The 60,948-nt window shown below is 32.5% G+C and overlaps 6 protein-coding genes and 1 long non-coding RNA gene across 11 annotated transcripts in view; 2 read left to right on the top strand and 5 right to left on the bottom strand.

Annotated features, from left to right (window-relative positions):
• Positions 1-1,116: 1,116 nt before the first annotated feature.
• Positions 1,117-1,901, bottom strand: LOC128291488 (uncharacterized). Its single transcript, XR_008281289.1, has 2 exons — positions 1,635-1,901; positions 1,117-1,430 (listed from the first exon to the last, which is right to left on the bottom strand). It is a non-coding gene; the product is annotated as an uncharacterized LOC128291488 (long non-coding RNA).
• Positions 1,902-6,985: 5,084 nt separating this feature from the next.
• On the top strand, positions 6,986-11,601 carry LOC108471752 (cellulose synthase-like protein D4). The gene is made up of 5 exons (XM_017773322.2): positions 6,986-7,150; positions 7,255-7,694; positions 8,097-8,480; positions 8,561-10,108; positions 10,202-11,601. The coding sequence occupies exons 2-5, from the start codon at positions 7,267-7,269 to the stop codon at positions 11,166-11,168; spliced, it is 3,327 nt and encodes a 1,108-aa protein (XP_017628811.2). The 5' UTR covers positions 6,986-7,150; positions 7,255-7,266; the 3' UTR covers positions 11,169-11,601.
• Positions 11,602-17,938: 6,337 nt separating this feature from the next.
• Positions 17,939-22,388, bottom strand: LOC108473799 (AT-rich interactive domain-containing protein 5-like). The gene is made up of 14 exons (XM_053026545.1): positions 22,355-22,388; positions 22,178-22,243; positions 21,156-21,835; positions 21,013-21,052; positions 20,728-20,780; positions 20,492-20,537; positions 20,240-20,332; positions 19,490-19,612; positions 19,319-19,370; positions 19,156-19,243; positions 18,982-19,063; positions 18,841-18,891; positions 18,392-18,484; positions 17,939-18,253 (listed from the first exon to the last, which is right to left on the bottom strand). The coding sequence occupies exons 3-14, from the start codon at positions 21,794-21,796 to the stop codon at positions 18,149-18,151; spliced, it is 1,467 nt and encodes a 488-aa protein (XP_052882505.1). The 5' UTR covers positions 21,797-21,835; positions 22,178-22,243; positions 22,355-22,388; the 3' UTR covers positions 17,939-18,148.
• A 16,472-nt stretch (positions 22,389-38,860) lies between these two features.
• Positions 38,861-42,611, bottom strand: LOC108470744 (protein FAR1-RELATED SEQUENCE 9). 2 transcript variants are annotated; one of them, XR_001869376.2, is made up of 4 exons: positions 42,305-42,611; positions 39,998-41,496; positions 39,581-39,745; positions 39,189-39,292 (listed from the first exon to the last, which is right to left on the bottom strand). XR_001869376.2 is itself a non-coding variant. In XM_017772188.2 (3 exons), exons 2-3 carry the CDS (start codon positions 41,477-41,479, stop codon positions 39,125-39,127), a joined length of 1,650 nt encoding a protein of 549 aa, XP_017627677.1. In that variant the 5' UTR covers positions 41,480-41,496; positions 42,305-42,611; the 3' UTR covers positions 38,861-39,124. The 2 variants fall into 2 exon arrangements, 1 of the variants encoding a protein (XP_017627677.1); XM_017772188.2 differs by lacking the exon at positions 39,581-39,745 and having other exon boundaries at positions 38,861-39,292.
• A 5,099-nt stretch (positions 42,612-47,710) lies between these two features.
• On the top strand, positions 47,711-52,200 carry LOC108471751 (AP-1 complex subunit sigma-1-like). Its single transcript, XM_017773321.2, has 7 exons — positions 47,711-47,821; positions 48,567-48,653; positions 50,085-50,176; positions 50,282-50,390; positions 50,792-50,827; positions 51,267-51,353; positions 52,126-52,200. Exons 1-7 carry the CDS (start codon positions 47,819-47,821, stop codon positions 52,198-52,200), a joined length of 489 nt encoding a protein of 162 aa, XP_017628810.2. The 5' UTR covers positions 47,711-47,818.
• A 374-nt stretch (positions 52,201-52,574) lies between these two features.
• LOC108472898 (UDP-rhamnose/UDP-galactose transporter 3-like) lies at positions 52,575-56,316 on the bottom strand. 4 transcript variants are annotated; one of them, XM_053026543.1, is made up of 7 exons: positions 56,023-56,316; positions 55,864-55,941; positions 55,599-55,760; positions 54,646-54,830; positions 54,304-54,504; positions 53,288-53,449; positions 52,575-53,174 (listed from the first exon to the last, which is right to left on the bottom strand). In XM_053026543.1, the coding sequence occupies exons 3-7, from the start codon at positions 55,729-55,731 to the stop codon at positions 52,818-52,820; spliced, it is 1,038 nt and encodes a 345-aa protein (XP_052882503.1). In that variant the 5' UTR covers positions 55,732-55,760; positions 55,864-55,941; positions 56,023-56,316; the 3' UTR covers positions 52,575-52,817. The 4 variants fall into 4 exon arrangements, with proteins under 4 accessions (XP_052882503.1, XP_052882504.1, XP_017629950.1 ...); XM_053026544.1 differs by having other exon boundaries at positions 56,123-56,316; XM_017774461.2 differs by lacking the exon at positions 55,864-55,941.
• Positions 56,317-57,542: 1,226 nt separating this feature from the next.
• The window catches only part of LOC108470459 (ankyrin repeat domain-containing protein 2A-like), a 4,008-nt gene continuing 602 nt past the window's right edge, over positions 57,543-60,948 (bottom strand). The window contains exons 3-9 of the mRNA XM_017771774.2: positions 60,652-60,815; positions 59,587-59,799; positions 59,349-59,497; positions 59,015-59,180; positions 58,839-58,931; positions 57,926-58,065; positions 57,543-57,828 (exon numbers count right to left, since the gene is read on the bottom strand). Of these exons, the coding sequence (XP_017627263.1) occupies positions 57,729-57,828; positions 57,926-58,065; positions 58,839-58,931; positions 59,015-59,180; positions 59,349-59,497; positions 59,587-59,799; positions 60,652-60,815 (1,025 nt within the window). The 3' untranslated portion in view covers positions 57,543-57,728. The remainder of the gene's footprint in view (positions 57,829-57,925; positions 58,066-58,838; positions 58,932-59,014; positions 59,181-59,348; positions 59,498-59,586; positions 59,800-60,651; positions 60,816-60,948) is intronic.

The following is a 60,948-nucleotide window of genomic DNA, read 5'->3' as shown; positions in this document are numbered from 1 at the left end:
AATTGTACAAAACATGGGTCACACGGCCGTGGAATGCATGATTGAGCCATTAAGTATCAAATTTCATGTCCAAACTCAACATTCCCTACTGGTGACCTTTAGCTATCCTCATACACCTATAAAAGAAAAAAACTAGCTAAATTCTTCAACAATTCATCTGTACATCCTATACAAAACCAATTTTATTACTATGCCTTAATTGGCAGTTTTGGCACCAAGATAGGCCATTTTATTTTGGTGAATTACAAGAAGAGAGCAGAGCCATAATAACAACGAGACTAGCGTGACTTAAACCCAGGCCACACCTGGGGCGATGAACACCCTAACCATCAAGCCAACACCCCGGGTTCAAACCTAATAACACAAGCATTAAACCGGAAATAATCTCAATTAATAGTTCTCAACTTTGACAGCATAAATGCAACCGAAACTAGCATAATTAGGATCCATCATCAACATAACTAATATTCATTAATAGCTAAGCTTAGGCATATGATCAGCATAAATATTCTATTTACAGCAGGGGCAAGACACATTATAATCAAAAGATAAATGCCGAAATTTCAGCATTCGGACAACCCCTATTTTATTTCGAGCAGCACTTAACATTTCGCAGTTAAGTCAATAAACAGCAGCAACATTTAGCATTTAAGTCAATAACAACAGCAACATTTAGCATTTAAGTCAATAACAACAGCAACATTCAGCATTTAAGTCAATAAGTTTTCCACCATTTGGATAGCAACTAAATCACACAATATGGCAGCATAACAGCATCACAATTGGTCAGTGAAAATCAACACATTTGAACATCTTAGTTAGTTAAATAAAACCACATAAATGACAACACATTTGGACAGTGAATTTAACACATTTGGACAATAAGCATTTAAAATAAGACAAAACATAGGTAACCTACCCTGTTTTGGACAGCATTTATACTCCAATTAAACAAGCATTTACACTCGGTAATCATAGGAAACATGTCCTGTTTTGGACAGCTTCAACTCTTCAATTTACCATGAATTCTAACAACTTTAATTCCAAAAATAAATAAAAAATCAGACAACATAAATTCACAGTCATTTTGACAGTAGTAACAACATTCGGACAGCATTGATTTCAACATTCATACGTCATTAATTCACAAGTATTTGGACAGCAGTAACAATACTCGGACAACATTAATTTGTACAAAAATAGACAGCATTTAAGCACTAATTTGGACAGCATTGATATGCTCAAAAATGGACAGCACCTAAGCATCAGTTTAGACAACTGAATCATCCATGTTGACCTAATAAAAAATTGAACATGAAATAAACAGAAACTATTTCAAAGAAAACACACAAAAATTTTCCCAAGCTGCTTCCTACCTCCTCAAGCCTGTTCCTTGTCTTTCCCACAATGCTCTTCACCTACCTCTTTATCTAAACATAACCAGCCCCAAGTTAAAAAAAAAAAAAAATGGAAACATTCACCAAAATAAATAAATTCTCCGGCCGAAATCAAAAGATTTTTTTCCCAGCTACTAAAACATGCATAAAACAATTGAGAAGATAATTTCCTCTTCTCATCAAAACTTTCGGTCCAGCTACTCAAAATTCTGTCAACAGTAGGCTTATGGGATTTACCTTGAATTCTTGAAAAATAAGCAACTCCTAAGCAGCCACAACCATGGCTTCACCTACATGCAATCGGCCAACATTTTTCTTTTCCACTTGAAGAAAACAAGAGAACTCACCAAGAAAGAGAAGTGAGATTCTCCCTAACTCACGGTAATGGAATGGAAATAAAATAAAAATTTTAATCCCCACTAACTCTCACTCTTGGCCGGCCACCAATCCCTCAACATGCATCCCTATCTAACTTTTCTTTCATTTGATTTATTTATACATTCAAACCTTAATTTAATTATCTTATAAGTCCTTAAGCAATTAAAGTCTCAAGGAATTAACTTTTTTACCTTTTTCGATTTAATCCTTATATTTTTGAGTAAAGTTACTTATCAAAAAGAAATTAGTTCACCAACATAACAACTCTGTAAATATTTAATAACAATATTTACGGGTTTGATTATGGAAACGAGGTCCCGATATCTCACTTTCTGACACAATTGATCTTAGGGTCAATACACTTATACCTTAATTAATTATCTCTTAAATAAAAATTTCTATTTAAAATTCATATAATTCAAAATAAACTCGTAAATATTAAATAATAATGTTTACATTCTTACTCATCGAAATAAAATTTTGAAATTACTATTTTTTACACCACTAAAAATCGAATTGTTACACATTTAATAGCATTTTATATAAATGCCACAAATTTATCGAATTTAGTGGCGTTTATAAATGCTACTAAATGAATAATATCATTAACATGATAAGTGAATAATGTATTTTAATAATCGAAATATTGTAAAATAAAATTTTGTAATTAAATGAAACTTCTTTTATATTTAGGGGCTTTTGTTTTTTCAACGCCGTTAAAAGTTGATATAGGGTTCCGCAACCTTTCTTCCCTAAATTAGAAAAACACAATTAATTAAAGAGACCACAACTTTTCTTCCCCAGTTACTCCTTCAACAGCTCGTCTTTGGTGCTGTCACTCATCGTTGATTCTCCGCCGTCTGTTACCATTGCCGACCAGCTTCCTCACGCCGGGCATTTAACAGGTACTTCAAGCAACCAAAACCTACCAAGTGCTAGTGTCACGAGCCGCAGATCAAAGCCCGTGATGAATGCACATAAAGCATTCCATGGAGGTTAATTGATCAAACGGGATTCATCTACTTGAAACATTGGTGGCCTAGTAAAACACTCCAGTAAAACTAGAGTTACCAGAATATAATTATTGTAAATTCTAAGGGATAAAGATGCATTGAGTTTAAATCCCTCAAGACTTTAATTTTGTAGATAGACACTAATCTCAGTCATTGATGTAATTCGATTTGTACCGTTAAATCTAAAAAAGCTTAACTATAAATAGAGCTTTCCGCTTCATTTGTAATCATTTCATTTATAGTTATTGAATAAATTTGAGCGGATTTACTCAAACACTTAGTGTGTTATTGCTTTTTTGTTCTTTCATTGTTATTGTTGTTGTTGTTTTTTAAGTTGCTTTTGCTTTATTTTCAATATTTTCAAAAATTTTCATGGAGAAATCTTACTTTTGAAAGTAAGGCTGACTTAGACGAATTTGAAACTAAGGAATCGCCTAAGGAAGCACGGTCTATGAAACTAAAATTCTAGCTCCAACGCTATAATCTGCTTACCTATTTTTTTTCCATTTTTGATTATGTCAGTTCTATGATGTCTTCCTAGACCCAAAACTCAAACCTTTTCGTTTTTTAGCTACAGAATCAACAAATCAATATCTATACAAGGTAAGTTGCTAGTGCCGAAGTCATATAATTATATACAAGTCTAGGATTTAAGTCTTTTAACTTGTGTTACTATTTTCTCCTCTTTTCTTTAAAATTCTCCTCATAAAAATTGAGTGTGTTCAATTTTTTCTTATTTTTATTGAAATTTTAAAACCTCGCATTATTATAGAGAGACAGATAAATAGCTCAAAAATATATATTAATTCAAAATATATAAGCAAAATAAAAATTAAAACAGAACTCAAAAATATATTAATTATTTTTAACCCTAAATTCTATGAGATTTGCAATTTATGATATTATTTCTAATATTCTAATTAATATTATATTTTAAGAGATTGAAAAGGAAAAGATTGATAGGTTTGATTTATTTAAATTGACATATATAAAAAAGATGGATCACATCTAAATGCGGAAACACAACAAATTATGATATGTCTCTAACTTTTAATAATTGGATATCAAGTAATTTCAATTAAATAATCCTTACTGAGTTAATAGTAAATATAAATCTTTGCTTGGATTAAGTGTGTTAATTTTAATTTGGGTATTCTTTTTAATTCTTTCAAAAGAAGTTAGGGTTTAGTTTTAATGAGTAGTGAGTAGTGTTGATTATGAAGATATAGATGCTAGATTCACATGATTGGAACTAAAGACTTGTTTTTTGGTGGTGGATTTTATTTGAATGTTGTTAATTATAGTGGCATTACTTAATTTGACAACCCATGTTTACTTGGTGATTGACATTTTTCATTTACTTAATGTTCTACTAATCTATTTGTTGGATGCTTAGGAGTTTCTTGTTTTTGGGTGTAAAGCTATTTGTCTCTTGATTGGGATTGTTGTTAAATATGAAGGTTTAATGTAATTTTGGTATTTAAATTTAACATTTTTTCTTAATTTGATATTTAAATTTTTTTTGACTCAATTTGGTATTTAAATTTGACACTTTAAATGTAGAGTTTCGAGTTATCCAACCATCGACAGAGTCAATTTCAAAACAAGCTTTTGAGGATGAATTCAGCCAAGGTACAACGCCATCAAGTTACCATTGTGGTAGTTCAAAGCAATACACTTTATCACGATCTAAATAAGTGGTTCATTTGAAAGAAGTCAACGATTTGAAATCTGAATTAGTCAAGATACAAGCTAAACAAGAAGCATTAAATAAAAAATAAAAAAAAAGCAAGCGCAAATACGAGGAACTTCAATAGCAACTTGAGACTTTATAGCACAAACGAACTAAGTAATGGACTAAGAATTAAGTTAGTATAACATAAATGGACTAAGAACTAATACAGCCTGGACTAAAGTCGATGAACTAAACTAACTAGCCCATATATGGTAACTACATATGAGAGACTTAGAAATTTACGCATATAATAATGCATAGTAGGTCTCGAATTTAGATATTCAAAACTCAAGACTTTCACCTTTACTAGCTATATCAAAACCTCATCTATATAGATAGTGAAAACTATAAAATACTAGAACTTCATTATGTTACCAAACAACTTTCAAAAATTAATTTTTTTTATCTTATCACCAAGGAAGTTACACTTAATATGATTTTTTACTTATAAACTTGGCATTTAGGTCCATTTTAGTATTTGTACTTTTTTGGTTCACTTTGATATAAGCTTGGCAATTAGACCTATTTTGGTCCTCAAATTTGGATTCTGTTAAGATTTATCGATGTGTTAAAACATTATTTGATTAGTCGGTTGAACCAATTAGATTGAGAATCGACCGGGATACTAGTCTAAACAAATGGGTTGAACTTGTTGAATCAAAAACAACTCGAAACAGGTAAAAAAAACTAGGACAAAAACCAATAGTTGAAATCATTTAATAATTTCTTTATTTTTAAAAAAAATTATTTTTTAATTTTTTATTTAAGTATTGTTGGTCTAGTAGTTGAACCGATCAAACCGATTGAATCCAGAACCAGTTGTCATAATTGGTTCAACCACTTATCCAATTAATAGAACACTTAATATGACACTCTAAAATTTTATCACATTATCACCTGAAGAATTAACCATATTATTACCTGAAAATTTTTATAACTTTTTAATTTTCAATTGACTAAGTGACACAATCTCATAGTGTCACAGTATCAAACTTTTTTCTTTTTCAAGTTCAAGAATCAAAATGAATCTAGTTGCCAAGTTCAGCTATCAAAATGGATAAAAAAAATACAAGTATTAAAGTGAACTTAGTTGCCAAGTTCAAGGCCAAAAATATATTATAGAAAATATTTTTTTTTAAACCTCAAAATTACTAAAAACACTATCCGTTTGTTTCAACTTAAAAGCTTTTACGAAAAATATTTTTATCTTTTTCCGATGTTTGTTTCATATAAAATAGGACGGTTAACGAAAAAGTTTTTCCAATCAATATAAAATTATCCCCTTATTCCCGTAAAACGTCTTATCAAAATATTTTTCATAAGACATTTTCCAAACTGATAAGGCTCTGTTCACTGTAATACCCCCATGCTCATGCCTGAACATCAGGTTAAAGCACCGAAATCTTACATTCTCTACTACATTCTTTACTTATCAAATATTTTCTCATAAACTTTTATAACTTTTCAATTTAGTCCATTTTTTCATAAAAGTTCAATATTCACGAATTAATCATATTAAATCAATTTTCTTTCTTGTTACACTTTAATCACCTAATTTATCTCAATATCTTGTTTCGCATATCAAATTTCTATGAATTTCACTTCTATTATTTCATCCACATATTTTCTCAAGTTTAACAATTTAGTCCTTATCATTATAAAAATTTCATATTTTCCATAATTTCACTTTTACAATACTTTATGTATATTTCATCATCTCACAACAAATTCATTAAACTTTTATCATAATTACATTATTCACATATTAAATTGTTTCACACTTAAATTTTTTACATTTTTCAATTTAGTCCCTATTGCCATGTAATTTATTTTTCACCATATAAACAATTTAATCAAATAATTCATTGTAATATATTATTTCACATAACAAGTTTTAATGCATATCACTTCTCTTGTTTCAATTATAAATTTCACAAAGTTTACAATTTAATCCTTAACATCATGAGAATTCATTATGTACTATAATTTCACCTTAACATCACTTTGTAATCAATTATTACTTATCATATGTTTGTTTCATTAAAACAACTTTTATAAAATATTTTCAAGAAATTTGTTAAACAACATAAAATATTTTAAATAGATTCATAAAAATACTAGAAAGAATTAATTTTTTGAAGTCATTTTTTTAAATTATTTTTCGAAAAGCATTTTAAGTGTAACAAACTTAGAGTAAAACAAAATAAACAACGAGGAATTGCAGAGGCAAAGTTTAATACAGACCATAAAAGGACCAAAATCTTCAAAGATAAATAACATCCATTAACGTGAAAATCTCCATAAAACCTGCTAAAAACAGACCATTAAAAATAAAAACTGGCAAACCCCTAACCTAGGACTTGGTCTCCGATAATCAATCCATCATACCCAAAATAGAATTCCAATTTGGCCCCCAACAATGGTGGACATACTAGTAGAAATGTAATAAGTTGATCAATGGCCACAATTCAGTCCCTTCTTCCTTACACAACAACCTCCCCCTTTTACCTTTCCCTGTCATAATCTCTAAACTCAGGCAAAAGTTTTTCCAGTTTCAATAAAATCCTGGAAAACATTAATGCTATGGTGAAGAGATCATTACTTTCAATAACATTGACAAGGGAAAGGTAACTTTTGCTCTATCTGTTTCTTTTTTCATTTTGGTCCTTCTGTTTTGTTTTGTTTTTTTAAGTTTTAATCGTGCATGGCGACTTCCCTAACGTCCCAACAGTCGAAGAAAGGAATGCGTAGTCCCGGCGGTGCCAACAATGCTCAAGGTGGCTCACGTAATTCGACTGGACAACAAGTGAAGTTCGCTCGGCGGACGTCCAGCGGACGGTACGTTAGTTTGTCGAGGGATGACATTGATATGTCCGGGGAGATGTCGGGGGATTACATGAACTACACCGTGCATATCCCACCTACACCCGATAACCAACCGATGGACAACTCGATCGCCGCCAGAGCCGAAGAACAGTACGTTTCGAATTCGTTGTTCACCGGCGGGTTCAACAGCGTGACTCGAGCTCATTTAATGGATAAAGTGATCGAGTCCGAGGTGACTCACCCTCAAATGGCGGGTGCAAAGGGTGCCTCTTGCGCTATGTCTGCATGTGATGGCAAAGTCATGAAAGATGAACGTGGAAATGACGTAATGCCTTGTGTATGCAGGTACATACATACACATATACATGTTGGATTATATTTTGTCTCATTTATTAAAAAAATTAGATAAATTAATCCCTATATATTGGATTAAAGATCAAACGAGTTCTACTAAAAATTTCATTCATTTTTTATATTGAAAACTACCTTTGTACATCAGAATGATATACATGTGGTATACCATGTGTAACTGAAGCCAATTTTAACAATAGAAATGGATTAATTTTTAACAAAATGACTAATTTTCTCTTGTTCTAACATATATAGATTAATTTATTCATTTTTGAATAAAAAGAACAAAATATAATTTAACTCTTACTGTATGAACTTCCATAGTATTGTTACCTATATAAATAAATGATACATATAAGGAATTGAGACTATTATTGTTGCATTGGTTTTTTCTAGGTTCAAAATATGCAGGGATTGTTACATGGATGCTCAAAAGGACAAGGGTCTCTGCCCGGGTTGCAAGGAACCATACAAGGTCGGGGATTACGATGATGAGATAGAATACTCGAACGGAACGTTGAAATTGCCGGCTCCGAATGGTAAAAGAGATCCTAATAACATGTCAATGATGAAAAGGAATCAAGGGGGAGACTTTGATCATAACCGATGGTTGTTTGAAACAAGTGGTACCTATGGATATGGTAATGCTTTTCGTGATGATATGTATGGTGGTGATGATGGTGATGAAAGACTCCAAGGTGACATTGAGAACAATGATAAGCCATGGAAGCCCATAAGTCGTAAGATCCCAATCGATTCTGCCATCCTTAGCCCTTACAGGTTCGGGTTTTTCTTATTTTCGACTCAAAATTTGCTTGTTCGAAATATGAAATAAATGGAACATGTTTTTTTTAACGTAGGTTATTGGTTTTCGTTCGATTGGTGGTGTTGGCCTTTTTCCTACATTGGAGAATTACGAATCCAAATGATGATGCTATATGGTTATGGACAATGTCAATTGTATGTGAAGTATGGTTTGCTTTCTCTTGGATCCTTGATCAAATTCCTAAAATATGTCCGGTAAATCGTACGACAGATCTCGAGGTTCTTCGAGAGAAGTTTGATTTACCGTCACCGTCAAATCCAACAGGACGATCGGATCTCCCGGGCATAGACTTGTTTGTATCGACTGCCGATCCAGAGAAGGAACCTCCACTTACCACTGCCAACACTATCCTTTCTATTTTAGCGGTTGATTACCCTGTCGAAAAAGTAGCGTGTTATACCTCCGACGATGGTGGCGCCCTCCTCACCTTCGAAGCGATGGCGGAAGCTGCAAGTTTCGCTGATTTATGGGTTCCATTCTGTCGGAAACACAATATCGAGCCGAGGAACCCTGATGCCTACTTCAACTTAAAAATCGATCCGACTAAGAATAAGAGTCGGTCCGACTTCGTAAAAGATCGAAGGAGGGTGAGAAGGGAATACGATGAGTTTAAAGTTAGGATCAATGGACTTCCCGACTCGATCCGAAGACGATCCGAAGCATTCAATGCAAGGGAAGAAATGAAAATGCTAAAACACCTTAGGGAAACAGGAGCTGACCCTATGGAGAAACCTAAGATCCAAAAGGCAACATGGATGGCTGATGGTACACATTGGCCAGGAACTTGGGCCGTTGGAACCAGTGAACACTCTAAGGGCGACCATGCAGGAATTTTACAAGTCATGTTGAAACCACCAAGCCATGATCCACTTACCGGCAATGGCGAAGATAAGCTCATTGATTTCACCGACGTCGATATACGACTTCCGATGCTCGTTTACGTCTCGAGAGAGAAAAGACCGGGATATGATCACAACAAGAAAGCCGGTGCCATGAACGCGTTGGTTCGAGCATCTGCGATCTTATCGAACGGTGCGTTCATCCTTAACCTCGATTGTGATCATTACATAAACAATTGTAAAGCTATTCGAGAAGGGATGTGTTTTATGATGGATCGAGGCGGTGAAGATATTTGTTACATTCAATTCCCTCAAAGATTTGAGGGGATCGATCCTTCTGATCGTTACGCTAATCACAACACGGTGTTTTTCGATGGTAATATGAGAGCACTTGATGGTGTACAAGGGCCGGTTTACGTGGGTACTGGTTGTATGTTTAGGCGATTTGCTTTGTATGCATTTCCCCCTCCAAATCCTGATAAATTGACGCAAGCTAAAGAGAATGAAACGCAGCCATTAACGACCGGTGATCTGGACCCTGACCTGGATGTAAATCTGTTACCGAAGCGATTCGGGAATTCAACGATGTTGGCGGAGTCTATCCCGGTTTGTGAGTTCCAAGGTCGACCTATTGCCGACCATCCGGCTATTAAATTCGGACGACCTCCCGGTGCTCTTAGGGTACCTCGTGAACCACTCGATGCTGTCACTGTTGCTGAAGCTGTTTCCGTAATTTCTTGCTGGTATGTCATTTCTTGATGGTTGTACGTTCATCAATTTTCTTTAAAAAAATCGTCTAATTTAAATAATTCGTTTTGTTTTTTGTTTCCGATAAGGTACGAGGACAAGACAGAATGGGGGGAACGAGTAGGGTGGATTTACGGCTCAGTGACGGAAGATGTGGTGACGGGGTTCCGTATGCACAACCGTGGGTGGCGATCAGTATATTGCATAACCAAACGTGACGCATTCCGTGGGTCAGCTCCGATCAACCTTACCGATCGTCTTCACCAAGTGCTCCGATGGGCAACAGGCTCCGTCGAGATATTCTTCTCAAGAAACAACGCCCTCCTCGCTACTCGCAAGCTCAAATTCCTCCAACGTTTAGCTTACCTAAACGTCGGCATTTACCCATTCACATCATTTTTCCTCATCGTTTATTGTTTCCTCCCCGCACTTTCACTAATCTCCGGCCAGTTCATCGTGAAACAATTGAACATCTTTTTTTTGGTTTACCTTATGATTATCACATTTTGCCTCATAGGTTTAGCACTCCTCGAGGTAAGATGGGCACAGATTTCACTTGAAGATTGGTGGAGAAATGAACAGTTTTGGCTCATATCAGGAACCAGTTCTCATTTCGCTGCATGTATTCAAGGTCTTTTGAAAGTAATTGCAGGTATTGAAATCTCATTTACATTAACAGCAAAATCAGCAGGTGAGGATGAAGATGATATATATGCAGATTTATACATAGTGAAATGGACTTCATTAATGATTCCACCTATTGTTATCGCCATGGTCAATATCATTGCTCTTATGATTGCTTTTGCGAGAACACTTTTCGGTACTGGACAATGGAATATGTTCATCGGAGGAGCTTTCTTTGCTTTTTGGGTTTTAGCTCATTTATATCCTTTCCTTAAAGGGTTAATGGGTCGACGAAGAAAAACACCCACCATTGTTTTCGTTTGGGCTGGTCTTATCGCCATTATTATTTCCTTGTTATGGCTCGCTATAAACCCAGGAGCACTCGGAAACCTCGGAGCCGCCGGTACCGGTGCTGGTTTTGTATTCCCTTAATTGCAAAACGCTTCACATTTCTCATGTTTTGCAGGTTTCTTTTTTCTTTTTTTTGTATACATTTATTTTTTTTCTAGAGACACCATTGTTTGGCCATATTGCCAAAAGTGTACAACATGCATACTGGTAAAAGAATGATAAATTGATTTTCTTTTTGTGCCAAAAAAATTCATATGATTCTTTTCTTTTCATTTTTTTCTTTTCAATAGATTTTCTGGGGATGATTTGAGGAATAAGCATTGGACCCTGGAAATTCATATGTATCTATATGTTCATATGTTTCAAATGGAAATTCTCGCTTCTATTGGATCATTTGTATCTATATGCATTAGGATCCCAATTTATGGATCTCTCAGTCTGAGAAATCAAAATAGGAGGATCGAACAATTTCTTCCGACTCTTTTTCAAATTCAATAAATGTTAGTTGATTGTATATTTCATTATAGTTCTATGATTTAGAGTATCATTTCCTATTTGATCCCTTTGAATTCCATATCCGAAGTTGCGATCGGATCAATTCATTCAAAAGAATCGATTCAATACATTTCTTATGTACCCGTAGGTGTTATATTGGATTTGAATAGGATTTCGGATCAATCTATCTTGATTGACAACCTCCATTCTGTTGTTGCTAGCAAATACCACTATTTTTTGTTTTGGATCTTCCAAATCATTTCCGTAGGAGAATAGGACCTATTTTTTTTTCATCCTTCCATAAAAAGATTCATTTTCTTCATAAAAAATAGGAGGTAGAGCCAATAAAGATTTCTTTTTCGATTTATCCCTGGAGTTGAATACCTCATTCAAGAATTGTTTTTTATCCAATCTATAGGAATCAATAGAAAAGGAAAATCCCTTATAATACACCAGATCCGGCTCGATTATTGATAGAGTGAATAGATCTGTCATTTCTTGAAATCTCTCTTCTAATTCAAAATTGTGGTGTAACTTGTATCCCCCTGTTCTGGTCATGGAATAGATAAAATAAATCAAAAAATGATTTTTTGTTCAAGAATGAAATATTATAAGAACTGCCTATTTTATCCTTCAGAACCATATCACATCTCAGATTTGATGAAATAGGATAAATTGAGACGGTACTTTATAAATACATAATTATCTTGAATATATTAACTATTTCTTTATTTTCCAATCGCTTGGAAGGGACAAAAGAAACATCTTGTTCTTTCTTCAACAATTTATGATCTTTAGTGGACCTCTAAGTAGGATTCGAACCTAGATGAAGTTCTAACCATCTATCAGAGAAAAAAGAATAAATGGATCTTGTAAGATTCCTAAGAAATTCGATTTCTTTTGGAAGCAAATGATTATTCATCTGCTTCTCACGTTCCATGAACAGCCGGGACATTGAGGAATATCCAGAAAGGCACTTAGGGAATCGATCTGATTCTATCTCGGTTCGTTCCGTTTGAAGAAAGGAAAGATCCCAAAGAATCGATCTTTCTTTTAGTTGTTGTGTAATGACCCAAAGTTTATGAGTATCGGAAAAGTTCTAACCATCTCAGTAGGATTCGAACCTAGATGAAGTTCTAACCATCTATCAGAGAAAAAAGAACAAATGGATCTTATAAGATTCCTAAGAAATTCGATTTCTTTTGGAAGCAAATGATTATTCATTCACTTCTCACGTTCCATGAACAGCCGGGACATTGAGCAATATCTAGAAAGGCACTTAGGGAATCGATCTGATTCTATCTCGGTTCGTTCCGTTTGAAGAAAGGAAAGATCCCAAAGAATCGATCTTTCTTTTAGTTGTTGTGTAATGACCCAAAGTTTATGAGTATCGGAAAAGTGTATTTCCGGGTTACCATTTCTATAAGATGAATTCATAAATATTTGTTAGAAATATTTACGAAGTTAGTAGTGTGATTAATTAGATTTTTGGCTAAGCAAATTAGCTTGAATTAAGGCTAAATTAGTGAAAGGACTAGATTAAATATAGGGTAAAAGTTTAATTATAGACTAAAGAAAAGTGAAGGGAATAAATTAGTAAATAAACCAAAAGGAGACAAATGTGTGGTATAAATTAATACATTTATAATAATTGTATTTATACAAATGTAAAATATATATGTATTTACTTATATTTTATGTATAAGATATTTAATATATATAATATGTTATTATAATAATAATATAATATAATAGTCAAAATAAATAAAAGAAACAAAATAGAAAAAGAAAGAACAGAGAATGAAAATGAAATAGAAAGGAAAGAAAAAGAAAGGAAAAAATAGGGTTTTGAGGTTTGAAGCTTAATTGGTAAGTCAATTTAATCCCTTTTCTTGTAATTTTGATGTTTTTGGAATCCTAAAATAAAGCCCTACTTGAATTATGTTGAAGTTTAGAAAGTTAGTGAATTTTTAGATGTTAATTAAGTTGAACAATTGAATGAATTATGAGATAAAGTGATAGAAATTCAAGTTAGAAGTGGGAAAATGATTGAATTGTAAAAAGAGATATAAGTTTTGTTATAGTAGGGACTAAATTGAAAATATTGCAGCCTTGATGTTTTATGGAGGAAGTTAAGTGTTAATACTTGTAAAAGATAGATTAGAATGAAAATATGAGATTGGTTTTAAAGAGAAAGAATGGTTATGGTGAAAGGACTAAATTGGAATTTATGTAAAAGTTACATGGAAAATAGAAGAGTGTGTTATTAAATGATATGTATTGATGATTTTAAATATTAATTTTTTCGTAGCTAACGTAGGACCGGGAACTTCATCAAATAAGGGAAAAGAGAAAGTGAGCGAAGATAACGAATAAACTCGAGAACTACGGTTTGTATTTCTATAAACCGAGCTTAATAATTGTTTATTGCATCTATTATTTAAGTTGTATGAAAAATGAAAATGGGGTAAGTATTGTTATCATATTGTACTGTTTTGAAATGTGAACGTTTAAATTTAAAAGAAACTGAAATCCCTATTAACAGTGTCGGGCTAGTCGGATATAATTGGCATGCCATTGGATTAGAAGTGTTCAAGGATATTCGGACTTTGTGTTGATGAGACACTATAAGTGTCTACTACTGTTACTGTTTCGGATTTATTCCGATGAGCTACCCTGTGTAATCAAAGCGCTCATCACATCATTACGTTATTGTTATCATTATCATTAATGTTATGGTATTCTGACTTCGGTCGATAAAACACTATATACTACCCCGGTGTGTAGGTTGGATCCGTGCATCCGTCCAGGTCCGAGTTATGTTAATAGGGTAAATTACTGCACTGAAAACTGAATGATACTGACTGAATTAAATATTTTACTGGTTTCAATTCTAATGTTAAATGTTATTATGAAATGAAGACAATTAATTAATTGAATGCTTATGATGTGTTTATTTATTGGATTCTATAGTTTAAGTATAAATTCATAAATTAAGTATTGGTTTATAGAAATACCACTGAGTGTATACTCTGCGTACGGTTTGTTTCTGTGCGCAGGTTAGGTACAAACGTAACTAACGTCTCAGCATCCAAGCCAACTATTGAACTCAAATACTTGGTGATGTTTCTTAACCTAAAGAATGGCATGTACCTAGGTTGTTTTGATGTTATTTTATGTATAAAAGATATTAGTAAAGAATGTTGATAGTTGGCTCATAATGTAAGTGTATGATATAATATAGTTCATTTTGATCTAACTTTAATGGTTCTTATAAATAAAATACATATGATAGATTGTTGTACTAGTGGTTTTAGTGTGTATTAGGTATGTTTAATCATGTTTTGGACTCGTTGAAAGATTTTATTTTAAATTGCTTGCTATTCAAGATGTACAGGGTTGGTAAATTTGAACTATGAGGTTCATTTTGAGTCCACACGGCATGTCATACGGGCGTGTGATCAGACCGTGTGAGACACACGGCTTGCACACGGGCATTTTGATAGACTGTGTGTCCCCTGCATCCTTAAATGTGAAGTCAGGATATTACACGGGCAAAAGACACGACCGTGTGTCTTGTTCGTGTGAAGAACACAGGTTTCAAGCATGGTCGTGTGTCAAAATCGTGTGAAAATGGCTTAAAAATTGTGAAAAATCAATTTAACACACGGCCTAGCTATATGGGCGTGTGCCCAGGCCGTGTGCCCCTTTGTTACTTAAGAAAATGCAAGTCAGAACTACCCACGGGCTGGCCACACGGCCAAAGAAGCCACACGGGCGTGTGCCCCTAACTTCAAGAAAATTTTTCAAAGTTTTCCAAAGTTACTGGTTTAGTTCCAAATCACTTCTAAAGCATGTAATGGGACCCGTAGGCCCATATTAGGGACTTTATGGTGAAATTTCAAAAGTTTTGATTTGGAATGCAAATTTATGACTCGATTTTGTATAAATGCTAGTGTATGAGTCTGGTAATGCCTCGTAACCCTATTCCGGTGATGGATACGGGTTAGGGGTGTTACATGTTGAACCTCTCTTTGATTGATCAATGTGTAATATTCTAAATCCTCATTACTAATGGAATTGACACGATCTCTGGATTAATCAGAAGATCCTTTTAATTGGTGAGAATCCGTTACTTGAACGAAACTAGATCTTGTGGAATCATATTGAATATTTGACGATACATTCCATACCTTGCTAAAAAAATCGATCCCTATTTACCAACCATACATTGTCTAACTAAATACAATTCTCTCTCGATATGTTCATCAAAAAATCCGATTCATGTGGGTTCTTCCCGCAACTAAAGAAGAGATCTTGGCGGAATTGCCATATATGAAATTGAGCACGATTTTGCAAAGAAATAGCCCTATTGCCTCTCGAGAAGAAATGGGAAACATGCTCAATATCATTTGATTGAATAGTTGACCCAGCTCCTTGTGGTTTGAAGAAACCCCCACTTCAATTGGTATTTTTTCACGAAAAGCATACATGAGATAACAAATCCAGTCTTTCACTAAGATTTCGAAAAGTTGTCCCGAATTCAAGTTGATTAGGTTTCGCTTTTTACTCGAAGAAAGACGATCAAACAATTCCCAATCATGATCCTTGCAGATCGAATCATCCATATAATATACAAAAAGAAACTCCAGATATTTGATATCTTTCTCTTTGAATGAGATCTCAATTCTAGCGATAGTTTCATTAGATATCTTACAAGTAGAATCCCTCTCGTGTCAAAAAAGATAGTTGTGATTAAAACTTATAATTAAATTATTTTTAAAAATATTATTTTTATACAAGTTATAAAAATTATATTATAAGCACGAGCACACATAAGTGTTTTGGATGGTTATGGCCAAAATATTATTATATTACAAATCTTAAAAGATTATATTATAAAAATAATGTGTATTTTATAAAGTTATAATAAAAATTATATTATTTAAACCCTAAATTTCTTTAAAATTTATGGCTAAAATTTTATTATAAAAATAATTTACATGTTATACAAGTGTTATAATATATTTATTATATAAACTTGTGGTTAATAAGTATGAACATAACTTATTTATGTGTTCATGCTATACATTATAAAAATAATATACTTATTCATAGAAATATATATAGTTTTTTTTCCATAACTTATTTATAAAAGATAATTTTCTAAAGTTATGATAAAATATTATGTTATTTATAAAAATATTGGGAAAGTTATTAGAGAATTTATAACACTTTTTTATGAAAGTTATATATTGTAAAATTTATATTAATTTTATTTAATATACATATTGTAGTAAAGGGATATAAGTTAACATAAGTTTGTTTGAAATTAAGTTTATATAAATTTTTATAATTAAAGTTAGATTATTTGGACTTTGAAACCCAATATTATAAAGCGGATGTTATGCTAATACAAAAAAATTTCTTACACCATATCATGAGGTATGATATCATTTGAAAGAATGATTCCAGACACAATCACCACAGATAACTCGTGAACTCTTTAATTTGAAACATTCAATACGTTGAAATGTAATTAAGAAGCCATTTATTTTTCTAAAAAATATTTTACATATTAACATAATCTTAATATAACAAAAAACCATTGCTTAATCATACTAACATGATGTATTTTTCATAACTTGAATCATACTTAGAAAAATAAATGACAAAAATGATATATTAATAATTTTAATAATGCATATTCAAACTCGGATGATAATTAGCTCGTTAAAGACCAACAAATAATTGTAAGAAACATGTTAAATATTAAAAAAAAAGAACGACTCATCAAATATGTACTAAAACAATTAGATAAAATTACATATGATACGTATTTTCTAATTTTCTTATTTTTATTAAAATTATTTTTATCATATTAATAACTTTTTATAGTAATTAATTTTTAAAAATATAAATTATATAACTACGTAATTATAATTTTACTACTAAAAAGACATAAAAAATTACAATACAATTACACTATTAATCAAACACATATGAAAGAACTACAATTTTTATAATTACAAAAGTATAATTAATACTCTAATAATTACATTTTCAATTACTTTGTGCTATCCAAACACACCCTAAGAAATTTTCTATTAATAAAATTAAATTAAATAATTTGAGATAAAAACATTTTTTAACTTAAAAATATATTTATAATAGATGAAATGTCAACTTATCATAATGCTATGATGCCACATGATATATATATATATTGACGAACAAGCCAACCCAAATGAACCCAACCAACAAACCCGAATGAACCAAACTCGAAACTAATCCAAACCCAAAATAATATGAAAACAAAATGATCTAAACCCAAAATCACCCAAAATTTGCCAACATTTTAAGGAAGGTGATGAGAGAGAGCCAACATTTGGCTTGCCATTGTTTACTATCAAACAGGTCAAGCAACGGAACACAATCCAAATCTTTGGAGTCATATTCACATAAAGCTAAACATGTGCATTCCTGAATTAGATGTCAGGTTGATTTCAAACTAAAGAAATCTCTAACTGTGAAGATGCTAAAAAACAGAAACCTACAAATCCATCTTATACATCGGCTGCCTCGAACGGGACTCGGACAAACAATTGACCATGCAGGGTAACCACAGCTGAAGTGTGGTGCGGATCGATTCTAGATGGCAAGCTGACAACCTGGACACAATCACACGTATCGTTAGTGCACATTAGAAATGGCTATCTGAAGAAAAAATGGGTGAATGAACCCCGCCTAATCATTGAAACAGATCATGCATCCTATTGTACGTTGTAATATGATCAACTCGGACAAACCTTTTTGAAGGGTGTAACACCCCAAGGATTTTTGAGTTCCTTTGGTTGACCGGATATAACCAAACGTCCTGCTGGATCAGACTGAACATGCACCTGGTTCATTTTAAAAAAATACGGTAGTTCACCAGCGATAATCAAACACATACGGGGGATCCTTGTTCGTACTAAATTAAGAATCTTGGCCAAGCGATAGATCTCAAGATTAACGTAATTAGCTAATTGCAACCCAGGAATTTACAGAAAGGATTGTGTTCAGGTAGCACGTATAATAGCAAGACTAATGCATATTTAGCACATTAAGACCTCTATTAACAACATAAGTGGTTAGACCTAACGATATATCGGCTTAATTGGACGGGCTCCAGTTTTTCCCAGTTACTCCAGTCCAGCAAATTTACTACTAGCAAACGTGAAACACAAAACAGAGAATCATCTAAAGATATACGAACCTCCTCACGAAGAAGCCCGGGAACCAAAGCATAGACCTCATAGCAGTCAACCTGTGAAGACCACAGAGAAAGAATCACAGATAAAGAGCAAATTAGCTATGTAATCACATTATCCTAAGAATAAACAAGAGAAAGACTTACGGTTTTTTGCACGTTAATCTTCACCCAATCAGCTGGGGCTCCGACATCAACAACCGCGGTATCCAACCTACCAAAAGAACGCCTAGTTTCGGCATCTTGAAAAGTCAAGATACTGTTTCATATACATTATTAAAAAAAAGTAGGGAATAGGAATAAGTAACGGGTATTCGTAACTGTGATTTAGTTGCTTTAAGTTGAGAAACTCGGACACCAGAGTCCAAAGTGGATGGCTTTTTACGCTTCAATAAACCTGAGGCCACGACTGAATCTTATAAATAAAGACAATTTTTAGCATTGTAGTAGAGGTTCATGTGCCAAGCCAGCATATAAGAAATACCAAAATTTTTAAGTTGTCTGTCACTTTTGAGCGTCGGACTAGAGGTCTTGTCCTAGATAATTCGAAAACATTGCATAAAAATGGTGAGGTCAGGGCAGACGAAAGAAAGGAAAAAGAGAAAAAGATTAACAAAACAGTAAATGCATATAAGCTTAGAAGGTCTCCACAAACCTTGATGATTGGATGACAGACCTCACCGTTATCAAGAACACGTTGAGAATGCCAGCTCCGCATGGCACGAGCAGCAGCATCTCTCTTTGCCCTACCTGACCCAGGAGCTTGATTACTACCAGCCTACAAAAAAATTAATTGTAATTATTGCATAACCATATATATATATCGTAACAAATTCATGTACCGGTCAACTAAAAACCTAACAAGAAAAGAGAGACTAGTATGTTATCTCTTTCCGTGTATATGATTTTGCAAGTCAGTTAATGCGTACAGTGTGTCAATTATAATTTCAATCATATTGTTAAGTATACACTTAATGTGAAGGACACCAAGCATTTAAGACCATAGTTTCAACCACCAAACATCTAATTTGTCATGTTTTGCAAAACAATAATTGTCTATCATATCATCGTACAAATCAACGTAGCTGTCTCAAAAACTAACATGCAAGTATAATTACATATAGTGTTACAGAGAAAATTAAAGCATACCTTTTAGGGAAGATCAACTTACTCGATTCCTTTCTCTTACCAACTTAGGCACTAACGGTTTTGATTACAAGATTTACAATGTCCTAGTAAGTTGTTATCGATTGAAAACAAGACAACACTTGCATATGTAATAGCCAAAATCTCACTAGTTCATTGCAGGAAGACATAAAAATTACATGAAAGAAAATGGGATAAACATAAGACATGGCTACAACAAACAACATTCATGTTGAAGTTGACCGGCAAGCATATTTACCTGAGCTTCAACTCCATTAGGCTCAACAAATGAAGTATCTGCATGAGGGAGTAATCCACCGTGTATTTTATGCTTTTCATACTCGAGCAGTGCCTAATCGATGGAACCAAATTACAACAGAACCACATTTTAAATTAACAAATAAAGGAAAAACAAAAACTAGAGCTGACAGAGGAAGGGCGCGGGGTTGTGGCCTTAAATCACATGGTATGTGTTTTCAAATTAAAAAGAAATCATCAGTCAGAGCAAAACCTTCTCATAAAAGATACGGAATGTCCACGATACAGTAGTACAGGTCCTATGCCAAAGGAACAAACGATAAAAGGAGCATCATTAACGTAATATATTCATAATAAAGGTACATCATTAACAAATTGGACGAGTTAGTTTCAAAAGGAGGAAGATGTAGGCTTTCTGCAGTTAAGTTACGGAAATTGCTCTGTAAGCTAGAAGTCAGATATCGACTAGACAGTAGACATCATCCTTACTTCGGAGGGTTAAATGATTCGCCCACTTGCCTCCACAATTTGCATGAGGTCACCTAAAAAGCCCACAGCACGGTTAAAAAGGCAAGTCGATAACTCTGTCTTATTCTTAACCGTAAATGTATTTAATTTCCTCGATTATCATAAATAAACAAAGCAACTAAACAAATCATATATTTCCAATTGCGTAAACCCGAATAACTACAATTAAATGTCATGCAAATACCACATGTTAACAAAAAGAACAGAAAATTAAAAGATTCATATCCTATCCTATTGAAGGCAAACCTGTTCATAGCCACCTAATTTAATGACAGCTCTCCATAACCTGTAAAAAAATTACAGAAAGGTTATATTATACCACAAAGGTTTCATTTTTGAATTAGAAAGAAACAAGTTTGCAATTAACATGAGAACTTTGAAAGGCTAACTTAAGTAAATTTAGATCCTCCTTGTAAAACTTAGGGTGCTTGAATTCCAGGTTCTTCTCCTTGTAAAAGGCTTCAACCTCCTTCACAAAAGCTGCTTGTTCTTCTTCAGTGTCTGACCCTGAGTTATCAAAGCATAGATTAGGGTTTTTATCACCAAGTTCAGTTGCTAATTGCATATTCATTTCCCTTTCAGTAGACAAGTCCTTTAACTGTTCCCCATTGTCAATGCCATGGTCATCATCTTGGGGTTTCATGTCAGAGTTGGGGCTTCCATAAAGACCATTATCATGTGAATGAATGGGGCCACCACCACCACCACCGTCACCACCCTCATCGTCATGGTCAATAACACCCATCTTGGTATCAATTTCAGCTAAAGATTTGTCTTCAACACCAACACTCTCTTCAGGCTTCATTTTTTCTTCATTTTGAGCACCAACAACAATGAGAGCTTTGCTAGTATCTTCAATGACTTGTTGTGCTACTGAATCTGGGTTGTCACCAACCAGCTGATCAGCCTCCAATCTCACATCTTCTTCAACTTGAACTTGGTCTTTAACTTCACCAGCTCCAGTCTCGGCCTCCATTGGGACTTGACCCTCAGTTTCTGTTTCTTCCAAAACTGGTTTTGAACCATCCATTTCAGCCTCACTAACACCACCAATCACCTTCTCAGGTTCCTAAAATCCAAAAATGGAGAAAAGATAAGAAAAATCCATAAACCCAAACACTTTTCTTCGAACAGAAAGACAATGAAAACAAGATTAAATAAAAAACCTAAACACCACCCTCAAAAAAAAATCACTCCTTTTTTTTCAACTCATTTATATTACAACCTAAAAAAAAAAACTTTGCTTATACTTACATCCATCCCTGCTTTCTAGGTAAAAAAAATAAAAAGAAGGTTTTTATTTTGAGCCCTGCAAAAAAAAATGAAATAAAAAAGTCTAAAAAACATGAACTCAAAGGGATTTATGGCATTAATGAACCCTAAACAGACCCAAAAAAAAAAACTGACTTACAGTCTTTATTCCAAGGAACAACCTTAAAGACCCAACTGCAGGTTGAACCCTTGGCTTGGCCTGGAGCTGAAAAAAAAAAACAAAAAGAAAGAGAAGATACAAGAGTGGGGATAATTGAACTGTTGACCTAATTAAAAAATAGAACTACTGTTGAAGGGATGGAGCGGTGTTGTTTACTTGTTTCTTCTTTTTTTTTCTTTTTTTTTTTTTGGTAAAATTTTATCTAAAACCAAACCATTTGAATGAAATTGACCCTTCAAAGTCTTAATGGGCTTGAGCCCATTTCCAACAACATATGAAGCCCATTTATGTGCAAAGTTTATTCTTAAAAAACATAAGTCTTGTCATTATTAAAAATATTAGCTTATTCTATAAAGAAGACTCGGTAAAATAATTCAATAATCGATTGATCTCTTGATAAAAAGCAGCACTCAATTGAGTTCTTAACCGAAAATAAGAAATTAATTAATCTCTCGAAAAGCCAATTTTCATGTATTAAAAAAAATTTACCAAATTTTGCCATGATGCGAAATTAACGAATGTCAGTGGCTTACATGAGAAATTGGTGTTTTTGAGGGTTTAGTTAATTGCTTATTCTCGATTGAAGGTTCAATTGAGTGTTGTTTTTATTTAGGGCTCAATTGATTATTAAATTATTTTACAAGATTTTCTATATAATAAGCTAAATATATTCTAAATTCAAATAATTAGGGTTTATTGTACCAAATATTATTAATTAAATTTTAAATTAATTCATAAAATTTTAAAAATTTTCAATTGAGTCGTTGGATCCATATTGACATTTAACATCAGTACTTATAACTAGACTATTTAAAAGATCAAATTAAAACAACACTTTTATTTTGAGGATTCAATTAAAACATTTGAATTTATGAACCAATTGAAAATTTATCTCATAATTTGACTACATCTAACTAAATTAAGCATAAAATTCATTATTTCGTATTTATCTACACTATTACTAAATTGGGAGTTCCATTTCATTACTTATTTATCTATTAATATCAAATACAATGATCATATGTGTCAGTTGAATCTTAGTTCAATTGACATCGGTATTGTTGTCAGTGCATGAGGACGTGGATTCGAATGTGCTGAAACGTATTATTTTCTTAGTTAAGGGTTAGGAAAGAGTTATAAATAGTTCTAGACATTGTTTAAAAAAACAGATACGGTAAGAATGTTAAAAAAATTTTACAAAATCTGTGTAGCTAATTATATTTGGTATGTTTTAATTTTCAAAATCAGATTATACTAAAATTATCAAATAAAATTAATGAATGTCAATTAATGGCACATTTGACAGGTGTTGAATTTTTTATTATTTTTCTGAATTTGGTACGTGTGTTGCCTGCTATTGTAACTTATCATAATTTACCAAAATGGGAAAATTATTCAGTAATTTAAAAAATAAATTTTAAAATTATACACGTTTTATATATAAATTTTGATTTTGTATAATTTTATATATGAAATTTTAATTTAATCAAATTCTTGTAAATTATTAATACAATTATTGATATAATATCGTTTTATATTTATATTTTATATATATAAATAATTATATTTATTAAATATAAAAATAAATTAATTTGTTTGTTTGTTTAAATGCCTATAATTAAATCAGAAGTAAGATATATAATTAGAATTAAAATTTTACGTATATAATTAGAATTTTACGTATATAATTATATTAATTTAGTTGAATAGTTTCAAACACTAGTTTAAACCAAATCGTCCCGAAAGATGATGTGGACTTTGATGACAGATCTGCAACAGATAAATGGCGTTATATTTTAAAAATTTCTATTATTTCATTTTATTTTATTTTCCCTTCATTTCTATTTCTATTTTTTCTTTTTATCTCCTTTTCCCTTTCATTTTCTTTGTTCTTCTAGACATAAACTCAGTGATTGGAAATTTCTAGTTTCCATCAGAAAATTCATAATTTTTCATAAGAAATCTCAAAGTCTGGCGGCCATTTCAAGATTCCGGTGAGGTTATTTTCCGACTACAAAGGAAATGCTTGCAAAAGATATGACCTTTTGTGTAATAGGGAAGAAGACCTAAGCAAATTCTCCATGCTCAAGCAATCAAAGCTTCATCCACTAAGTTATTCGGTAATCATCACCAAAATTCCTTAATTACAAACCAAATACTATAATCAAGCTATTATGAACAGACCCAATCTGACTTATTTTTAATTTTCCCTAAATAAAAGTACTATATTTCAGTTTTCACTAAAACACAACCAACGGACATGGTTAAAATCATTTTCTTTCATGAATCGATGAGAATTTTTTTTCTTCTTGTTGCTTGGTTCCAGCTTTTGCTTTCTTTCACTGAAAGTTGGAAGTGATGCCGCTGAAATTGCTCTTTTCTTTCCAAACCCTTATCCTGACACAAACGAGCTTAGCCACCAACCGCCGACAGAGATTCAATTTTTCTTCTAGTGTCAATGGATTAGATCTTTCGTCTTGCAAATCGCATAGGCTTAGACAATTTCTTCCCTTAAATGCGTCTAAATAAACTTAAATTATCGTGAAATGAGAATTCTAGACATCTTTCTTATTTTTCACCTCAGAAATTGCTTAAGACCACGCGATTTTTAGACTAAAGATTTTGCTAGTTGACACTAGAACAACATCAAGAATTCAAACATTGTCGACATGCCCAACAAGAAATCAAAGATGACATCCGTTGTTACTGCCACTTCGATTCTATCAGCAAGAAAAGATAACGAACGAACCTGTTGTTACAATAGGGTCGGAAGCGTGTAAATTATTGTACTAAAAAATCACACAAAGTTCAATTCTCAGGGAAGAGAAGTGGATCACATGAATCTCTTAAATACCAAGTTTTTCCTTAGTCAGAATATCCCTTCTATAGTAATTTAATAGCACAATTAAATACTACTATTATACCCTCAAATATTGAAAGAAAAATAGGACAAGAAAGAACACAAGAGTTTTAACGAGGTTCGGTAAATTATACCTACGTCCTCCGGCACTAACACCAAATGATAACTTTACTATCTTCAAAATATTACAAACAAATAGAATTCCTTAAGAATTCTCAAATGGGAGAAGAGAGAAACTAAGAGAGAAAGATTGGTTAGGATGGTTGAAATGAAAAATGATTAGGCCTATTTATAGTTGAGGTTCAGGGACCAACTTGTAAATGGCCTAAAAAATTAGGGACCAAAATTGCAATTATCCCATTCAACTTTAAACAACTTGCCTATCACTTTTTCTTTCGGTGCCAATTGCACCTCCCATTTTTGACTTTTCAACACCCCCTTAATTGACTTTTCAACAATCTCCACCTTGAAGATTTGATTCGGATAATCACATCTTCACACTTCCTTCAACTCCCCATATTCGATAAAGCTATCTTTTGTAGTGCCTCCAAATGCGCTCTCGAGCGCCATACACCTGAAGGTGCTCAAATTCTCAGGATGTTAATCAAGTTCAAACAATGATTAAACTTGATTGTTGTTACCACCTTAGTCATCATATCTGCGGGATTATCTGCTGCCGGAATCTTCAAGTAGAATTTTTCCTTTTCAAAGACTTCCAGACAAAGTGATATCTTGCGTCGATATGCTTGGTTCTTGAATGATAGACTTGATTTTTCGCTAAATGAATAGCGTTCTGACTGTCACAATATAAACTAATGTGACTTTGAATAACTCCCAAGTCTTTCAACAATCCATTAAGCTAAATAGCCTCCTTAATGACTTCAGAATCGCCATATATTACGCCTCAGAGTAGACACACTCAGAGATCAGAAGGTAGACTTCCAATTCACTGGAGCTTTAGCAAGAGTATACAGATACCCCGTAGTTGAACGACGTTTATCTAAATCACCAGCAAAGTCGGAATCAACATATCCAACTACAAACTGACCAAGTGCTTCATCCTTCTCAAAAACTAAACCAATGTCTACGGTTTTTTGAAGATACCGTAGAATCCATTTCACAGCTTGCCAATGTCCTTTTCCAGGATCATGCATATACCTTGTGACATCCCTAATTTGACCCTAGTCAGAAAGTGGTTTCGGGACCACAAAACCGAGTCATAAAAATAATTAACTATTAAATTCTATGTTTATTATATGTGTAAATACATGTGTGAAAGTTTCATGCTTTGATTTTGTCATTTGTATGTAAAATTTATAAGATAGGACTCATGTGATAAAACTTGAAAGTGTGATAGGTAAATTTGTAAAGTGTCAAATAATGCATGAAATGTTAACACGAGGGATTTGCATGTCAAATGGACCAATTTTGTTTAGTGGCCGGCCATAAATGATGGTTGATGTATAATATATGTTTTATTTAAGTATTATAATAGGTAATAGCTTTATTTTTGAAATAAATTAATTAGTAAAACAATAAAATATGATAAAAAAAGATAGATGATCATTTTCTTTCTTGATTGCCGAATTTGGGAAAGAAAAAAATGGTGAAGAATAAGCCAAGGCATTCGGCCATGGTTGTCTCCATTTAAAGGTATGTAATGCAATTTTTTTTATTTTTAATTGATTATGAAATTAGATGGATGAATACATAACATAGATAACCCATGATTTAAATTCATGAATTAATGAACAAGTGTCCATTCGGCAAGTGCTACATTGATATTACTTTTGATAAGTTTTTGGGAAGATGTTATTTAGATGTTAAATAGCTTGAATGATGGCTAAATAAGTAAAATTCATGGTTGAAAAGTATGAATTGAAATTTGCCGTATGTGTGTATGTGTATTTTGGAAAGAAAAAAAAATGTTGTTGTTTAGTTGAGTTTTATTTGGTGTGTACATTCGGTCAAAAAGGGGGAGGAATAAAAAATAAATTTAAAATGTTATGGTTTGTTTTAAAGTTGGTTAAATGGTTGTGGTCATTGCCGAATACATTTGTATTAGGGAAAAATATGATTAAACATCGGTTGATGAGTTAAATATATAAGTATATTCGGTTATATAAATTTGATTTGTACTTGAAAATATAATAAGCCTTAAGAGATTGTGTTTGTGTATGTGAACTAGATGTTTTATGGATATTCGGCTAAAAAGGGGTAAATGGCTAGGTCATTGGAATTGGAGTGATATACATTCGTCATTAAGGTTATATGTACTTGGTAATGTGAGTTATATATTAAGTAAGTTATTTCTTCGAAATGTATATTCAGTCATTGTTTAGCATAGATGGAACCAATGTGCAAATTGCTACATTTGATCATGAAATGAAATTTGTATATGAAAACTAAATTCGAGTGGTTAGGGTCGAATGTGGTATATGAGATATTAAGGCATGTTATGATTATATATATATGTGTGTACGTGGTTGTGCATAAAAATGAGTAATTGATTAAATTGTGTTAGTCACACATAGGTATATAAATATATGCCTTAGGTAAGTACCTTGTGACATAGAGACATTCAGTTATACATATATATATATATATTATATATAGATAAATTCGTGTAAATAATAGGCATGATATTGAGTCATAGTACATTTTATAAAACTTAACATGTATGGAGGTTATATGATTATCAAATGTGATTATTAAAGAATTAAAGTTGAGTAGGTAATTAAACAAATTCAATTGTTTAATTTTAAAGCTCAAGAGCAAAGAGGAACTAAATCAGATAAGGGGAAGGAGAAAGCAATCGAGTAGCCTACCCGTAACTGTTCGACAACATCCGAGGTAAGTTTCTAGCATATAAGTTTAGTTATAATGAAGAATGATATGGAATACGGGTAAAGATGGGACTATGAATTGGTGTAATTACCTATAGTAAAATGATAAGGAATAAGTTACTTCTATGAGCCTTAGCCGATTGGTTATTAGAAAAGTGATATTTAAATTATGATATGTATGTGATAATAAGAAGTACTTATATGTGATGATATGTTTTAAACTCAAATGGTAAGTTCTTAAGTGTTTGGACTTGGAAATTTAAGAGCAAATTGTAATAATCTGCTTAGGACAGCAGCAGTAGCATGATTTTTGAAAATCACCATAAATTGTTGGAGTGGAATTAGAGACTGAATAAAATATGTAATCAAATCTCAATGAGTCTAGTTTCTTATAAAATAAACAGTTCAAGCAAAGGAATTTCCTATAGAGAGATATTTAAAGTTGTGTGTGACAGTGTCAGAATGAATCTGAAATCCCCTGTTCTGTTTTTAGAAAATAATTATAAATCGTACAAAAATTTTTATAAGATAAAATTTATATTGTTAGACTCCTTAATGAGTCTAGTTTCAAATGAAATAAACAAAAACATATTTTGAAATCTGTACAATGAGAAATTTGATTCATAGTGAAGAGTGGTTAGTATAGCTAATCAGTGAAATAGGGGAAACTTTAAGAAAATTATGGTTTTGATTGGCCAAATCAAAAATCCTGAAAATTTTATGGATAGAAGATATATGAGTCTATTTTCGGGGAAAATTTACGGCACTTCATTTGGAGTTCCGAACCTCCAGTTACAAATAATTTAATGATTGTTGCTCAAGAAAACAGCTTGTAGTGAATCTGTGATTTTGTTGTAAACATTGATGAAACTAATTGAGTTGCTTATAAGCTATTGCTGAATTGATGTACAAGATAAATATATAGGTGGTGAGGCCAAAATGGCTAAAATTTAAATTTGTGTAAGTTATCCGAATGGCTATTTTATAAACGTAAGCAATGTATATGAAATATGTGTTGATAGTTTTATAAATTGAAGGTGTAGTGACTTATATGTTGTTTAGCCGAACGGTTGTCATGAGAAGAATGTAAGTCATGTGTGTATTTTCTTATTTAGTTGGAAGTTTATTGAAAGGGATATACATATATATATATATATATATATATATATATGTATTAAAGTCGAATGATATTATGACATGAAGTTAAGGTACATGCTATATGCTTATATTCGAATGAGGTTAATGAATTACAATGGTGATAGTTTGTGTGAAATGTGGTAACATGTGATTAAATATACATGGAATTTGGAAAGTATCCGGGTTAAGACTCGCTGACTACGTGATGTGGCCTAATGGCTCTGGTGAAATGAGACTAGCTATATTGAGATACGAATAAGTTCGAATGAAGTGATACCTTATTAATGTGTTTCCGTGTTGGAAAAATCGAAGGTATGTGAATTGATGTGTATACAACTTTGTGAATTAGCTATGATGATATATCCGGGCTTAAAGTTCCGCAAGCTTGGTACTGGTAACTGGATTCGGATTTTTTTTTAAAAACCTAGTAGGCTATGGCTAAGTGTCTTGAATTATTTCAAACTGAAGACCATTTGTATATCTTTAAGATAAGGATTTAATTAGTTTCATAAACATTTATTAATTTGAGTTGTATTCGGCAGGATGTGCAAATACAAGGTATGGATTGCGTTTGGTCATTTATGTATGTGATAAGGAATATGTTTAGTCCCTTATATACGTACACGAAACTTTAATACTTGTCATGATTTGATTATTTGAAATATTAATGTGAATATGAACTAAAGAACTAAGCTTCTAAATACATATATACATTTATGTATGTGCACGAAATGAGTGCATATGATTAAGTGGTTAGAGGTATTGAAAGATTGAATTGGTAATTGGTAACTATGGAAACGGTAAGTGTACAAAGGTTAAGTATATGGTAAGTGATACTTACTTGCTATGTGAACTCGATTTCGTTTGTATTACAAATGTACCTTGGGAATCACTTATGAGATGGTTATAAGTTATATTCAACGAGTATTGACTCTATCAAATTGTTTATGTAATATGAAAACATGAATATGTGTTTCCAAATATGGAAACCGAATGTGATTATAGTGTTATGTGTTAGTTCGACTGATTAAACTAAAAATAGCATTGATGTTTTTTTTTAAAATGCGAAGGGGTATATACTCTTAAATTTGGATGAAATAGATGAATTACATGTGCATACATAGGGTTTAATCTATTTGACCGAATGGTGATATATCTTGACATTTCAAAACGTGATTTGTGTAAGGTCTAATCTTAAGTGACTTAGTAATAAATCAACAATTACGGATGTTCAGCACATTAAGTTGGCCAGGTATGTATTATGTACTTGTGTAGGCTTATTAAGCCCATCGAGACTTCACTTGGATTTTTTGGAAGTTATAAATGTATTTAATCCAGCAAAGTTAATTGTTTTACTTAAGACTTACTAAGCCTTGAAAGCTTACTCTGTTGTTACGTTTCTCTGTTTTATAGATTATCAAATTTGGCCTTTGCTCGGGGATCGTCAATAACTCGTCACACCATCACTATCCACTGTATGGTACTACTATGTTTTGTATTATTTTATGGCATGTATAGAATAGACTAGTAGCGGAATAATACTCTGGTTAATGTATATAAGCCATGCGAAAATGGCATCCTTTGAATGTGTACTTATAGAAGTTTAATTTTATCCCTAGCTGTATTTAGCATTTATCTAAATGAATGATCTTTATTTCAAGAAAAAGTCTAAAATTTTACTGTTCTGACATGAGTTACAAGTCTGGTAATACCCCTTTCCTATTCCGACAACGGTTACGGGATAGAGGTGTTACATACCTGCTCACAGATCCAACAGCTTGTGAAATGTCAGGCCGCGTACACACCATCGCATACATCAAACTCCCAACTGCATTAGCATATGGGACTTTTGCCATATATTCTCTTTCTTCTTCAGTTTTCAGAGATAATTGAGCACTAAGTTTCAAATGAGAAGCAAGTGGGGTACTTACATGTTTTGTGTTTTCATTTATACCAAAACATTGTAATACCTTTTTCAGATATTGCTTCTGATTCAAACAAAGCTTGCCTCTCTGTCTATCTCTATTTATCTCCATGCCGAGAATCTTCTTGGCCTCACCTAGATCTTTCATCTCGAACTCTTGATTCAACTGAGCCTTCAGCTTGTCTATCTCCTTTTGGCTCTTGGAAGCGATTAACATGTCATCAACATATAAGAGTAGATAAATGAAAGATCTGTCATGCAGCTTCTGCAAATACACACAATTGTCATATTTGCTTCTTGTGTACTTCTGCCTTTTTATAAAGCTATCAAATCGCTTGTACCACTGACTCGGGGATTGCTTTAATCCATATAGCGATTTGTTCAGCTTACAAACCCAATTTCTACCACCAGCATCTGTGTATCCTTCGGGCTGAGTTATATAGATCTCCTCTTCTAACTCACCATGCAAGAAAGTCGTCTTAACATCAAGTTGAGCTAGCTCCAAATTCAACTGTGCTACCAAGGCCAACAAAATTCTGATGGAGGAATGCTTCACAACAGGGGAAAATACATCATTGTAGTCAATTCCCTCCTTCTGAGCATAGCCTTTAGCTACCAATCTTGCTTTGTAACGAACATCTTTCTTGCTAGGAGATCCATCTTTCTTTGCGAATACCCACTTGCATCCGATTGCCCTTTTACCTTTCGGTAATTGCGCCAACTCCCAAGTATTGTTCTTCTGGAGAGACTGCATTTCTTCATCCATGGCGCTTTTCCATTTGTCACTTTCTAAGCTTTGGATTGCTTCTTGATAAGTGACAGGAATATCATCATCAACAACGGGAAGGCGTGGCCACCATATCGATAAATCGGCGGTCTAAGAATTTCTCTTCGTGGCCTTGCAAGCTGAATCGGTTACGGTGTACTTAACGGTTCTTGGGTCAGAACCTCTTCAACCTCTAATTCCTTCATTGTGGCTGGAGAATTAGACTTATTAACTGGAAAAATCCCTATCTGCTCAAACTCCACCTGTTTTGGAGTACACTCCACCTGCTGTGGAGTATCGCTTGTCTGAATATCTTCATCTGCTACCTTTTTCAATGTGGTAGATTCATCAAAGGTAACATCTCTGCTACAGATCATTTTCTTTGTGTCTAAGCACCAAAGACGAAATCCCTTCACTCTAGAAGTGATTCCCATAAAGAGAGCTTTCTTTACCCTCGGATCTAACTTTGACTCCTTCACATGGTAATATGCAGTGGATCCAAACACATGTAAGGAATCATAATCTATAGCCGGTTTTCTAGACCATACCTCCATAGGAGTTTTTCTTTCTAAAGCAGATGATGGCAAACGATTAACAAGATGGCCATCATATGTCACAGCCTCAGCCTAAAATTGCTTGCCCAACCCAGCATTGGACAACATACATCGAACTTTCTCCAGCAATGTTCGATTCATACGCTCTGCCACTCCATTCTGCTGTGGTGTATCCCTAACTGTGAAGTGTCAAACAATACCATACTCTTGGCACACATCGAAGAACGGATCACTTCTATATTCCCCTCCATTGTCCGTCCTAAGCCGCTTGATTTTCTTGCCAGTCTGGTTTTTGATCATAGTTTTCCATTTAAGAAAAACTCTAAGCACTTCATCCTTAGTTCTCATGGTATACACCCAAACTCTTCTGGAAAAGTCATCAACAAAAGTAACAAAGTAGTGTTTTCCTCCCAACGAAGGTATTTTGGAAGGCCCCCATACATCTGAGTGAATATATTCCAAAATACCTTTTGTATTATAGATAGCAGTGCCGAATTTCACTCTCTTTTGCTTTCCCAGAGCACAATGCTCGCAAAATTTTAATTTGCAAGCCTTTGCACCTTTCAACAATCCTTGCTTTGCCAGAATTTGCAAGGATTTTTCACGGCATGTCCCAACTTCATATGCCACAACGCATTGAGTCCAATTCTTTGTTACCTAAGGGAAGTAGTGATCGCTCCAATAACAGTACTACCTTGGTAGTAATACAAGTTATTTTTCCTGATGCCCTTCAATATCACAAGTGTGCCAAATGTCACTTTTAAAACCCCATCTCTCATAGTAACAACTGAACCATTGGATTCCAAGGCTCCCAATGAGATGAGATTTTTCTTTAAACTGGGCACGTACCGAACATCAGTCAGAACTCTGGTTGATCCATCTTAATTCTTTAATTGGATTAAACCTACCCCAACAGTTTTACAGGCATTGTCATTGCCCATATAAACAACTCCTCCATTTAGTTCTACTAAATCAGAGAACCACTCCCGGTTAGGGGACATATGATATGTACAACCTGAATCCAATATCCACTCATCTAAATAGAACTACAATGATGATGCAACCAGTAATAGTTCAGAGTCACTGGTATCATGCTTTGCAACACAAGCATCTACAGCAGCTTTTCCCTTATTCTTCAGCTTTGGACAATTTTTCTTCCTCTGGCCTTTCTCATGACAAAAGGCACATTCATCTTTCCCAAGTTTGGACTTTAACTTTGATCTCCCCTTCTGAGTTTTCTTCCAAGTGTACGAATGACCTCGGACTACTAAAGTTTTTGTATCTCTAATTGAGTTTTTCTGTTTGTCCTTATTTCTCTGTTCATAACTGTATAAGGCCGCACAGACTTCGCTCAGAGATATATCACTCCTGCCATAAAGTAGAGTAGTTTCTAGGAACTCAAACTCCTCAGGAAGTGACCCCAACAGCATCAAAGCCAAATCTTCATCTTTGAATGTCTCATCCGTATTTAGCAAATCAGTGACTAACTGATTAAATTTGGTGATGTGATCATTCATTGTGGTACCTGAGACGTAAGTGAAGCGAAACAGTCTTTTCTTCAAGTGGAGCTTATTTTGACTATTTTTCTTCAAAAAATTTTCTTCAAGTGCCACCCACAACTTATTTGCAGAAGTCTCCTTTGAAAAAGCATACCTCTGCTCTCGAGAAAAGCATGATCGAATTGTGCCACATGCCAACCGATTGATCGCCTTCCAATCTTTCTCCTGTACATCATCTGGTTTCTCTTCATCAATGGCAATGTCTAGACCCTGCTGAAAAAGGGCATCTAGAACCTCACTTTGCCACATACCAAAATGGCCCGTGCCATCAAAGATCTCCACGGCCAATCTTGCATTTGCAATTGTCGGTCTTGTCCACATGGACGATGTTGAAGCTCCTACACCGACCGTTTTCTCCATAATCTTTCAATATACCAAAGGAAATCTTTTCTGATGTGGAAGATCAGTTTAAACTGCAACCACAGAGCATACTACGATTAACCTTCGGCTCTTGATACCACTTGTTGTTACAATAGGGTCGGAAGCGTGTAAATTATTGTACTAAAAAATCACACAAAGTTTAATTCTCAGGGAAGAGAAGTGGATCACATGGATCTCTTAAATACCAAGTCTTTCCTTAGTCAGAATATCCCTTCTATAGTAATTTAATAGCACAATTAAATACTACTATTATACCCTCAAATATTGAAAGAAAAATAGGACAAGAAAGAACACAAGAGTTTTAACGAGGTTCGGTAAATTATACCTACGTCCTCGGGCACTAACACCAAATGATAACTTTACTATCTTCAAAATATTACAAACAAATAGAATTCTTTAAGAATTCTCAAATGGGAGAAGAGAGAAACTAAGAGAGAAAGATTGGTTGGGATGGTTGAAATGAAAAATGATTAGGCCTATTTATAGTTGAGGTTCAGGGACCAACTTGCAAACGGCCTAAAAAATTAGGAACCAAAATTGCAATTATCCCATTCAACTTTAAACAACTTGCTTATCACTTTTTCTTTCGGTGCCAATTGCACCTCCCATTTTTGACTTTTCAACACCCTCTTAATTGACTTTTCAACAGAACCACCTAAAGCAACACCATGATCACCAAGGAAAGTTCTAGCCTTTGAAGCTTCAAGGGAAACAAAAGGAAAGAAGAAAGAAATAGGAAGTGAGACAATACTAATGAAGGAGGAGGGGACGGAGAGAAGATCGGGTGACAATGGAAAATACAAAGAAAAAATATTTTCTTTAAGTTATATCAAGAATAAAAAGGAAATTAGTCAAGAATAATTTGAATAGTCAAGAGTGCTCTCTCTTAGTGTTCCAGAGAAACAGTGATAGTTGTGATTGGATTGAAAGAGAGTGGTGACTTTTTTGAGAATGAGGAGGGACGAGATTTCTCTCTTAGAAGAAGAACTTGTCCAATTATCTGTGAAAAGTTCATTGGTCATCCTGAGTGATAAGCTGGCATTGCTATGCTCTATTTGGATGAAGAAATTATATAATCCTAATATTGAAGATAAAAAAGTATATGGAAGATAAAAAAGAAGTTTGATATTGAAATGGCAGGGCAAAATTTATTCTTAATCTCATTTGAGAATGAAGATGATATGGAAATTATCATGGAGGGACGACCTTGGTTTTTTAGAAGGCAACTAATAATCTTTGCTCGGTTGGTAGAACCTATCAAGAAGAGTAAGATCCGTCATGTTTTTCTCCATTTTGGCTTAAGATTAGTCCATGTGAGCCGGAATGTGATAAGAAAGATCTTATGCACGTTATTGGGTCAACTTTTGGAGGAATGATTAGATCCAAAGTTAAAGGAGAGTTTTGTTGATTATAAGTTCAACTAGGTGCGCAAAAATCATTAAGAAGAGGAATATTCATATCGACTGGATGTTAAGAAAATGTATGGCTTGCTTTAAAATATGAAAATTTGTCAAATTTCTGCTTTGAGTGTGGTCGAATGAGTCAATGGGGTTAAGGAATGTGATGCAATACCCACTAACAAGAGAGATAAGGCGGAGGATGATCATCCTTACTCATTGACGCTTAAAGTCGAACCCAAACTGTTAGGAAAATAAAGTCTGAAATTTGGCTTTTCTACCAAGAGGTCGATGACACAATGCTTCTATATTGGTGGTAATCTATGGGGTCAATGGTGAAGATGGGATGGCTAAACAATCTCTAGTGACCGATCAACTGTCAAAAGAGGATGTGGAGTCAAAGAAGATGCCACCAGATTTGGTAACTAATGCATTGGGCCATAATTTTACAGACTCTAACGTTTCTGAATGATCAGATTCGAAGATGTCCAATTTGGAGCAACACTCAGCTCCTTTTCAACAGGGATTGGGGGCTACCAAAAGGTATGTCGGTCGGGAACAATGAAACTATTAAGCTAGAATGTTCATGGTTTGGAGAATCCACAGCTATTCGAAGACTTCAACATGTGTTAAAGAGTGCTTGTCCCTAGATGGTCTTTCTTATTGAGACTAAGTTAAATTGTGATAGGATGGAAAGATGTTACCGTAGATGTGGTTTTCAAAATGGCCTTGTGTTTCTGACAGATGGTACACGAGGGGGCTTATGTCTGGCTTGGAAGCTAGGAATGTCTGTTCAATTAAGGAGCTATTCGAAAAATCACATAAATGTTAATATCAAGGAGGATGATAATGGCCAGGAGTGGAGGTTGACAGGATTCTATAGGGCTCCTGATCCTTAAGAGAAAGAGGAAACGTGGAATTTGTTGCATAGTTAGGAGAGGACCAAAGTTTACCTTGGATTGTTTGTGGGGTTTTTAATGAGATATTGTATGGGATAAAAAAAATAGAGGGTCTTGAGGGAGGAAAAACGAATGAATAATTTTCATAAAACGCTTGAAGATTGCTCACTTGTGGATATAGGAGGTTTGGTTCATGTGGGAAAGGGGAAATCTTCCTGAAACGAATTACCAAAATGATGTGTCAATAACATGAAAAAAAATGTTGAAATGACATTAAATAATTGGTAAGGGATATAAGATGATGTAACATTCCTGTTTCATACCATCATTTTCTTGGGGTAAATTAGTTGACAGATGATTCCACATGTACCAAATTGGGAATGAAAATACTCGAAGTACCACATTGAAGAATGAAATATAGTTCATGTACCAAACTACATTTTTTTTTTGAACTTTCATTCACATACCAATAGGGTAAAATCTAATCTAAGGCTCTGTTTGTTTCACTAAAAATGACTTCCGGAAAATAATTTCTGGAAAAGGACTTATTTTCTAGAAAAGTTAATATTTCCTAGTGTTTGGATCAATCTAAGCAAAATATTTTCTATTGTTTAGCAGATTTCTTGAAAAATATTTTATAAAATTTGTTTTCACTGAAATAAATATGCATTTGAGATTTATGATAAAGAGTTTAAATGAATTAGTGAATTGATTACGAAGTGATTTTAAGGTGAAATTATAGTAAATAATGAATTTTCATGATGTTAAAGATTAAATTGTAAACTTTGTGAAATTTATAATCGAAACAATGGAATTGATATGCATGACGATTTGTTATGTGAAATAAGATATTATAATGAATTATTTGATTAAAGTGCTTATATGGTGAAAAATAAATTACATGGTAATAGGGACTAAATTGAAAATTATACAAAAGTTTAAATGGGAAACAATTTAATATGTGAATAAGAAAATTATGATAAAAGTTTAATGAATGTATTCGAGATGTTGAAATGTGCACAAAGTAATGTAAAAGTGAAATTATGAAAAATATGGAATTTTATGATGATAAGGACTAAATTATTTAACTTGAGAAAATATGTGGATGAAATATTAGAAATGAAATACATAGAAATTTGATATGTGAAATAAGATATTGAGAAAAATTATGTGGTTAAAGTGTAACAAGAAAAAAAAACTTGATTTAATATGATTAATTAGTGAATATTAAACTTTTATTACAAAAAGAAACTAAACCGAAAAGTTATAAAAGTTTATAAGAAAATATTTGATACGTGAAGAATGTAGTAGAGAATGTAACATCCTAATGCTTTGACCCATTGTTCGGGTTGGGAATGGGAGTGTTACAGTGAACTAAGCTTTATCAGATTGACAAATATCTTACGGAAAATAATTGGTAAGACATTTTACGAGAATAAGGGGGTAATTTTACCTTGGCTGAAAAACCTTTTACATTATTAATACAAATATTGGTAGCCCCCCTTACTATACCCTAGATTGCATTCTAGCCCTTTTATTAAAAAATAGGTAGCCCCTATACATTACATGAATGAGCAAAACAACTCATCCGTTAAAATTGCACCGTTAAATGTTTGTTTTAGTGTTTACATATAAGGTATAATAACAAATTTAGCCCTCAACCTTTAACAGTTTTTTAATTTGAACCCTATTATTTTATTGGAAGTAAATTAGAAAAAATTTAAACTAATAAGGTTAAAGAGTCAAAATGACCTTAGTAACAAATTAAAAAAAAAATGATTAACCCTTTAAAAAAAGAATAGGAGTCAATTTTTTAAAAAATTAATAACTACTAGATTTTAATCGGTCAAGATTTTTATTTTTTATAAATTTTTTTATAATTTTATGATTTTTAATTTTAAAAGGCCTAATTGAAATTTTTAAAATTTTGTTACCATGCCTCATTAATTTAAATATTAACCTTATTAATTTTAAAATTTCTAATTTACTTCAAATAAAAAATAGAGATCAAATTGAATAAATGTGTAAAGATTAAGGGTTAAAATTGTTATTATATCTCATATATAAACACTAAGCTCTATAAGAGTCTATTTTACTTACTTATCTAATGTACATTATGAGCTAAAATACAATCTAAAATATAGTACAGAAAATTTTATGGTACTTTCACCCATACAAATCAAATCCGAGCTTTGAATCTTAGACATTTAATTTATTTTTATTTTGTATTAAAAGATTTTATATAAAATTAAGAAAGCATTATTATAATATTATTTAATACTCTCCCCAAAAGTTATTTGAGCAATTTTGAATTAATATTGTTGACTCGTAACACCGACTTAGTCAACCCCATATATTATATATAGTAAATGATAAAATAAAAAAATAATGTGATATTTAAATCTTCTAATTTAAAAAAAAACCTAGAAATCTGTTCTTACCCTAAAATATATAATACAATATATTTTCAATACAAGTTGAACTACATTGGCAAATTAATCCAACCAGCTATTCATTAATTCTTTGCCAAATCATCTAAGAATGCCAAAATCAAATGCTACCAAAGACTCATTTTCACAACATTTCTTTTTTACTCATTGCTTTCACTCTCTCAAATTAAGCCTTGCATTTTGAACTTTAACAGACAGCTTTAACTTCTGTTCTTCCATGTCCCTCAACACAGCCAGCAGATTCGCTCTGTACACTTCGCATCGGCGGTTTATGCTCTCCAACTCTGTTGTCAATTCCCGGATTTTCTTTTCCTTCTCGTCCTGGTTGACAAAATGATAGGAAAATAACATAGATTTCAATTACAAATACAACAAAAAACAAAGATGGTAATGCGTCCAAGATTGTTCTTTTCCCACGCACGCACATGTATCAGTGTGCTTAAGATAAATGAACACAAGGGTCAGATATATATCATAAAAATGATCATGTAATTGCTTCGTATGTCCTGTATCTATCTATATGAAGAAGAAATCATGTAATGAATGGGATTCTTATCTGTAGGAATGGTGGTTTGAGCTAGGAACGAGCATGAAGAAATAAAAAAATACCTATTTATCTTTTGAGTGGTTCGGCTGGATCAATCATTCAAGACCTTTGGTCTCTACCCAGACCAAATGAAAAATATGGATGCACTTTTTATGTGTTTGTCGAGAATGATTTTGATCTTAGTTTAGGGCCTAATAGAAGTAGAAGGCGCTCTGGTGGGATCCTCTCTAATAGAAAAAGATTGCAGTCAGTTAGATAATACACACATACATACTAACCCAAATCATTGAGGCAGTAGTGTAAAAAAGTTAGCATTGAGTTAGAGTTATGTTGGTACCGCTGTTAATCTCAGATGAGTATTGTTGATATGACTCGATGAACATACCAACACATCAACAGGACTGAATAACTAAACACCGATCAACCGTCCAAGCCCTAAATGCCAGCAAATATATATATATAAAGTAGGAGAAACTGACCGCAGATTGACATGCCACTGTCTCGATATCTCCAGCTGCATGCAACTCTTGATTACGTCCATTGCTCAGTGCTCCATCTTCAGCAGATATAGGGCTTTGGTTTTTTGCAGAGCTAACCTTTTTCAGTGCCTCTTGTAAAGCATCCATTGCCACATTGTAAACATGAATAGATTTCGCCCCTTCTTCAACGTACTTAATAGCTTCTTGGCGTAGAGTATTGTACCGATCTGTTAAGGATTCCCGGGAATTATTTGGCAATTCGGTAGCATGTTCATCCTGCATGTCTCCAATTTTGGCATTTCTCGTCCATCGCTTTAGTACATATTGTGAAGGTAGTGTGAGAACATTTTTCGCTCTGAAAACTGCTAATATGTGCCTGCATATGATCCCGGAATGTTCAAACATTTGGCAACTGCAATTAGCTTTCATCTCAAAAGAAGTGAAATTAACGGTGTGCGCTTTGTGCTCTTCCCCGAATTTGGCCACCCGATATGTTGCAACTGTTCCTGAGTCATCGATTTTAGTGGCAGGATTGGCAAGGGTCTCAACTAGCTCCTCCTGGAACTTCATGAATATTCTTCGCGTATAGAGATTAGCAGCTTGTTTTTCCATAGGAGATGGTGTCTTAAGAACCGGTGAAGTGTTGGTGCTGTCATAATCAGACTTTAACTCTTTCTCGTGCCAACTTGCTACGGCTTTCTCATACTGTTTAATCAACATCTGTATGGTGGTCGATGCATTCACAAACCCTTCAAAGAATGAGTTTAAACCTATGTTTCTCTCGGTTATAGAAAAGTCCCCAAAGAAGATATCTCGCATATAAGCAGGGACCCACTCTTGCCGAGCATTGTACATTGACTGAAGCCATTCATTGTCCATAACAAAGTAACGTTCCAGAAGCGAAACCCATGATGATTCAAACTCATTAATTGTCTCAGTCTCATTAACGCATTTCTTAAATTCTATTTCGAATGTAGGCTGTGATTGGTATATGTGAGCCAGCTTCTCTTGGGTTTCTTTGAAAATGCTCCACCTATTGAATCTAAGGCGTGTTTCTGGAAGAACCTGTGTGACAGCCATCTGTATGAGACGATCAGGGTCAGTTGTTATTGAGATGGGACGACGATCAGACATTGCATGAAGCCAAGTTTGGAATAGCCATGCAAATGAGGCCTCAGAGTCATTGAGAATTAAAGCACAACCAAACAGCACCGGCTGCCCATGGTGGTTGAGTCCACTAAACGAGGCAAATGGAACCCTATAACGATTGGTCCTATATGTTGTGTCAAATACGACAGTATCCCCAAAGTAAGCGTAATTCATCCTTGATGTTGCATCCACCCAAAATATGCTTCCACCGGTGTGGTCATTATCACCTTGAATTGCATAAAAGAACGAAGGATTCTCCGCTTGCATTCGTCTCAAATAGTCCAATACATGGTTAACCCCACCCCCTACGGCCCGGTGTCTTGTGGCACTCATTTCTCTCTAAAATCCCACTGTACCAAACAAAAAGAAACAAAATGTGTTTAAGCTCCTCATTCAAGTTCTTAGTTACTACACATTTGATCAATGCTTAAGCAGCGACTCACCGCCCTCACCTAATAATTTAAGCGTCGATTTATAAGGTCAACTGAATAAATTAGGATATGCTAGAGCTAATATTCTTTACACCATCTTTCATTGACCGAAAACAAACATAATAGGTTTCAGAAACAGAAAATTTCATATCCAATTTCTATATAGATTTTATTGACGACAATAAAAAGCTTTTGAGCCCGAAGATTAGCTCAATAGGTTCATGCACTCATCCTTAAGAGGCAGTACTAAGTAGGTATAGGATTCAAATTCCAGTTTTGAACCCTGAATATTAGTTCAGTTAGTTCATGCAACCATCCTTCGGAGGGTAACACTAAGCCAGCACCGGATTCAAATTCCGGCCTCTACGATCCCTTTCCGGATACCCAACCCTCAACATCCTTTATGCTATGTACACACACACACACACACACACATATATGCATATATTAAGCTTTTCTATAATGGTGGGATTGGATATAAATTCGTTTAATATGAACCCTCTGGTGAAAAAACATAAAGAAGTTTCTTAATCCAAAACATAAAATCATTCGAACCCAGAACCGAAAACCTACTCCAAGCAAGCTTCTAACTCTCAATATAAGCATTGAATTAATTGGAAAACAAAAATATCAATTCATAAACAGCAAAACACGAAAATTAGAAGAAACCAAATGAATATAAACATAAAAATGATGAATGATGATAATGAAAGAATAGGAAACTGACCCAAAGCCCTGATTTGAGATAAAAAGCTGATTTTTTTTCACCGCAGTTCAATGTAAGGCGAGGAATTGACTTGTTATTGATGAAGTTGAAATGGGAATTTGGGGATGGGTCAAAAGAAATTTAGTCTTATTGTTTGCTTGGTTACAGTTGGGCGATTTGCCCACACTTTTTACAACTGCTGTTTCCTTTCATCAACAACTCAGTTTGCAGAAAGATGGAAACTCATGGCTGTGTTGTTTTCTTTTTCTTTTTTTCAAGGCCTTGTGTCCGTGAACGAAGGGTATTGAGGTTTTTTTTTTTTTTGGTTAAATTCTACTATTATTAGTCGTTAAACAAAAATTATGTATTTAGTCCCTATGTTTTGATTTGATTAAATTTAGTCCTTATCTTTTTTGAATTGATCAATTTTAGTCTCTTTTCTTTAAAAATTTGAAATTTTAATTCTGACTCAAATAGTTACAGTTATATCTATTTGATTAAATTCAATTACTGGTCTCATATTGTGCATACACTAATAGATTTGTCCATATTTTCCAAAGGGATCGTTCTAAATCCCTGTACTTTTCAAATTTTAAAAATTTAATCTTGACACAGACGACAATCGCTAATCAATTAACTGAATTTTTAGTGAGTAATATGTGGAAATAACAAGTTGACATAACATTACACATATGATAATATGTTTGTCACGTCGGATTTTAGAAATAACACAACTTAATGAATTTAATAGATATCATTGTGTGAGAACTGAAATTTTAAAGTTTAAAAATATAAGTAAAAATAATAAAATTAAAGTATAAGGACTAAATCCATAACTTTCATAAAATATAAGCACGATAGTAGAATTGAACTTTTATACCAAAATATGGTCCTTGAAATTGGATAAGAAAATTATGTAAAAGGGCAAATATTTGCTTTTGTTGTTATAATTTATTTATTTTATGATTTTATGATTTTTCTATTTATTATTAATTATTTTGTTTTTTATTTTTCTTTAAATTTCGAATGGTTAAACCGATAATTGAATCATAGTTTGATTAGTTCAAGACCGAACTGATACTTACAACATTGGATATTGGTTTTTGATTAACTTTGAATCATCATTACCTCTTTAAACAAGAATTTGAATTCAAGTTTTGTAAATGGAGAAAATAGATATTAGGAGAGCTTCTCCCTTTCAAGGTCTGACGTAATTCAACTTTCGGTTTATTTGAGAGTTAATGTTACTATGAATACAAGGGGTTAAATACCAAACAAAATGTATAATTTTGTAGTGAAAACAATAATAAATACTAAATTATGGCATTGATGCAAAAAGTTTTTGTGTAAAAATATTAAAATTTATATAAAAATTAAAATGAAATTTTGGTTAAAGTGATAAAATTAAGGTTTTATAAGTGTTGGTGTCATGGTTTCAAATATCGCCATATGTGAATTTCTTATTAAAAATATAAAATGAAAAAAAGTACATTATAATAAGATAACTTATTTGTATATAAAATGGAATTTTAATAATTTCTCCATGGAGTTTGTGTATCTAATTAATTCATAATAGTAAGTTATTTGTTGATACATGGTTTGATGTTGGTGGTTATGGATGGTTCGAATAAGGGTGTCGAAAGCTGTCTAGTCTAGTTTTGATGAGTAGGGATGAATTCTGTTTGATTCAATCATGTTTTTAAAAATTTTCAAACCATTCAAAATAAATTATTTCAGATTTTTAATTTTTTTATATTAATTTGGGTTTCGGGTTATTTTGATAAAACAACATTTATTTTTGTGGCTTTTGAATATTATTTACTAAAGTTTGAAAGTTTTTTTAATAAAAAATTATATAACATTTAAATATATATTGTATATAGATTTTTAAGTTATTTTAACTATTTTAAATATAAAATATTTATTTTAGTTCATAAAAATTAAAATTAATGATAAATTAAATAAAAAAAAAGAATATGGTTTGGTTTGCTATTTCACTTTGGAGTGACTTAAGTGGGTTTGACTTAACAAGGGCTCATGTGCTGAACATGTGAGAGATAAGTGTTGGTGAAGAATATGACATCTTCATCATCATGAAAATGCAATACAAAATGTGGTGTTTTCTCTGGAGGTGTAGCTCTCTATCTTTCTCTATCTTTGATTCAGGCAAACTTCTTATTCTCTGATCGAATGTGACTGATTTTGGCAAGGTTGTCTAACAAAGTGATTACATATAACAATAGTCATATTTAATAATATGATATTTTTAATGTCTTAACTTAAATGGAGTTGTGGTTAAAAGTCTAACTAGTGGTTAAAAGTCTAACTAGACACCTATTTGGCACATGTTTGAGTTATGTTAACCCTATCCCCTACTCTTAAAATTGCATACTTCTTTAGGTGATAATGCTTTTCCTTCGAATTATGTTTGATTCTTTCAGTTGTGAAAATAGTATTTTAATTTTTGCACTTGTAACGGTGTTTCCTGATATGACTTTTCTTGCAACAATATGATAATAGTCAGATTCTTGTATCTTGATCTTAACTTGCTTCGGCTTTTATCTCTATCATTTTTGCCTTTATATTTGCTTCTCCCCTAAAAATAAATTAAAAAGCTAAAATTTCGTAACATATATGTTTTCAAGTTTATTCCACATTATGTTTGGATGTGTCTCTTGATCAGTGTAATTGTAAACATTTTCGTCACCAAATTATTGAATAAAACCATGCACCTGTTGATGTTCAAATGCCTACTTGTTATCATTTTAAGCTTGAGTTTTTGAGTGACAAAAATAGGAAGATGTAAAACATTCACAAACAAAAGGTCTTTCATTTTATTTCAGCAAAGTTGATAATTCGTACCATTCAACACAATCGTTCTACTTGTGTTAATTTTCATAACTACCAAACATGAAAATTAAACTTTGATACCAATTTGAAGGAACGAAATTGAAATTACCAAATAGCACAAAAACACAACCAATGTTCTTTCTTTCTCCCAATAAACACAAGTTGGCAACTATGGCGACCACAATAACACAATATCTCTTCAATGAACACCAAACAATCACAAGAAAATAAATGAGACATGATTTTTACGTGAAAAAAACCATTTTAAAATAGAGGGTAAAAATAACATTGACTTAACACTCAACTCAAAAGCTCAACTATATTTAAAGTTCTGGCTACAAAATTCACAATATAAAACTATTACATTGAACATATAACTCCAATAAGACTAATAACAAGTAACCGCAAACAAACAAAAGAAAAAAGTTAAAAATATCACCTAAAATATGGTTGATTTTGAAATTAAAATTACGAAACTACAATACCATGATAAAAGATAAGACTGTACACAACTAACATATTCAAATCTATTAGTCATTACCCTAAAATCAACTTTAACAAACCACTGATGAACTCCTATTGAAGAGTTGATAAAAAATGCTTAAGGAAAAAAAATTTATTTGAGTCAAAGGTTTTTCTCTCTTTTATCTTTTGAGTGAACTATCCCACCTCTCACTTTCTTTTAAAACATAAAAACTATCCCACCTTATTTTTAAAAGGCAAATGGCAAAGTGAATTTTCCCATATACAATAAGACCTATGTCCCAATAAATACTGAAACGTAAAGAGAGTTATTAAAATGGAAGAAATACTTCTCAACAAAACAAGAATAGCTTCTAGTCTATATGATGTCATGTAGAAGAACCCCCAAAGTATATTTGTAAAAAAAAAAAGGATGGAACCATTAAGGTTTATTTTTGTAGCTAGAATAGCTTGAATGGCTAGGTGGGCTAGGCATGTGGATCTTTATAAAGCCTTAACCCAACAAGCTTGGTGCATCTTCACTTAGCCAAGTGGTTTTTGCATAATCAATCATGGAAGGATATATCATTCAAGGTAGAAACAATCGATGATGCTAATGATTCATCACCGGTAATACTCAAATAAATTCTACCTAAATCCATGTAAGGCCTAAAGATTAATATGAATTCATCTTCCTTCAACAAATAAAAGATTCTAGGCAGAGAAATATGTTGCTAACATCCTTAAGAAATAAGAAGAATTATATTGGAAGTTCTAATCATGGCTTAAGAGAAGGGGTTTAAATAAATAGAGGTTGAGTGTAATAATGCACTACTGGTGAAGGAGAAAATAGCTGTTTGGTTGAGTTACATTTGTTGCATCAAGTCCTGAGAAGGAGATGGAGAGTAAGAATCCATCATATTTTAAAAATTCATAATGAAGTGATTGATCATATAGTTAAATGTTATATTCTTGGAGTTTCAAGTTTGCAACTATACGACAATCCCCCAGATTCAGTGAAAAGTTTGCTATTAACCAATTTAACTCGATCAATATCGAGTTAAAATGTAACTAGTTGATGTCTCACTTTATATTGTTATTTTCTACAAAAAAAAAATTATGTTAACCAATCATTGAATCATATTTAGATTTGAATAGCATTTTTGTAATTTCTGAATCTTATATAAATGCTAAACATTAACATCTTCTTATATATAACATCTCCCACATATGATCTTATTCTATCTTCATCTTTCAATATTCCTTCGTCTCTACCAAAATATTGACTTAAACATCGAAAAGTAGTTCAAAGCATAAACTTCGATATGTCTTAGCTCACTGTTGTTTTGCACCTTTACCACATAGCTTAACCAAGGCCAACAAAATTACATCAACAACCACCTTTTTAAAAATGCCATTTTGGTATAGCAATGTGGTTTGCTTTCAAATGTCATTATAGATCGATAGAATACAACCTTCTCATATTCAATAACATGGTTGTTTATGGAAAATTTTTTCATATTCAATAACATGGTTGTTTATGGAAAATTGGAAGCCAAACTTTTCTATACAAACCAGGGGTGAAGTCAGAAAATTATTTTAGAAGGGCGGAATTAAATTGTATATTTTTATGATAGTAAAAAAAAAAATTAATTTTACCATTTTAATAGCCTATATCTTTATAATTCTTAAAGGATTAAATCAAAATGTTATCATTTGGGAGGCCAAAGTGTAATTTTATTATTACTAATTTTAAATTTTATAAATTATAAAGAGATTTAAAGAAAAAAAATTCATTTTAGGGAGCTGGCTAAGATTCGCCACTGATACAAGCTTCATCGAACCCTAACAATTCAGCTACATGTATTGCAAAGGGATATGATTTTGATTTGTGCAAATCATTCATCAAGTAAATGTTTGAAGAAAATATGGCATTGGCATGTGAGGCAAAAATAACAAATTGTCTTTTTTAGGATATTTTTTGAAGGGCAAATGCGGATGGCATGCGATCCGAGTATTTCGAAAAAATTTTATCCTTTTCTCCAATCTCTCTCCAATATGAAAATTTTAAGCCATTTGCTTGAATCATTAGATTAAAATAATTCAGATAACTGCAAAAATCTTAGCAGCACAAATCCGAGAATTGGAGATACCACTTGCTTTCTCAGCCTTGAGATCAGCCCTGATTTTCATTTTGAGTTCCCGTCCCGGCCGACGTCAACGATGGTAATTAACTCATCATTTTCATATATGATTTAAAATGTTGCATTTATTGCGATTCCAAACATAATAAATGCATGCCACAAGGTAAAAAGTAAGGTTGCGATGGTTCGATTCTTCATCTAAACATGAATTTTATGATTTTTTTTTAATTTTGCTTTCCTAATTTGATTGAATCTAAGCCTTGCACATTCTCATCAACTATATGTTTTCCAATCAACATTCTAAAAACTTTACTCCCTTTACTAATCACATCGGATCATACTTAAAACATTTCAATTTAATGGTTATTTTGGACATTTCAAAGCTAGAATATATTATCTTTAGTGACACTTTTTTTAACAAATCTTTAGTAACACTTGAATTTGAATGCGAGTGTTATATATAAATATGTATTCAATATATATTTAAAAGATTTTATCTTCGTAATCTATGTTTATATATATTTTAGATAAAACACGAAAACACTATAAAATTACATTAGTTCCTCATAGAATTGAAATAATACATCCGAGTTAAATCTGGTACTAAGTAAGAACCATTGAATCCCTATAAAATTTGTAATCGTAAATTTAGTCATATGATCAACAATTGTATTCTGAAATCTAGGGATATGGCGTATATAGACCTTCAATCTATATTTATATTTAAATATATGTTAGATCAAGTGTTGAATATAAGTATATTTGATTAAGATAATTATATATCCATATTTGTCATAGTAGTAATATGTGGTATGAAATTGTTTCAGATTCACTTTGTACTTCTAATCAGTAGACAAGGGAAAGTTAGGTTGACAAAATGGTATTCTACTTATTCTAAGAAGGAAAGATCTAAGGTATATATGACTACCATTTTTATTTACTTCTTTATTTATTATTTATGTAAGATTTCTCGATTGTTTTTTGAAATATTTGTGTTTGAATATCCGTAATTGACAAGTTTATATATATATATATATTGAAATGATTCTCTAAGAACTCTCTGAATAAGTAAGTTTCTTTTTTTTGTCACATACTTTCTATGTCACGGGCAAAAAAAGACCTGTCTAATAACTTACCATGTCTTTTATCCTTTGAACTAATAAATAATTGTATTTTTAGTTTTTTTTTAAATATTTCAAATTTAAACCCTTTTTAACAAAAAGGTTTTAGCTTTCATCCTTAATTTTTTATTGTTTTTATTAAAAATTTTGGCTCTACCCTGTATTAGGTACATTTGTGTCCAATTTCAGGTTAAAATATGTATAAATTCTTGTATTTTTCAGAAATTTAGAATTTAGTGTATGTTCTTTTATTTTAGGAATTTAATTTCTATACTTTTCAGATTTTAAAATTCAGGTCCAATGTTAACATTATTAAAATATTTTGTTAAATTCAAGTTCATTACAACATCTTTTTTTAATTACATTACTACCGAGCGAGTATTTTTTTATTTGAAAAATCGCACACCAACAAGTTTAACCAAAAAAAAGTTAATTGTGTTGACACTTAAACCTAAATCTGAAAAGTAGAGTGACTAAATTCTTAAAAATAAAAGTACAAGAACTAAATTTCAAATTTTAATTTAATTATCATAAATTTTCATGTAATAAAAATGTCAAATCACTATATCCATATTGGAATACATGTTAAACAAAATATTAAAATAAAAATAAAAAATCAATGTAACATAACATATCCATACCCATCAGAATCATAAGAATGTGCAGCAATTGTCCTTTGTATTTGGTACTTTGCTTTTGGTTTAGAGATTGTGATCAGAGGTGTTTACATATTTTATACTTATTTAAGTTTGTCTTATCTCTAAATATGAGCTTAAAATTTTATCGAAACCCATTCATATTATTGTTTAAAATATTTATATTATATTATTTTAATATTTAATAATATTTTTATTTTTATTTTTATTTATTGAAATATATTATACAGTCATTTTAACATTATTTTAATTCTTACATTAGAGTAGTATTATATATTTAGTATAGGTTTAGTTTTTTAATATGTTCTAAATTACATTATATATAAAAATAACACAATATAAAGTATTATAAACTTTTAAAAGCGGGTCACGTCGAGCTAGGCCGGGTTTGGGCCTTAAATGTTCAAACTTGAACTCGATTCATATTTTAAACAGGCTTAATTTTTTGTCCAAACTTATTTTTTGGGCCTAATATTTTTATTTAAATCTTCATTAATTTCAAATGAACATTCAAATTTGAATAAATAACCCAATCTATGAACATATCTAATTGTGACAAATGGCATAGGTACTCCGAGAGCTGAGTGGGGTGATTCTCACAAGAGGCCCCAGACTCTGCAATTTTGTGGAATGGAGAGGACTTAAAGTCGTTTATAAAAGGTAATTAAAACAAAAACACATATATATATATATATATATATATATATATATCAAAAACTATGAATCTGGTTTCTGGGATTTTTATATAATATTAAATTAATGCAGATATGCTAGCCTTTATTTCTGCATGTGCATAGATCCTGATGGCAATGAATTAGAGATCCTGGAAATTATTCATCACTATGTTGAGGTTCTTGACAGATACTTTGGCAGTGTGAGTTTACCTTAACTAAACTTTTCACCTCTGTTAGGTGTATTATTGAATGCCACACATACACATACATGCATAAAGGTTTGTACATTAGATAAAAGAATAAATTGTTTTTTGTTAAAAGTTTTATTTATTTTTATTATTAAAATTGATGTGACTGATAAAATAATCGAGACAATTATATGTGCATGTATCTTATTCGACATATAGTGATAAAATTTTAAAAGTATAAATAAATAAAAAATTTAATAAAAGGATAAATTTATTATTTGATCTAATATTTAGAGATTATTTTTTAATAGAGATAATAAAATGCAAGTCGACTCCTAATATAAGGATTTTTATAATACTTTTTACCATAACTACACTGTTTTCCATCTCTAATTGTGGAATTATTTAGACAGGTTTGTGAATTGGACTTGATCTACAACTTTCATAAGGTATGTTTATTATCCTTTCCCTCTAATAGGGCTGAGCGAAATATCGAGAATCGGTTCGAACTGTAATGTTCAGTTTAATTTATTTAATTTGATTCGATTTCGATTCAATTATTATTTGAAAATATTCTGTTTGATTCATTATTCATAAACTTAAAAATTGATAAATCAAACAGATACGAACCAATTAAATTTGGTTTAGTTACTTTTGATATTCAATTCAATTTTGATTTAGTTTTTGAAAATCAAAATATTGCACAGTAAATTGTAAATTTTTTACAAAATCGATTTAGACCGAATCATTATCACCCAAGTAAAGAAAATCATTTTACAACAATTTACAATTATATATATAGAACCATTTTAAAAAGTTCAACCTACTCGCAGTAAACACATATCTCTAACTGACACTCAAACCCGAATATGATGTTTGAAATTGAAGGCGTACTATATATTGGATGAAATCTTGATATCTGGTGAACTTCAAGAGTCAAGCAAAAGAACTGTTGTACGTTCAGTAGCTGCACAGGTACATCAACTTAATTAATTACAAAAAATTCATGCCTAGTAATTTTATTTTTTTTAAAAAGAAAATCGAGATTCAACTAGAGTGTTCATGGACCAGATCTAAACATGATAATAGCATATTTTATGCTTGCCCAAGCTTAGCCTGGCCTAAAATTTGGACCTAAAATTTTACTCAAATTCGTCTATATTTGCAAAAAAATTAATTCAAACCTATTTTAAGCCCGCTCATATTATTTTTAAATTTTTTTAAAAATATTTATATTATATTATTTTAATATTTAATAATTATATATATTTTTATTTACTGAAAATATTTATATTGTCATTTTAATATTATTTTAATGTTTACATTAAAATAATATTTTATATTTAGTATAAATTTATTTTTTAATATATTTTAAATTACATAATATTTATAATATAACATATTATAAACTTAAAACAGGATAGGTCGGGTTGACTCGGGCTTTGAATGTTTAAGCTTAAACACGATTTATTTTAGATGGGTTTAATTTTTTTGTTCAAGCTTATTTTTCGGGCCTAATATTTTTAGTCAAACCTTTTTAAATTTCGGACGAACCTTTTAATCTGAATGGATAATCTGATTCATGAATAGACCTAGTTTCAACTTAAGTGATTACAAATTTGAACCAGAAATCCTTCTAAAAATTGGATATCGTCTTGGTTCGACTAATTAATAAAATACCTTTACTTTCAAAATTTTCGAGTGAATTAATGTTTTTTCCTTTTTTATTTATTTGTCTGAGTTGTAGGATTCACTGGTGGAGGCCGCAAAAGAGCAAACCGGTAGTACCATTAGCAATATAATCGCACATGCCGCAAAGTAGGTTAGGAGGGTCGATTATTTTTCATATTTTAAAGTAATTTTATTATTTAATATTCGTATTAAATAAATATTTGAATATGAGTATGGTATTATGATATTTTAATAATATGGAAAAAAATTTAAGTATATACAATTACATTTAAATAAAATAGATTATTTTTGGTTGATTTTAGTGTATGAATGTGATAAATTATTTTAAATGAATTTATGTGGGGAATGTATATTACATGCCTGGTTTATTTTGTTAATAACAAGTAAAATTATTTTAATTTAATAAAAAAGTAAAATAAATATTTTCCTAAATAATAGAAAAAATTTAAATTTACTAACATTAATAAATTCTTAGAATCACATTAATACGATAAAAAAAATGTATTAGGGACCAATTATTTTTCATCAAAAATATTGTATCACAAATGAATACAACGTATTACAATGAAATATCACATATTAACAAAATTAATAAATTAAATTGAACATTTTATACACTCTATCTAGTAACCAATCATTCTATACTCGACATAGGTATAAATCAATACTAAGATATAATCCTCCAAATATATAAAAAAAAATCTAAAAAACAAAAGAATTTAACGTATACCCGTATCAAAAAATCATCTAACCACGAGATAACCCTCCAACTCCGAGCTCAACGTCTTTAACCGGAGACGAACCGTCCATTTCGTGCTCTTTCAACAACAGTTTAACATGGTCCGAACCATGTTTAGGCAACGATGTAGCCTTGTCTGCTTCAACAGCCCAACTATATAGGAGCATGCCAAGCACAGCAATGGCCATCCCAAGTATGTTTTTAAATGTTAGCTCTGAATCAAAGAGTAGCCATCCCAATATCAAGACACAAACCGTTTTCATGTGGCCTAAAACCTGGAACGAGACCGCGGAGAACCGTCCGATGCAGAGATATTGGCTTATATTGCAGAATACGGCTAAGGAACATGATACCAGTATGAAGAACTGCACACCCAATCAACCATTTCATAATTAAGTTATTATTATTATTTTTTTTTTGTAATATATAATGATTAATCGAAAATCAATTTAGTTACGAAGAGACGAGAAGGACTTACAAATGCGGCGGAGGATAAGTGATAAGTTGGGAGTAAATTGCCGGTGAGGAAGTAATCAACGAATGGACCCAGCAATAAAAGAGATAGGGCTTGGATCGGAGCTGTTTGGCTCAGCAATTCAAAGGACCCTATTGCATATTTCTTCTGTAAGGACCCGATTGACTGTTGCCACAAAGAAAAAACATATGGTTAAACTTAAAATCCAGAGATTTTTAATTAAATTATCAAAATGTGGTAACAAAGAATGACTCACCAATGTTCATGTCATGCATTTAAGTTTTTTTAGTAAACATATGCACACGTATGACTATGCTGAGGTGAATAATTATAAAAGAAAAAAATAATAAAGTGAAAGATATCTTTGTTCAACTAATATGTGGAAAGTTCAGATTCAGAAGAGAAAAATAGCAGCCAATGTTGGAGGACATGAGTTTGAGTATATTGAAACGTATTATCCTCTTATTTATGGGTTGATAAAGGGCTATGGGTAGTTCTAAGCATTATGTCAAAAATGATAAATATGATTAGAACTTATAATGAGATTGTTAAAACAAAAATATCACTTTCTTTTCCTTAATTTTTTCTCGAAATCAAGGTAATTAAAAATTAAGTAACTTAAGCTGGTTGAGTCTTAACTCGATTGACATAGACATTTTTGTCAATGCAGAAGGACATGGATTCAAATGCGCTGAAACATATTATCCTCTTATTTATGGGCTAGGAAGGGATTATCAGTAGTTTTAAGCATTATCTTAAAAAATAACAGATATAATCAGAAGTTATAATGAGATTATTCCAAATAAGGAAAATGATATTATTTTCTCTTGTCATTTCATCCTCTCATCGTTTCAATTACAAATCACTTGTTAGATATTTTGAACATGAAATGTTTCAAATTTAGAATGAGTTCAACTTTAATTTTAGATCAAATCTAATTGAATCTGACATAATTTTCAAGTTCGAATCCACATGGAGTAAAGAAGAAAGGATAATATGTAGTAGGAAGAGATGCTTACAATTTGTTGCAAGGAGGTAGAAAGGACAGCAACAAAAGCACAAAGGAAGCCCTGGGCATTAACTTTGACATCGGTAACAGTACAAACACCCACACCAACCACCACCACCATCACTGCCACCTTCACTTTGCTCGAATATTGTTTCCCATGGAGGATCCATTCCATCACACAAACGACCGGTATCATACTTAGCTTTGAAATCTGTATCATTAAAAACCCATCACCATTTTTATCTTCAATATCTAAATCATAATCTCAAACCATTCACTGGTTTCTATTGTTTTTTCATCCTGACACTAATATTCGAATCCGAGTAACATAGGTACAAGGAATTTTAATTACTTGATAAAATCCAACTGAATTCAGCATAAGGCTCAAGTTCATCCCAGTAATTGAAGTATTGGCGACAATGGAGAACCAGAGAAGTTCCCATAATGGAACCTTTTTTTGGGTGGTGTAACCACTGGCCTTTGACACTAATCCGATTATGCCAGTCATACAAAAGTGGAACCCAGTTAACGTTGTCGCTGTAAAAAGCACCAATCAGCTTGTTAGATTTCCAGCAGGTGCTAACAAAATTAAATCAACAAATAAATTTGGTATATTTCATCAAACACAATGTTCCTTTTTTTTTTCTTTAAAATGTTTTCTGAAGGTGAGAATTAATGATATTTATGGTCTGGTTTTGATTTTTCTTTTAAATTTTGGGATAGTGAATATATTTCATCAAGAGCGAAGCCATAAATTTTGTTTGGGGACCAAAATAAAATTTTAAAATTTTGGAGGGGTCAATGCTAAAAGATTTTGTGTTGGAAAAGCTTAGATTGAATTATTAACTTTCTATAAGGTCCAAAATTGAAATTACTCCTTTTAATGAAAGGCTAAAAGGACTCAAATTTAATGTTTTAATTTATGGAGGATTTAAGAGGCAATTCTCTCATCTAGCCACCTGCCTACCACTATGCCCCTGTATTTTTTAATAATCATCAAAATGCTAAGAATACTGAGGTTGATGACTTTTAAATAACATCTCGGATTTGTATACTATAAATGGAGAAAATAGTACAAGATGAACTTTGTCTTCTATAGATTCGAACTAATTCGACTTCAAATTTAAGCAATAATTGAGCTAAAATTGAACAAAATTAAATAAAACTAAAACCAAAATCGTATCCAACAATGGTTGAAATTGGTTCCCGATTTTTCTTTTTCTTTTTTTGCTAGAATCGTACTATGAATAGCAAGTAATAAGTCTACAGATCGGAAATGGAGAAAGAAACGAAAGAGCAACTGACCGAAAACGAAGGCATAACCGGCGGGGGACATGAGCTGTTTGTTAGCCATAATAAGGCCAACGGAGCTGACGACGTTCAAAGCCCAAGCTCCGATATCCGATACGGCAGATGACTGTTTCTTCTCTCTCTCCATGTCTCAGTACCAAATTTTCCAATACAGATCTGAAACGTAAATCAGCAGATATATAACCAAAATTTTGGAACTCTAAGCAGAATGTGTGGCAGTAAAACGCGTAAGAGGACTTAATATAAACTGCTTTGATACCTAAATTATACAATTGTTGAATTTCATGGAAACAAATGGAAAGGAACGGCAGCAATGTCCAAGTTCAAAGTCCATTGGCTATTATAGATCATAGGCAGCCAACGACTCGTTCAGATACTGTTTGATGTGAATAAAGAAAAATAAAAAAAGTAAAAATACCATTCCGTTGGTTGACTTTTCTTTTTCTTAAGCTTTTCTTTTCTTTTCTTTTCTTTTCTACCAATCAGCAATTTCATACTCGTAAATCCCGGATCCTTACCTCATTTCGCAATGATGAATCTTAAACGCTCATAGTTGCAATAATGAAAACGCTCAAAGTTGTTACAGTTTCGAATAAATCTGAAGAAAAATCCATACATTTTCTTGGCATCAATATTTAACTTTGATCTTACACCGTACAAATTCATGACACCTTGCCGGCTTGATGTGTTTTTATAAGAGGAAAAGGTTAATTTCAATGGCTCTAGTTATATTTTCTAAATATCAAAATTATAAGATTATAACAATTAGAGGTGTTAATGGGCCGGGCCGAATTCATGTCAAGCTTAAATATGATATGTTAAATTTGACTCGGCGTGAAATCTAGACCTAAAATTTTACTTAAACTTGTCCTTCTTTACAAAAGAATAACTCAAACTCATTTTAGACTCACCCATATTATTTTTAAAAGAATATTTTTATTGTTTTATTTTAATATTTAATAATTTTGTAATTTTTATTTATTAAAATTTTTATATAGTCGACATTTTTTAATATCTACATTATAGTAGTATTATATATTTAGCATAGATTTATTTTTTAATGTGTCTTAAATTACATATTATATAAAAATATCATAATATGAAGTATTATAAACTTAAAATGAATTGGGCAAAATTTAAGCCTTAAATATTCAAACTGAGCCCAACCCATATTTTAAACGAGTCTAATTTTTTAGTCAAAGTTTATTTTTAAAGTCTAATATTTTTACCCAAATTCTCTCAAATTTTAAATGGACCTTTAAAACCGCACCAACCCATGAATAAATCTGATATCAATCGAGTTATTCCATTAATTAAATTGTCAATTTAAACCTTAAATAGTAACACAATAGTTTAAATCCGCCGTGGAACATTTGAAACACATGAACTATATTAATAGTTGAAAGTGTGTTTTTTTTTTTTTGGAAGGTCTAACCGGGGCACTCAATTTGCGGTCACATCATGGTTTCTCCATGAAAATTTCTCCTCTTCTGAAGAGATAATTATTAAAGCTTTCCATTGGGCTGAGGACATTACACTTTCGATGGGGAATGGTATAGCGCAGAAGCGTAGCAACAGATCTTTATGAAAATGGTTTACGCCACCTACCGACTGGATAAAGCTAAACTCTGATGGGTTATGAACAATGACGGCAACGTGATCATAATGGGAACTGGTTGCAGGGTTTTTCAAGCCGAATTGAAAGCTGCTCTATTGTTCAAACAGAGTTGTGGGTACAGGGTCTTCGCTGGGCCTGAAATGTTGGCTATCATTTTATCGAGGAGGAAAGCGACAGCTATGAGGCTATTGAATGGATCAACGGACGGAATTGGAAGGTCTCTTTCTCTCATATTTATAGCCTAGTGTCACGGACTTAGAGTTGCAGATAAGATGACCACTTTGGCAACAGGTTCCATCACGTCCAACAATGTCGTCCCCTTTAAATAAATTTGTGATTACACATTTCTATTTTCATTAACTTCACCAGGTTTTTCAAATAAGTATTCGTATATCTTGTCTCATTCTCCACATGAAGAATCCATTCTATAAATAGCATATCTGTAAAAAGATAAAATGGGTCGAGCTTTGATCGATACCCCTTACTTACCAGCGCCACTTCCCAGCTCACAGAAAGGCATCCTTCTCGAGTAACTTTACTACCTCGTGCTGATCATTGAGCTTCGCAACATCGATCGGAGTCTTGCCGTCCATGTTTTGGAGAGTTCTGCAGTAAGAAGTTACGTTACAGGAGAAAGAAAAAAAAAGGTCGATACTCATGAGAGATCAAAATTAATGGTTTACTGACAATTTGTTTTACTTACACAGCAGCGCCATTCTTCAGTAGAAGGGCAACGCAGTCTTTCCGTCCATAGCCAGCTGCATAATGAAGTGCAGTATTCTTGTTCTTGTCCAAAGCATCCACTGCTGCTCCAGCTTCAAGAAGGATTTGAGCGCATTTCACCTTAATATAAAATCAAATTTGTATTAGCTTTACCCAGCCATAAAATGAACATGAAATTACACCCATTCCTTTGCAAGGAAATCTACAAAGCTATAGAAACATAACATGTGCATTAGCTGGAATGGATATAAAATACCACTAAACCAAGAAGAAAGCATAGCTTAGTAGTTGACGGATTCCATGATAACAATGACATCTGATAATCATTAGCAGAGCCTTATTGATTTGTGTTTAGATATGTAATAGTGATATAAAATTTCTCCCCACCTTAAAGATCCCAAGATGAGATGCTACAAGCAAAAAGGATCCAAATTCTACAGCATCGATGCTATTAGAAATCTCAGTGCTACTTGACACTGATCTTAAATCACCAAAGGTAATCAACTCGCTAAGATGGGTAATGAACTGATTCTCATCCAAAAGAGACTTCTTTTCATCAAGGTGAAGTGTTTTCTAAAATAATGAGTCAATAGTTACCCTTTTAATGCGTGAATTCAGAACTTCCTTCCGAAATAGTGATTATTTTATATTATAAGTTTTTACCTTTTCAAAATAAAATTCATTTTAAAATTCAAAGTTAACTGTGTTTTCTTTAACCTTTTTCTAAAAGTTATAGATAAGATCAAGGCTACCTTAGTGATTAAAACTATCTTATTTCAACACCAAATTTGTCCTAGCCAGATGAAAACACTTCATTTCTCAGGTGATGCAACAGCACAGAGAGAGAGAGAGAGAGAGAGAGAGAGAGAGATTCAGTTAGAATATTATTTTACCTCACCGTATCCACAGGCAAAATGCAATGCTGTCCTTCCCTCTGAATCTTCTTCATCCTTGTCAGCACCAGAATCTAGCGCAGCTTTTAGACCCTAAGTAATGAATACAGTCAAGAGTTTCTAGATTATCTGTCAAAGGGGAAGAACATCTGTACGAAGGGTTCATTCAGCCATACCTCAACATCACCAACACTAGCACAATTGTGTACAACTGACTCATCCTCATTTCCTACATCGCCTTCATCTGCAGCAGAGTTACCAGCAGAGGTGGCTGCATCTCCTGAACCAGCCACACCCATTGCTTCACCTAACTTCTGCAGAACTTCTTTATCATTCCAGTACCTAGAATAGAATCCTTTTCTTTATTAATATTTTAGCGAAGAAATTTTTGAATGTAGATATTCTAAAGGAGAAAAAGTTATGCCCACAAGCTTATAGGAAAAGTAATGCACACAACACAAGCTTATGATATGATGATGCTCTTAATCTCCTAGTATTTTGATCAATCACCTCATCATTGCTGCAGGACCGCTGGTCTCTATTTCTTCTAGGATATGTTTCAATGATGGATCTTCTTTAATGCGTGACATCCTTTCCTCAATCTGATCTTTGTGTTGAGGATTAGTCAAACTGTCAAGCATACTAGACATAGCTGGATCCTGAAGAAAGACACTAAAACTTCATCTACCATACATAAGATAAACAAAAAAATCATAAATCTGCTTAAACTTGCAGAACCCACATATACCTGCATTAATGCATTACCAAGGTGCTCAGCCATGCTCATAAACTGGGGATTTTGCATAACCTGTTGCATAGTTGAATAGTACTGCTGTGGATCAAACTGTGGAATACTCTCTTCAACTGCTGCCCCTTGAAAAGTTTTACTGAGCTGCTCAGCCATTTGGTTAAACGAAGGGTCTTTTGCTATCTGCTCAGCTAGTTCCTTGATGCTTGGATCCTAACCGAAATTATTAACATCCATAAGCCAAAAGTTAAAATTTGTTGAGATTTAAAGACAAAGTTGTTACAGCCACCAAGTCTGAAGGGAATGCAATATGAGATTAACATCAGACTGAATTCAGTCACTAGAATAACAAATTTTAGAAACTATAAATACCTGAATTGACTAAAAAGTCAAAGATCTGAATGCAAATTAAACGAAATCCAAAATGAGCTGTACCTTAAACTGAAGAACGATCTGACCCAAACACCTAAAAAATTGAACTTGACACTAAAATTAATAACAACTTTTTCATTAAAAAAAAATACAAATTTCATTCACCTGAACTAAAGGGAAACCCGACCTGAAAATAACTCAAACACATAACAGCCAAAATCTAGAATGACTTTAACTCTATATGACCCAACCAAACCTGTCCATTTGCCACCACTACTTGACACCCCATTCTAGCTATGTCAGATTGAACTTTGAGCCCCATAAAGACAGACCCCGCAAAATTTAATGTCCCCAAGTGCAACTACAGACCAATTTACAACCTTACCCAAGCCTTAAAATTATCAGTGGACACTGTTTTATTCTGTCAGCCCCAAGCCATTAGCAAGGATGTCATACTAGGTGCTATAAAATTATAAGTACTCTACTGAAACAGTGAATCAATGAGGTTAACCATAGAATTTATGATGCCATACTACTGCAGCATCGGCAAAGACACGGAACAAAGTGATGAGCTATGATTATCAAAAGTTGATCAAATGAATAACTTAAAGACGATTGTATTTTTTTCCCCATTCAAAGAAACAATTCATAACAATCCAAAACAAGATTTAAAATAAAAGAAGAGAAGCTCACATTAAGAAGGCCACTCATGGCTGAGAAATCGAAGGGATTAGGTGGGGTGAACCCCATTCCAGGCATGGTATCAGGTGAAGCTCCACCCTGTGCTGGTTTTGACTCTCCCGTGGAGGTTTCAGGTTTTGAGCTTTCGCCCTCCGTTGTCAAATTCGATTTCTCACCTAAAAAGACAAGAAAAAAAAGCATAAAAAAACCAACCGAACTTATAAATTTACGAACTCCACAACCAAGACAGATCGGATTAATCGATGTTACTCAGTCCCAATCAACAAAATCCCTAATACAAGTATAAGA

Source organism: Gossypium arboreum, chromosome 4, assembly GCF_025698485.1.
Source record: "Gossypium arboreum isolate Shixiya-1 chromosome 4, ASM2569848v2, whole genome shotgun sequence".
Taxonomy (NCBI): Eukaryota; Viridiplantae; Streptophyta; class Magnoliopsida; order Malvales; family Malvaceae; genus Gossypium; species Gossypium arboreum.
Note: the sequence above shows the minus strand (reverse complement) of the source record. Positions and strands in the feature narration are given on the sequence as shown.

Excerpts from the sequence above, each read along its gene's own strand:
- LOC108471752 (XM_017773322.2), top strand. The coding sequence starts at position 7,267 with ATGCGTAGTCCCGGCGGTGCCAACAATGCTCAAGGTGGCTCACGTAAT. Across the intron at positions 7,695-8,096 it reads GTAATGCCTTGTGTATGCAG|GTTCAAAATATGCAGGGATT; the intron begins GTACATACATAC and ends GGTTTTTTCTAG. Across the intron at positions 8,481-8,560 it reads GCCATCCTTAGCCCTTACAG|GTTATTGGTTTTCGTTCGAT; the intron begins GTTCGGGTTTTT and ends TTTTTAACGTAG.
- LOC108471751 (XM_017773321.2), top strand. Across the intron at positions 48,654-50,084 it reads CTAAGAAGGAAAGATCTAAG|GTACTCCGAGAGCTGAGTGG; the intron begins GTATATATGACT and ends CAAATGGCATAG. Across the intron at positions 50,828-51,266 it reads TGATCTACAACTTTCATAAG|GCGTACTATATATTGGATGA; the intron begins GTATGTTTATTA and ends TTGAAATTGAAG.
- LOC108473799 (XM_053026545.1), bottom strand. The coding sequence starts at position 21,796 with ATGGATGGTTCAAAACCAGTTTTGGAAGAAACAGAAACTGAGGGTCAA. Across the intron at positions 20,781-21,012 it reads AATTAGGTGGCTATGAACAG|GTGACCTCATGCAAATTGTG; the intron begins GTTTGCCTTCAA and ends TGGGCTTTTTAG. Across the intron at positions 18,485-18,840 it reads CCGGGCTTCTTCGTGAGGAG|GTGCATGTTCAGTCTGATCC; the intron begins GTTCGTATATCT and ends AAAATGAACCAG.
- LOC108470744 (XM_017772188.2), bottom strand. The coding sequence starts at position 41,479 with ATGAGTGCCACAAGACACCGGGCCGTAGGGGGTGGGGTTAACCATGTA. Across the intron at positions 39,293-39,997 it reads CAGTGGCATGTCAATCTGCG|GACGAGAAGGAAAAGAAAAT; the intron begins GTCAGTTTCTCC and ends TTTGTCAACCAG.
- LOC108472898 (XM_053026543.1), bottom strand. The coding sequence starts at position 55,731 with ATGGAGAGAGAGAAGAAACAGTCATCTGCCGTATCGGATATCGGAGCT. Across the intron at positions 54,831-55,598 it reads CGGTTATGCCTTCGTTTTCG|CGACAACGTTAACTGGGTTC; the intron begins GTCAGTTGCTCT and ends TGCTTTTTACAG. Across the intron at positions 53,175-53,287 it reads ACTTATCCTCCGCCGCATTT|TTCTTCATACTGGTATCATG; the intron begins GTAAGTCCTTCT and ends TTGGGTGTGCAG.